The sequence below is a fragment of the Nicotiana tabacum genome, chromosome 19 (assembly GCF_000715075.1).
Source record: "Nicotiana tabacum cultivar K326 chromosome 19, ASM71507v2, whole genome shotgun sequence".
Taxonomy (NCBI): Eukaryota; Viridiplantae; Streptophyta; class Magnoliopsida; order Solanales; family Solanaceae; genus Nicotiana; species Nicotiana tabacum.
The window spans coordinates 63,298,797-63,370,885 of record NC_134098.1 but is presented as its reverse complement, the minus strand read 5'-3'; the positions used below and the strand labels follow the sequence as shown (position 1 = coordinate 63,370,885).

Below are 72,089 nucleotides of genomic sequence, written 5' to 3'. Positions count from 1 at the left end.
CATTCTTGATGGAATTAAAAATCTAGATAGTAATATCTATTTAGCATCCATATCTAATGATCTATGGCTATGGCTTAAAAAACTCTGTCACGACCCAAAATTTCCCACCGACGGGACCGTGATAGAGCCTAACATTTCACTTGCTAGGCAAGCCAACGTTAGAAAAATCGTTAAACCAATTCCTTATTTCCATTCAGTAAATAAGAAGAATTAACTAAGATGAAATATAATAAATGCGGAATATCATAAAACTGTATTAACTGCTACCACCCGGATCTGGAGTCACAATTCACGAGCATTCTAGAATTTACTACAAGTAATAGTCTGGAGGAAATACAACTGTCTGAATGAAAGAAAACAGTAAGACATAAAAGATAGGCGGGGACTTCAAGGTCGGCGAACGCCGACAGATCTACCTTGAGTCTCCGGACAGCAGACCAGTAGCAAATCTCGATCAACCTGAGCCGGTATCAAAATCTGCACATAAAGTACAGAGTGCAGCATCAGTACAACCGACCCCATGTACTGGTATGTGTCGAGTTTAAAGATTCGGGTGCCCTTAATAAGTAGAAGTAATCGAAACATTTTGTGTTCTAAAAAATGCCAATACCCAAAAAAGTGTCAATATCCAAAGTTAGAGAACTTGTGATACAGTGGAGGAATACAACATAAAGAGTGAGAATAAAGAAAAGACAGAATTAAACAGAAAATCCTTGAATGAATTGAGCAATTAAAACAGCAAAGGAAAACTGCACGGCATCACCCTTCGTGCTTTTACTCTCAACCTCACCAAATAAATAAATAGAACGGCACGGCATCAGCCTTCGTACTTTTACTCTCAACCTCACCAAATAAATAAATAGAATGGCACGGCATCACCTTTCGTACTTTTCACTCTTCCTCACAATATAAATAATGCATGCACGGCATCACCCTTCGTGCTTTACACTCTTCCTCACTATATAAATAATGCATGCACGGCATCACCCTTCGTGCTTTACACTCTTCCTCACAATATAAATAATGCATGCACAGCATCACCCTTCGTGCTTTACACTTCTCCTCACCAATCACAAAATCAATAACAATGGATAGATAAGAGTATCACAAAGAAATCAGTATTTTACCCATAATCAATAGCACAATGTAATCTCAACCTTGAATCAATATTCGAAAGTTACCAAATCTCAGTGAAACCAGATATGAGTCACCCATCATTTCAAATAACCCGATAAGCATGGATAGTAGAATTTAAGGCTACAAAATAGACAAGAATAGAATTTCTTTTCGAATACCAAATCTCAGTGAAACCAGATATGAGTCACGCATCATTTCAAATAACCCGATAAGCATGGATAGTATAATTTAAGGCTACAAAATAGACAAGAATAGAATTTCACTCGCATGCTATGACTCGAATTTGATGCATAGATGCTCGTCACCTCACCTATACATCGTATTTGACAACTAAACACGTAGCAAATGAACACATAATACCTATTCCCTCAAGCCAAAGTTAGACACGACACTTAGCTCGCTTCGAAGGCCACTTAATTCTCAATCACAGCTTTTTCTTTGGAATTCACCTCCAAACCACTCGTATCTATTCAAAAATGAATCAATAATATCAATTATACCTAAAGTAATCAATTATTTTTCATAAATTAAATTTCCAAAACCCGAGGTTCGGACCAAAATCCTTTTACCCATTCACCCCCGAGCCCGAATATGTAATTAGTTTTGGAATCCGACCTCAAATTGAGGTCTAAATCCCCAAATTCCCGAAATCCCTAGTTTCTACCCTAACCCCTAATTCTACCATAAAAACTCTAGATTTTAGGTTGCAAATTCAATAAATGTAATGGGTAATTGAAAGAAAATGATTTAGAATCACTTACCAATAATTTGGGGAAGAAATGGCTCTTGAAAAATCGCCTCTCACCGTTTGGTTTTTGAGAAAATGAATTTTTGGCTAAAAGCCCGTTTTTGGATTCAGTTAAGTGCTGGGCGACAGTGTTCATCGCGTTCGCGAGACCACTGTCGCGTTCGCGAAGGGTACTGGCTACCAAGCCTATGCGCTTGCAAGACCCAACTAGCATTCGTGATGGTTACTCCCCCCTGGCCTTTGCGTTCGCGAGGCATTGCTCGCGTTCGCGATGAAGGAACGGTTGACTCCCCCTCCCCAATGCCTAACACTATGCGTTCGCGATAAGCTTGTCGCGTTAGCGAAGGGTAACGCCCCAATCGCTTCATGTTCGCGACCAAGTCTTCGCATTCGCGAAGAAAAAATTTTCAGCTGCCCAGTTTACTCTTCGCGTTCGCGAGAGTACCTTCGCGAACGCGAAGAAGGACATGCCAGAACACCTGCTGCAGCAAAAATACCAGATTTCCAAAGTCCAAAACATCCCGTGGCCTATCCGAAACTCACCCGAGCCCTCGGGGCTCCAAACCAAACATGCACACAAGTCTAAAAACATCATACGAACTTGCTCGCATGATCAAATCGCCAAAATAACACCTAGAACTACGAATTTAGCACCAAATCAAATGAAATTCTCAAGAACACTTTAAAATTTCTATTTTCTCAACTGGACGTCCGAATCACGTCAAATCAACTCCGTTTCTCACCAAATTTCACTGACAAGTCTTAAATATCATAATGAACCTGTAGCGGGCTCCGAAACCAGAATACGGACCCGGCACTAACAATGCCAAACATCAATCAATTCTTAAAAATAAATAAATTTTCAGACTTTTACTTTTCATCATAAATTCATAACTTGAGCAAGGGACCTCCTAATTGGATTCCGGGCATACGCCCAGGTCCCATAATTCGATACGGACCTACCAGGATCGTCAAAATACGAATCTGGACCTGTTTACCAAAAATGTTGACCGAAGTCAACTAAAATCAACTTTTAAGGCATAAATTCTTATTTTTATCAATTTTCAACATAAAAGTTTTCCAGAAACCTGCCCGGACTACGCACGCAAATTGAGAAGGGTAAAAGTGAGATTTTTAAGGCTTAAGAGCATAGATTCGAGTTCTAAAACATAAGATGACCTTTTGGGTCATCACATTCTCCACCTCTAAAACAACCGTTCGTCCTCGATCCGAAATAGAAAAGTACATGGGCTGGTGAAAAGGTGGGGATATCTACTCCGCATATCGGACTCGGACTCCCAAGTAGCTGCCTCAATAGGCTGACCTCTCCACTGCACTCGAACTGAAGGGTAACTCTTTGATCTTAACTGGCGAACTTGCCGGGCTAGAATTGCCACCAGCTCCTCCTCGTAAGTCAAATCCTTATCCAACTGGACAGAGCTGAAATCTAACACATGGGACGGATCGCCGTGATACTTTCGAAGCATGGACACATGGAATACCGGATGAACATCTGCTAAACTAGGTGGAAACGCAAGCCTGTAAGCCACCTCTCCCACTCTCTCCAGAATCTCAAAAGGTCCGATATACCTAGGGCTCAACTTGCCCTTCTTTTCGAACCTCATTACACCTTTCATGGGTGATACCCGAAGTAACACTCTCTCTCAGACCATGAATGCAACATCACGAACTCTACGGTCGGCATAACTCTTCTGTATGGACTGAGCTGTGTGAAGTTGATCCTGAATAATCTTTACCTTATCCAAGGCATCATGTACTAAGTCTGTACCCAACAACCGAGCCTCTCCCGGCTCGAACCACCCAACTGGCGACCAACACCGCCTACCATATAATGCCTCATAGGGAGCCATCTGAATGCTCGACCGGTAGCTGTTGTTGTAGGCGAACTCTGCAAGGGGACAAGAACTGATCCCATGATCCTCCGAAGTCTAGAACACAAGAGCGGAGCATATCCTCCAAGATCTGAATGGTACGCTCGGACTGTCCGTCCATCTGAGGATGAAATGCTGTGCTCAACTCAACCCGCGTACCTAACTCACGCTGAACTGCCCTTCAAAAGTGTGAGGTAAACTGTGCACCTCGATCAGAAATGATAGACACGGGCACACCGTGAAGACGGACGATCTCACGAATGTAAATCTCTGCCAACCGCTTTGAGGAATAGGTAACTACCACATGAATGAAATGCACTGACTTAGTCATCCTGTCCACAATGACCCAAACTACATCGAACATCCTCTGAGTCCGTGGGAGTCCAACAACAAAATCCATAGTGATACGCTCCCACTGCCACTCAGGAATTTCCAACCTCTGAAGTAAACCACCAGGTCTCTGATGCTCACACTTTACCTGCTGGCAATTTAGGCACCGAGATACATAGGCAACTGTGTCCTTCTTCATTCGCCTCCACCAATAATGATGCCTCAAGTCCTGATACATCTTGGCGACGCCCGGAGGAATACCGGGAACTATGGGACTCTTCAAGGATCAACTCACGAAGTCCATCCACATTAGGCACACAAATATGACCCTGCATCCTCAAAACTCCGTCATCTCCAACAGTAACCTGCTTGGCACCACCGTGCTGCACTGTGTCTCTAAGGACAAGTAAATGCGGATCGTCATCCTGCCGATCTCTGATGCACTCAAACAAAGAAGATCGAGTGATTGTATAAGCTAGAACATGGCTGGGATCAGAAATATCTAACCTCACGAACTAGTTGGCCAAGGCCTGAACATCTAATGCAAGTGGTCTCTCACCAACTGGAATATATGCAAGGCTACCTATACTGACTGACTTTCTACTCAAAGCGTCGGCCACCACGTTGGCCTTCCCGGGATGATACAATATGGTGATATCATAATCTTTCAATAGCTCCAGCCACCTCCTCTGCCTCAAATTGAGTTCCTTTTGCTTGAACAAATACTGCAAGCTCCGATGATCAGTGAATACCTAACATGGCATGCCGTAAAGGTAGTGCCTCTAAATCTTCAGCGCGTGAACAATGGCTACCAGCTCTAGATCATGAATAGGGTAATTCTTCTCGTGAACCTTCAGCTGCCGTGAAGAATATGCAATAACCTTACCAATCTGCATCAATACCGCACCCAGACCAATACGAGATGCATCACAATATACTGTATTAGATCCTGAACCTGTGGGTAACACCAACACCGGTGTCGTGGTCAAAGCAGTCTTGATCTTCTGAAAGCTCACTTCACACTCGTCTGACCACTTGAACGGGGCACCCTTCTGGGTCAATCTGGTAAACGGGGCTGCTATAGATGAAAACCCCTCCACAAATCGACGGTAATAGCCCGCCAAACCCAGGAAACTACGGATTTCTGTAGCTGATGTGGGTCTAGGCCAATTCTGGACTGCCTCAATCTTCTTAGGATCCACCTGAATACCCTTTACTGATACAACGTGACCCAAGAGAGCAACTGAACTCAACCAAAACTCGCATTTTGAGAACTTTGCATATAACAGGCTGTGTTTCAGAGTCTGAAGAACGATCCGAAGGTGCTGCTCATGCTCCTCTCGACTGTGGGAGTAGATCAAGATATCATCAATAAACACAACCACAAAGGAATCCAAGTAGGGTTTGAACACCCGGTTCATCAAATACATGAATGCTGCTGGGGCATTTGTCAGCCCAAATGACATCACTAGAAACTCATAATGCCCACACCGAGTCTAAAAAGCTATCTTAGGAACATCGGATTCCCTAATCCTCAACTGATGGTAGCCAGATCTCAAATCAATCTTTGAAAACACCTTGGGACCCTGAAGCTGATCAAATAAATCATCAATCCTCAGCAATGGATACTTATTCTTGATGGTGACTTTGTTCAACTACCGATAATCTATACACATCCTCATAGATCCATCTTTCTTCTTCACAAACAACACAGGTGCCCCCCCCCAGGGCGAGACACTAGGTCTAATGAAGCCCTTATCAAGCAAATCTTGCAACTGCTCCTTCAATATTTTCAACCCTGGCTGGGCCATGCGATATGGCGGAATGGAAATAGGCTGAGTGCTCGGAGCCAAATCAATGCAGAAATCAATATCCCTGTCGGGTGGCATCCCCGGCAGGTCTGTAGTAAACACCTCTGGAAACTCACAAACTACCGGCACCGAATCTATGGAAGGAACCTCCGCACTAGAATCGTGGACATAAGCCAAATAAGCTAGACACCCCTTCTCGACCATATGCTGAGCCTTCACATACGAGATAACCCTGCTAGCAGAATGGCCAAGATTTCCTCTCCACTCTAATCGAGGCAACCCCTGCAAGGCTAAGGTCACTGTCTTGGTGTGATAATCTAATATAGCATGATAAGGTGACAGCCAATCCATACCCAGTATGACATCAAAATCAACCATGTCGAGAAGTAGGAGATCTACATGAGTCTCAAGACTCCTAATGGTGACCACACATGAACGATAAACACGATCTACAATAATAGTATCTCCCACTGGTGTGGACACATACACATGAGCACTTAAAGAATCACGGGGCACAACCAAATAGGAAGTAAAATAGGATGACACATAGGAGTAAGTAGATCTCGGATCAAATAGAACTGAAGCACCTCTACTGCAAACTGAAACAGTACCTGTGATAATAGCGTCAGATGACTCAGCCTCAGGCCTGGCTGGGAAAGCATAACACCGGGGCTGGGCCCCACCACCCTGAACTACGTCCCTGGGACGGCCTCTAGCTGGCTGGTCTCCACCTCTAACGGCCTGACCTCCACCTCTAATAGTCTGGCCTCTACCTCTGGCTGCAGACCCCTGCCTCTGGCTGGCTGAACAGGTGGTGCAGCAACTGGTGTCGGGACCATGGCACGCAAACTCTGATGTTGTGAGCTGCCCGTTACTCGAGGGAAAAATCTAGCAATGTGCCTCGGATCATCACAAGTATAAAATAACTTCGGCTACTGTGACTGCTGACCCTGAAGCTGGCCCGGTCGACCTGAATTACCACCTTGATAACTCTGGAGTGGAGGTTCACTAATAGGAGCTGGTGGTGCACTGTAGGCTAGCAGGTCAGAATAATGCATCTGAGGGCCACGACCACCTGAGGCACCGTGGGATGCCTGGAGTGCTGAATGAAATGGCCTGGGAGGATGGCCTCTACCGAAAGTACTCCTGCCTCTAGGTGAGGCACCTCTGAACTCACCAGAATGACGAGGTCTCTTGTCAGACCCCTGACCTCCCCGAGTAAGAACCAGTTCGACTTGTCTGGTGACATTAGCAGCCGCCTGAAAATAAATCTCACTCCCATTCAACTTATCCATCTGCAATCTGATAGGTTGAGAAATTCCATCAATAAACCTCCTCACCCTCTCTCTCTCTCTCTCTCTCTCGGTGGGAAGAAGAAGAATAGCATGAAGGGCCAAATCCACAAAACGGGTCTCATACTGAGTAACATTCATACTGCCCTGCTGGAGATGCTCAAACTGACGGCGACGCTCCTCTCTCAATGTGATAGGCAAACACTTCTCTATGAAGAGCTGATAGAACTGGTCCCAAGTAAGAGCAGGCGACCCAGCTGGTCTGGTCAACAAGTAATCTCTCTACCATTTCTTGGCGGAACCAGTCATCTGAAATGCAGCAAAATCGACCCCATTGGTCTCCACTATACCCATGTTCCATAGAACCTCGTGACAGCTGTCAAGATACTCCTCCAGCCTGAGAGACTTCTGGAGCCACGGGAAATGCGCCATTATGGTCCACACTCTCCATAAGGCCCACCAAATGGACCAAAGCATCCTGAAGTATTGGGGTTGCAATGAACCCCTCCGGAACCTGAGCTGGTCCGGCAGGAATAGTCTGGGCTGGAACCTCCTCGTCAAGCTCTATCTGAGGCTCCACTACTGGAGCTGCTGCTCGGGCCCTAGGCTGAGCCCTGCCCCTACCTCGGCCTCTGGCACGGCCTCGGCCTCAACCTCTGCCCCACGTAGGAGCTGTCACTGGAGGCTCTGGTTGCTGCTCAACTAAAGAAGCGGTACGTGTTCTCTCCATCTGCGAGAGAATAAGAGTAGGAGAGTTCAATTAGTATTGAGAAAGCAAAATCGCACGACATAGAAGAATAGAAGTGAAACTTGCTACTAAACTTCATAGCCTTTGGAAGATAAGCATAGACATCTCCGTGTCGATCCTCCAGATTCTACTAAGCTTGCTCGTGAATCGTGAGACCTAAGCAACCTAGGGCTCTAATACCAACTGTCACGACTCGAAATTTCCCACCGATGGGAGCGTGATGGCGCCTAACATTTCACTTGCTAGGCAAGCCAACGTTAGAAAAATCGTTAAACCAATTCCTTATTTCCATTCAGTAAATAACAAGAATTAACTAATATGAAATATAATAAGTGCGGAATATCATAAAACTGTATTAACTGCTACCACCCGGATCTGGAGTCACAATTCAAGAGCATTCTAGAATTTACTACAAGTAATAGTCTGAATGAAATACAACTGTCTGAATGAAAGAAAATAGTAGGACATAAAAGATAGACGGGGACTTCAAGGTTTGCGAACGCCGACAGATCTACCTTGAGTCTCCGGACAACGGACCAGTAACAAATCTCGATCAGCCTGAGCCAGAATCAAAATCTGCACAAAAAATGCAGAGTGCAGCATCAATACAACCGACCCCATGTACTGGTAAGTGTCGAGCCTAACCTCGGTGAAGTAAAGACGAGGCTAGGACAAGACACCCACATATAACCTGAACAGTATAATCATGCTAGTGGCAATAACAGTAAATAAAGCAATAACGCAGAAATAATGGGAAGGGGACATACAGTGGGGGAATACAACATAAAAAGTGAGAATAATGAAAAGACGGAATTAAACAGAAAATCCTTGAACGAATTGAGCAATTAAAACAGCAAAGGAAAACTACACGGCATCACCCTTCGTGCTTTTACTCTCAACCTCACGAAATAGATAAATAGAACGGCACGACATCACCCTTCATGCTTTTACAACCTCACCAAATAAATAAATAGAACGGCACGGCATCACCCTTCGTGCTTTTCACTCTTCCTCACAATATAAATAATGCATGCACGACATCACCCTTCATGCTTTACACTCTTTCTCACAATATAAATAATGCATGCACGGCATCACCCTTCGTGCTTTACACTCTTCCTCACCAATCACAAAATCAATAACAACGGATAGATAAGAGTGTCACAAAGAAACCAGTATTTTACCCATAATCAATAGCACAATATAATCTCAACCTTGAATCAATATTCGAAAGTTACGAAATCTTAGTGAAACCAGATATGAGTCACCCATCATTTCAAATAACCTGATAAGCATGGATAGTAGAACTTAATACTACAAAATGGACAAGAATAGAATTTCACTCGCATTCTATGACTCGACAACGACGCATAGATGCTCGTCACCTCACCTATACATCATGTTTGACAACTAAACATTTAGCAAATGAACACATAATACCTATTCCCTCAAGGCAAAGTTAGACACGATACTTACCTTGCTCCGAAGGCCACTTAATTCTCAATCACATCTTTTCCTTTGGAATTCACCTCCAAACCACTCGTATCTATTCAAAAATGACTCAATAATATCAATTATTGTTAAAGGAATCAATTATTTTTCATAAATTAAATTTCCCAAATTTTCCTCCAAAAAGTCAAAAAATCGACCCCGGGCTCGCTTGGTCAAAACCTGAGGTTCGGACCAAAATACTTTTATCCATTCACCCCCGAGCCCGAATATGTAGTTAGTTTTGGAATCCGACCTCAAATTGAGGTCTAAATTCCCAAATTCCCGAAATCCCTAGTTTCTACCTTAACCCCAAATTCTACCATAAAAACTCTAGATTTTAGGTTGAAAATTCAAGAAATATAATGTGTAATTGAAAGAAAATAGTTTAGAATTACTTACCAATAATTTGGGAAAGAAATAGCTCTTGAAAAATCGCCTCTCACCGTTTGGTTTTTGAGAAAATGAATTTTTGACTAAAATCCCGTTTTTGGATTCTGTTAAGTGCTGGGCGACAGTGTTCAACGCGTTCGCGAGAGCACTGTTGCATTCGCGAAGGGTACTGGCTGTCAAGCCTACACGTTCGCGAGTCCTAGCTTGCGTTCACGGTGGTTACCCCTGGGGGCCTTTGCGTTCACGAGGCATTGCTCGTGTTCGCGATGAAGGAACGGCTGACTCCCCCTCCCCAATGCCTAACACTACGCGTTCGCGATGGGCTTGTTGCATTCGCGAAGGGTAACGCCCCCATCGCTTCGCGTTTGCGACCAAGCCTTCACGTTCGCGAAGAAGAAATCTTCAGCTACCCAGTTTACTCTTCGTGTTCGCGAGAGTACCTTCGCGAACGCGAAGAAGGACATGCCAGAACACCTGCTGCAGCAAAATACCAGATTTTCCCAAGTCCAAAACATCTCGTGGCCTATCCAAAACTCACCCGAGCCCTCGGGGCTCCAAACCAAACATGCACACAAGTCTAAAAATATCATATGAACTTGCTCACGTGATCAAATCACCAAAATAACAACTAGAACTAAGAATCAATTCATAAAAACAAATAAATTTTCAAACTTTTAATTTTCATCAAAAATTCATAACATGAGCTAGGGACCTCCGAATTCGATTACGGGCATACGCTCATGTCCCATAATTCGATACGGACCCACCTGGACCGTCAAAACACGGATCCGGGCCTGTTTACCAAAAATATTGACCGAAGTCAACTAAAATCAATTTTTAAGACATAAATTCTTATTTTCATCAATTTTCAACATAAAAGCTTTCCAGACTCCTGCCCGGACTGCGCACGCAAATCGAGGAGGGTAAAATGAGATTTTTAAGGCTTAAGAGTGCAGATTTGAGTTCTAAAATATAAAATGAACTTTTGGGTCATCACAAACTCGTTCATGCAAGCATGCATCTTATTGAAAAGCTCTCTAAGCATGACTTAGTTATTGGTCTTCCTAAGCTAATTTTTTCTAGAAATCATGTATGTGATGCTTGTCAAATTGGTAAACAAACTAGAAACTCTTTCAAAATCAAGGACATTGTGTATACTTCCAGGCCTCTACAATTGCTTCACATGGATCTGTTTGGACCTACTAGAACTGCAAGCATTGGAGGTAAACGATATGCTTTCGTTATTGTTGATGACTGACTACTCACACTTTATATGGGTGATTTTCTTATCTCATAAAAATGAAGCATTGAAATTTTTTGATATTTTCTGTAAAACAGTTGAACGAGGAAAGGGGATTCTTATAGCAACTATCCAAAGTGATCATGGAGGAGAATTTGAAAGCAGAGTTTTTGAAGAATTCTGCAACGATCAAGGATATACTCATAATTTCTCAGCACCAAGATCACCACAGCAAAAATGGAGTGGTTGAACGTAAGAATAGAATTTTGCATGATATGGAAAGAACCATGCTACTAGAACATTCTCTCCCAAATCATTTCTGGGCAGAAGCAGTTAGAACAACTTGTCACATTCTCAACAGGTGTTTGATTCGACCCATGTTGAAGAAAACTCCATACGAATTATGGAAAGGTAAGAAACCCAATATTGGATAATTTTATCCTTTTGGAAGCACATGTTTTGTCCGCAATAATAGCAAGGACAATATTGGTAAGTTTGATCCAAGGAGTGATGAAGGTATATTTCTGGGCTACTCGAACAACAATAGATCTTTTAGAATCTATAATAAGCATACCCTATGTGTAAAGGAATCAGTTCAAGTTATTTTTTATGATAATAACTCTATGACCGAGAAAGGATATTTTACAGGTAATGAAGAGATCAGCCAAATAAGCCAAATAATAGTGAACAGAAGACTTCAGAAGAAACTGCTGACAAAATGACTGAAATCCCACAGTCGACTAATGAAGGCATAAATGAGCACGATCAACCTCAGAACGAGTCAACTGATCAACGTACGAAAACAGTACCAAACGAGTGGAGAAGCGAACCAGAATATTCTCAGAAGTTCATCATTGGAAATCCAACTGATGGAATGAAAACAAGAGGAGCTTTAAAGAAAAAGGCCAACATCGCACTCATATCTCAAATAGAGCCAAAAAAAAGTTGACGAAGCCTTAAAAGACTCAAGTTGGGTTCACGCAATGGAAGAAGAACTTGATCAATTTGATAAAAATCAAGTATGGACATTGGTGCCCAAACCAACAAATACAGCAATCATAGGAACCAAATGAGTATTCAGAAGCAAACTGAATGAAGAAGGTAAAGTTATCCGGAATATAGTAAGGTTAGTTGCTCAGGATTACTCTCAACAAAAAGGAGTTCACTATGATGAAACATTTGCTCTGGTAGCACGGTTAGAATCAATTCATATTTTATTAGCATATGCTTCTTTTAAAGGTTTTAAACTTTTTTAAATGGATGTTAAAAGTGCATTTTAAATGGCTTCATTGATGAGGAGGCTTATGTTAAACAACCTCCCGGTTTTGAAAATTCACAGTTTCCTTATCATGTGTTTAAGTTGACTAAGGCTCTCTATGGGCTAAAGCAAGCACCTAGAGCCTGGTATGAAAGACTAATCTCATTTTTGGTTAGTCATGGATTTTCAAGAGGTATGATTGACACTACTCTCTTTATCAAGACATCATCGTCTAGAAACCTCATTATTCAAGTATATGTTGATGATATTATATTTGGAAGTACTAACCCTATTTTATGCAAGGAATTCTCACATCTCATACAAAGTGAGTTTGAAATGAGCATGATGGGAGAATTAATTTTCTTCCTTAGACTCAAAATTCATCAATCAGATGAAGGGATCTTTATTTGTCAGACAAAATACACAAAAGAGCTAATTCAAAAATTCGGAATGGATAATGCCAAGGCAATTGGGACTCCCATGAGTCCAGATACAACTCTTGTCAAAGATGAAGAAGGAAAATCAGTTGATGAATCAAGATATCTTGGAATGATCGGATCTCTACTCTATTTAACTATGAGTCGTCCTGATGTAATGTTTAGTATATGCATATGTGCCAAGTTCCAAGCAGCTCCAAAGGAGTCACATTTAACTGTTGTGAAACGAATTATTAGATACCTTATTGGAACTACTTCACATGGATTTTGGTATCCACGTCTTAACAGTTTTAAGCTCGAAGGTTTTTCATATGGAGATCTTGTCGATGATAAAGATGACAGGAAAAATACAAGTGGAACATATCAATTGCTTGGCAAATCACTTATGTCCTAGAGCAATAAGAAACAGGGATCAATTGCATTGTCTACAGCTGAAGCTGAATACATTGCCATTGGGAAATGTTGTGCTGAACTACTTTGGATGATTCATCAGTTAACTAATTATGATCTTTCGTTTAAACTTGTTAACATTTTCTGTGATAATTTCAGTGGTATACGTCTTTCTAAAAACCTTGTGCATCATTCTAGAGTAAAGTATATAGATCACTTAAAGATGGTATCAAAAGTAGAGCAGTTTAGAATAATACACTGACCTAACACAAGAGACTCAATTTTATCAGATTTCTTAGAGCGGAGATTTACATAGAACATGCAAACTAAGTCTTCATAGATTTTTGGAGGGGTTAGGGCAAAGAAATTTTTTCAACCTTGAAAAGTGAAGAAGTCTTTTACCTTGTAGTTTAGGGCTTCCATCTCTTCCAAATTGACGAGACTAAATCGACATGACTGACGGGGCAGAGAAAGGAAAGAGACGTGACTGATTGATTCAGCTTCCAGCTCGATAAGCGAAAAAGGCGGAAAGAAAATCTAAAAACGGAGGAGCATAATTAATGCAACAAACAATCAAAGTAATAAAAGACTTTTTTTTTACCAAAAGCTAATTTGATATGCAATCTTTCAAGTAAAACAAAAATTAATAACAAAAATTAAAACCTTATTTAGAAAAGGTAATAATGTCAAGTAATTCCCTAAGGGTTTAAAACCTATCCTCTAGAAGAAGCTTAGTAAAAATAGTTGCACTGCTTTGTTTAAGAACTCTTGGCCTGATGATTTTGGGGTGTCTTTTGAACAAGCCAAGGAATGTCTTGTTGATTCCCTATCTGATCCCTTTCCAAATCAATTAGGGCCAAGTGACATCAATTTTGAAACCCGTATTCTTGTCCACATTGTTGCCACAACTATTCTCCCCATAACTGGTTCCTACTCCACTCTGTCTCAAAGGGACACCTTTATGGTCATCTATCTTCTTACCAAGCACAAGGAGAAACTATCCTCCTGGTAATAAATTTCATGATTGAATGTGTTGAATGTAAGGCCCTGTTAAAAATTTTCTAATGATTTAAGATTTTAAAGTGCGCCTGCGGTATTTGGGAATAACGTATTTGAGTATTAAAGGAGACCTATCGGATAGATCCATATCATTTTGGAATAAAAATTATGTTTAAGGTGTGTTGGAACATACTATAGAGTTTTGTGAATGGCAAGAAGTAGTGTGGAACAAGCTGGATACATTAAGTGGAAAGGATGTCTCAATTCGCACAAGGTCCTACTTCAAACGCATGCTGCTACCAAACTATAAAGACGTAGGAGGTGATCTACCTATCAAATTAAATCCTTTGAGTCTAGTTTCCAATTCATCAAACCATTCATCATTTAGATATTTCTATATAACGTTATGGACATATTACCGGACCTATGTCATATGCGTACCCAGATGCGCGGCTGGGCTTATTAGAGGGTATTCTGCCTCAGGTGCGTGACCAGGTGTGCGATCGCGCACGTAGGATCCCATTATATACCCCCCAAGGCTGGGTAGAGAGAGGGGTTAAGTCATTTCTTGAGATAAAACTGATATTTTTAGAGTGAAAGAGTTCCCTAGAGTGAGAAAGTGTTCCTCAATAATTGTTCTTCAATTCTTGCTCAAATCTTGGAACATTAACAAGGAAAACCCACAAGATCTTCATCTAATAGGTATTCTACTCCCTAGCCCTAAATTTCAGGATTTGGATTAAAAGTAGATAATAAGGAGTATGATTCTTGGGTGTGAGAGTATTATCTATACATGTATGTACAAATAAGATTTGTGGGAAGATTGTTGAGCTCAAATGGGTAAAGATTAGGTTGTGAAGTGAATGAAATCTTGTAGAAGAACCTTATAGTCAAATTTGCATACCAAGTGTTTGATGAAATGCTGAAATGAGATGAAACCGTGAATTTCTTCCTAATTTGTGTTCAATTTTGTTATGTCTCAAAATAGATTGGGATTGCTAGGATTTTCGGAATATTATAGTAATTTAAGAAAAGCTCAAGGCGAGGTATGTTGGCTAAACTACTCTTTTAGAAATGAATTCCATGATCTTCCCGTAAGTGTCATGTATTGTTGGCTTAAGTTCCTAATTCCCATCTTTCGAGTTGTTTCTAATAAATTCGATTATCCCGAGTAAGCAAAGTGTCGAGAATTATATATTCAAAATGTGTTCCGAATGTTCCTATCACATTATTATCCTTCGGGAATGTGTTCAAGAATGATATGTGTATTAAAATATTATGGCTTTGAGTCGTGTTTCAAATAAAAGCTAGTATGCCAAATTGTGTGAGACAAACTCAATATGCCTAAGACTCTTAATTGCTCATATGTGTACCTAAAGTATTGATTGGAAATGTCTTATTGCTGGTAATCTATAAAGATGGTTGGAAGCGAAATAAGTGAATTGGGGATATAAAGTGTGGCCAAGGTGCCAAGAGTGAAATTTATACTTGTGGCCAATGGTTCCAATGAAATGAGATGATGTGAGAAAGATTATGAAATGAGCTTTGATTCAACTGTTCCAAAATTATTTTGAAAATAGAATTGCCTAAAAGCTTATGTACTCAAATGATGCCCATATGTGGTTGTTTTAACTAATACTATGCTTTTTGAGTATTTTTAATGTGTTTTGCATTCTTATATATTCGTTAGTGGAAATTGTGTATTGCCCTTTTTGGGAAAAAGTATTTCAAAAATAAATGGTATGTTACTTCTTTATGATTTTAATTTGCGCATCGATTGCAAATCATTTTACACCATTTCTTGGAAAGAAATCTATTGTGATTAAATTGTTCATTTCTAATGAACGTAAAGTTGTGATTTCTGAAATATTATATATGTTGATATTTATGACGATGATACATGAGAGGGAAGAAATGAAAGTGTAGAATATCAAATACGGCCACCGTGCCTTGAATAAAGAATCTTGTGAATGGCCAAAAGAGCCAAGGGAATATTGTTGTTGTTATTGGTTGAAAATACTAGTGGAGATTCATACAATGTGAAAGATGATGAGGTAAATACATTTGTACCTATGTTACCTTTGTGTGCAAAAGTAAAAATAATATTTTTGGGAAGTATCATTAGCAAACCGAGGAAGGGTGGGTTGTAACAACCCACACCTAAAACTACATGTGCCGGTGTAGGAGTGGATTGTGATTATTCTCCCTATTTGGGATAAGATTGATGGGTTGATATTATTCTCCTTCATTGGGATGAAACTGGTAATAATTGTGGATTAGAAAAGTCAACCCACATGGCATATGTGGGAAGGCGGCCTAGCTGATCGGGTGGAGATCGGACGCCATATTGCGCATATGGTGGTACTACTCTTGGTAACACTTTTCTTTCGCATCACACGTCGAACCACATTGTTCATGGGGAGATGGCCTAGCCGATCGGGCGTGATCGGACCTCGTGCTACAAACATGGTGGTGTATCGGTGCTAATGATCTCCCAACCAATAATATATATATTAATTTCGTATTTGGAAAATTGTTATGTTTTAACTGGACATTTCGATATGGTTGATTGTGACTTGTTGTTTTTATGGTTTTCCCTTTCTTATATTGGCATTCTATTTTGAAAGAGGACAGTTAGCTTTACATACTAGTACTATTTCATATGTACTAACGTTCCTTTTGCCGGGGGCGCTGCATCTTCAATGGATGCAGGTGGTTCATAAGCGGGTAACTTTGGTCCTCGTTAGCAGTTATACCCTATTCAGTAGGTTTTGGTGAGCCCTACTCTATTTCGGGCCTAATATCATTTGATGTTGTACTTTGTGTTTTGAGGTATAGTCGGGACCTTGTTGCCGGCATTTTCATATTACTATTTTGTTGTACTTAGAGGCTCCGTAGACAGGTTGTGGGTTGTGTTTGATGTTGGAAATTGAACTAGAGATGTTGCTATTTGGAAAACATGTTTTTCATTATATCTATAAACTTGTAATATTTTAAAAATTATAAATGAACCTGCTAATGAATATGAAATGGGAGTTGTTAATGAAATCTTTTCAATGTTTGATTAATTGAGTACATCTCCTCTTTATTCATGAATAAGTTTGGGTAGAAAGAAATCTAACAGGCTTGCTCGGTCAGGTTCACTCAGTTGAGCACCGGTCGCGCTCCCCTAGATCGGGGCGTGACATCAATTTAGAAACCCGTATTCTTGCCCACATTGTTGCCGCCACTATTCTCCCCATAACTGGTTCCTACTCCACTCTGTCTCAAAGGGACACTTTTCTGGTCAACTATCTTCTTACCAAACAAAAGGTGAAACTATCCTCCTGGTAATAAATTTCATGATTGAATGTGCTGAAGATCCCTCAAGCCTACCCTACGGGGTGGTCATGACTCACCTCCTCGAGGCCTTCAATATCCCTGTTTCTAACTATACCTATGTATCTTTTTTCTAAGTGCTATAACAGCAGGGCGTTTGTTAGTACAGGATATGTCGCAGTGGATGGTACTTGGGTAAAGAAGCATGACGTTGAAGCAAAAGTGATCCTCTCCAGTTCCAAGGTAAAGGTTGATACTCCTCAGACTGCCATCAATAATCCATAGCTACTTGAAAAGATAACAGCACTTGATGACAAGCTGACTGTCATCAAAGAACTACTGTTGGTCACTCAGACTTCAGTTTGAGATGTCTATGAAATTGCAAAGGAAACAGGTTCTGATGTATCCAAGTTAAGAATTATGGTACTGAAAACAGCAGAAAAGGCAGTGAAAGCTTTCAAAGAGGTGCATAATCGAGTGGATGGAGTCTTAGTCACTTTAAACTCTAGCTTTGAATGCCTCAATGAAGCCATCTGCAACAACCTTACCTATTTCCTCCGTCGTTAAATCTGTGTTGGATGTTTAGACAATTTCTTTTGGTCTATGTGGATAATGTTTCTTTTGTATGTTATTTTTTTGGATACTCTGTGGATGACTGTAATTAAGTAGACTATCTGCTAATCTTATCTGATGGTAGTTAAAACTGCTTAGCCCTGTTTTTGATTGATGCCAAAGTGAGAGAAGTAGAATACATTTTTTACTAACTATGCAGGATATATAGTCGACTGGTAGGATACATTTATACTAACTTGCAGGATACGGCTCAGTCGACCAAGTAAAAACAACTACTAGCATCTGAATGAGGGGGAGTACAAATGAGGGGGAGTCAACTCCAAGTACTCAATTTACCTCACACCAAGTTAAGAGGGAGCCGACTATAACAGGGAATTTAAATGAATTAAGTTTTTTTGTCATCATCAAAAAGGGGGAGATTGTTAGATTTGGATTTTAATGATAGACAATAACTTAATTCTACTTGCAGAAAACCATTCCCAAAGGATGTCATGAGAATGGAAAAGACTCTAACAGAAGATCTGGAAGCACAAATCAAGGAGGAAAGAATCAAGTTGTAACCGCGCATTCTATGAAAACTAAATATTCGAATCAACCAATTACGGAAGGCATAAATCAATCAGCATACGATGATCAATCAATTAATATAGTAGATCAATCACATGAATATTCGAATCAATCATTTATGGAAAGCATCAATCAATTAGTATAGAAGATCTTTTGAAAATATTTCTCCAACGGCTCACAGGGAAAAGGAAATCAAGGAAGCAACGAAAGGAAAATTCCATTCTATTTCTGGAATGAAATCATCTTGATTGATTCTGAAAATCAACTCCCTTGGGTTGCTTCTCAATAATTTCATAAATGACAGATCATTGCAGGACAAATATATTTTTGCTCAATCATTTCATAACTGATTAGGAATCTATCCATGTACCTCAGGTAGATTTTAAGGGATGCCTAACACCTTCCCCTTAGAAGATCAAGAACCCTTACCCATAATCTCACCGGTTAGCAGACTAATAAAGAATATGACTTAGTAATCAAATAGGTACCGTAGTATACCTTCAAATATTAGGTGGTGACTCTCTTTTATCAACAATAGAGGAACCACAAATTAAATCTTGTTTTGACTAGTGCAAAATAGGGTGCAATAATTGTTATGCCACATGTACCTTCCATTTACTGCTAGAAACCAAGATCGCGTTCATCTCCCTTGTCGCAGGTTGATCTCCTCTTATTTGTTTAATTCCTTCTAGAGTTGGGAATTTCAGGAGTTGACGATATGTTGATGGCACAGCCTTCATCTCATGTAGCCATGGTCTGCCAAGAATAATGTTGTGGCCCATGTCGCCGTCTACTACTTCAAATAAGGTAGTCTTCATGACCCCTTCGGCCTTTGTGGGCAGCAGGATCTCCCTTTGGGTTGTCACACTTGCTAAGTTAAACCCAACAAGGAGCTTTGTGGCCGGGATAATGCTTTCAGTTAGCTTGGCTTGCTCCAGCACTCTCCATTGAATGATATTGGCTGAACTTCCTGGTTCACCAAAACACGTTTAATTTTAAAATCTAAAACCTTAAGAGAAATTACCATGGCATCGTTGTGCGGTAGTAGGAGTGCATCGACGTCCTCTTCTGTAAGGGTGATATCCTCCTCGGCGACTTCCCAGAGTCTCTTACTATGAGTCACTGATACATTTGTCTTTTTTGCTGCTGAAAAGGTTACACCATTAATCTCGTTCCCCCACAAAAATCATGTTGATCTTTAGTTGAGGAGGATTTTCTCCTATTTTTAAGGGCTCTGTGTTATCCCGGTTGCGGCCATAGTTATTTTTAGCCCGGTCGCTTAAGAACTCTCTGAGATGATCATTTTTAGCAATGTCGCTACCTCCTCGCATAGATGTCGGCAGTCCCCGGTCCGGTGGTCGTTAGTCACATGATACTCACACCATAGATTAGGATCCCTCTGACTAGGATCGGATCTCATTGGCCTCAGGATCCGTGCTTCCTTATTGTTTCTCATCGCTGATACCAGCTCCACCACGCTGATATTGAAATTTTACTCGGACAGTCTGGGGTAGGTGGAATCTCGGGAGCCTGATATCTCTTTATCCTGCAATGATCTGTTATTCCGGCCACTGACAGTTCTCCTATCAGTAGAAAACCTGTCCGCCGATCGGAAACCTCTTTCGCGTCCTTCAGCCATTTCTTAAGGCAAAAATCGTCCCTTAGAAGATTGCCGATTTGCGTCAAAACCATCCTTCGACTTATCCTTGTTATTTTCCCGACCCTTGGTTGATGTCGGAAAACCGAGTTTGTCGTCTTCTATTATTATCTTTGACTCGTAGCGATTGTGAATATCTGCCCATGTAGTTCCCTGGAACTCGAGCAGACTTTCTTTCAGCTTTCGGGAAGCATCAGAGCTCCTCGAGTTCAGCCCCTTAGTAAATGCCTCAGCTGCCTATTCATCTGGAACGGCCGGTAGCAACATCATTTCCTTCTGAAACCTGGTCACGAACTCTCGTAGCAATTCGGACTCTCATTGCACAATTTTGAATATGTCAGCCTTTCGAGTCTATATCTTCCTAGCCCCTACATGGGCCTTAATGAAAGAATCCACAAGCATATCAAAGGAATCTATTGAGTGCTTAAGAAAACATGAATACCATGTCAGGACCCCCTTCGTCAGGGTTCCCCCGAACTTCTTCTGTAGGACCAACTCAATCTCGTGAAGAGCTAAGTCATTTTCTTTCACCGCCGTTGTGTAGGTGGTGATGTTCTCTTGAGGATTCGAAGTCCCAGCATATATTTGGTACGCCTGGCATTTTGAACCATTTCGGGATTAACTCTAGTGTCGCGCTCGGTTTGAACGGTAACTGGGTGTACTTCTTTGAGTCTGGTCCCCTCAACACTAGCAGTGCACTCAGAATTTAGTCCATTCAAGCGTTTATTTCTCTCATAAACCGCATGAGCTATATTTTGAAAGGATCATTCCCGTTGTTGTTACCAGATCCGATGTTGTTCCCCCCGGCCCTATCGAAGCTGACCTCACCGCTCGGGGTGTTATTATCAACCCTTTGCGCTGTTTGAATTACATGAGCACCGGAGGAACTGGACCTCTTCCATTCGCGTTGTTGGAAGCACCGACAATGCTTGCCTCAATTCTATCATGGCATGGTCTTGCTGTGAGAGACGACCCATGATGACCTTTTGTTGTTCTCTCAAGATCCTTATCGTTTCCACAACGTGCTCATCTTTGGCATCATCAGGAGTCGTCTCACGCACATGTCATGGATATTGCCCTCCATGAACCGGCGTGGCTACATCCTTCTCGTTGCGGGTGTCACTGATCGAATCTTCGTATTGAGGTGGATTCCCTTGTGCCTCAACATTGCGAGCGATGTTGACATCGTTATCTGCCATCTTTTATGATTTTTTGCTAATAATCAAACAGATTAGTAATATATGCAAGGATCAACTCAATTATACAACTGTCTAAGCCCCACAGTGGGCGCCAAACTATTTACCTGTAAAACAGTATAGTTAAATTTATAACGTGATTTATAGACAAGTGAATCGATTTGATTCAAAATGATAAATAAATTAAATAAAATGCAAGACTTAGCGTTGAAATCAAGATAAGATAGCAAACAGCTTGGTTCCGGGAGCAAGGCTTCCGAAGACATCATTAAGAATATCAATAGACTTAAAATAAAGTATTATTGAGCTTAGAATAATGTGTAACACAAGTTTGTCTGAATTTTTCGTGTCCTACAATAGCTGTTGAAGTCACTATTTATAGTTACACCTAAGGAATAATGTCCTAGGATCAAGCCCCTTTTAAATGACAATTATGGTGGCCATTGATGAATGTGTAACAGCAGGCTATGAATGCCAAAATTCTCGATAACGGATTATGTATTTAATATTGAGGAATATTCCTCATTGAATGTCATCGGGTGGCAAATATTCATTTGTCCTCATTAGCAATATTCCCTTCGGGGTCTGCATGGTGCCAACTGAAGTTGCTGTCCCCGGTCGTGATTTCCACTTGCCTCCTTTTCTATCTGTCTACGGTTCCATGTGTCGCTCTATTATTCGAGCATTTAATATGAACCGATTCTACCCTATACAACTATAAAAAGAAGGATTAGCTACCATTGTAGGCACGAATACTCTGCACACAAAAAGCTATAATCTACTTTCAAATTACGCTCAGTTTTAGTTTCTTGAACATTGCTCTCACTTTTGCCATTGAAAAGGTTAAGTTTTAGTGAGGCTTGTAATCTTGTTTAATTTAACAATCTTACTTTTGTTCTTATTTACTTACTATTTTTGTGTCAAATCGATTTGTTTGTCTATAAACCACGCTATAAATTTAACTGTACCATCTTACGGGTAAATAAGTTTCACAAAAAAATGAGTAATAAGAGGAATAGGGAGTTTTGTGGAAGTCACAACTCAAAATCAACAAGTCATATATGTAAAGTATTATTGCAGTACTTATGAAACATTAGGGACATCTCTATTGAGAAAACAGACTCTTCATTGAGCATGTTAAATAAAAGATGCTCAAATGACTACATTCAAGTCCATAAACATTGCTATCAAACCAAACTACTAGCCACTGCTATTCACCTTCTTGTTCATAACTTTTACTGGCATATTAGAAAGTGAACCCGAATTAGTCGTTTTCAGTAGATTTCGAATACCAAATGTCTAAAAAAAAGAAAAAGGAGTGTAGTTATACACAGTATAAATGCTACTATAACCAAATAGCTTTAGCTTTCTTGAGCAAAGGAATACGCCTTCCCTCTAAATGGAGGCTCATGATCTCATTAGCACCACCAATTAATTCTTGTCCAATGAACACTGCTGGTACACTAGGCCTTCTCCCTGATGCCAACAGTGCTTTTTCCAATTGTAGGCCATTGGAAAGTTCATCTAATTCATATACAGTTAAGTTAGCACCAAAACTTGATATCAGTGTCTTTATAGTGTGGCACATGCAACACTTGCTTTTGCTGAACATCACCACTGGCTTTTCTGCTACCATCTTTTTCACTGACTCCATTTTTGGAAAGTTATAATAAGAGGAATTGAAGTCACTTAGTTATCAGTTGATCTGTTGTTCAAGTGATGATGAAATTGAAATCTCCATTGAAGCTATTTATAGAATAACAGAGAGAATGAAAAAGGAAAGATAATTTCGTAGTCTCTTTCAGATGAGGTGTTGAAACTGTTAGATACGCAGGCATTCCAGCTTCTTTGATACTGCCTTAAAGTGTCCAAAACAAAATGCAATCCTTCTTAAATTTAACATTTTACAAGTATGGGGGTTAGTACTGTATGTGAACTTCATATCTAGATATTCTTTTTCCAATGATATTACAACATAAAGTATGGGGGCTACTAGACTGATCTCTATATATACTAGTGCATTTTCTACTGTTGATTCGCCTCATGCACTCTTAAATTCTTGTTCCGAAACACAGGGGTTTTGCAAAATAAATTTGAATTTTTGTAAAACAAATGTATAAGGATTATTGAACTGATGATGCTGTGACAAGTCGGTGCATTTAGCGACGAGGAAAAGGAAGTTTGATTTTATCCTCTAATGATATTCTTTTCAGAATTCGATCTCAATTTATGGAAATAATTAAAGAGGTGATTTACCCTTTCAAGGCAAATGGTCGTTATTAGTTAAAGAAGAAACTGCATGCCCAAGACATATTCTCTACTAATACAGAATCATAGGAGAATTAAGATCTAATTATTTACAATAAACAATACAATGAATTAAGGAGTATTATATTGTTCTTATCATCATGTGATTCTTTTGATCGTTTTAAGATTCTTACTTAGCATTTGATTAGGTCGGTTAGTTTGTCGAGAAAAAGATGTCCATTCTTTTGATTATAAAAGATTCATGTTGCTTAGGTGGTGGTGACCGACAAGCTCCAATTAATTAAGCAAAATATATTTTACTAATTGCAAGATTAAAGATTCTTTACCTCGTTCAGAGAGGTGATGACTTATGAGATAGAGACTTGAATTTTCTTATGCCTGGAAAGAGTCCCTTGTTTTGCTTTTAGCATATGAATAAAGCTAATTAAAATTCCACCCGTGGATAAGTCAACTAAAAAGAAAAGCCTGTAATCGTATGAGTGGAGGTTGATTAAGATTCTAGCCCTGCAACTTTGGATGCAGCTGAAATTTTGATTTGAATAGCTGCTAATATCTTAAATAGCGACAGAGAAAGAATTTTATCAAATAAATTTAAAGGAAAAAACTCTCTCGTGTTTAGGAGATTCAACAATTGATACGTAGTTACCCTCAAAATCGGATAATAATTAAAGTTGTTCGTGGTTTAAGTATACGTTAAATAATTTGACACAAAATAATAAATCAGATTAAAGTTGAAATAAATAATGAGAAAGTAAATGCAAACCACACAAGTAGAATTATCTTAGCTTTGGAAGGTTTGTCACCCTTGAGCCAAAAATGCTTTTATCGATACCGGAACAGAATGACAGGATAATAAGATCTAGAAAGAACAATAAATTATCTTGGGATGCCTGTTACAATGTGTTTTACAAGTAATCAAACTCTCCTTTATATAGTAGGAGATCCCTACTTTAGGTACAATTCTATAAAAGGTAAAAAATCTCCTAGTTTGCTTATTTGCCGGTTCTTTACTGATAAGATTTTCGTCGAAATATCCAATTAGTTACGGATATTTCGGCTTTCCGTTATTTCGTTCTTCTGTTGTTTTATACCGACAATGTTTCCTCGAGCTTATTTGGGGTCAGGGTCGATTCCGGGATCACGGGCTCAATGTTCTTGAGGACGAACATTCTGACCTCGTGCTCTGGTTCGATGAGATTCGAAGTCGATCTTCAACCCTTCGCGTTCTGAGTCCGATCTGTTGTGCAATAGTTGAATCCGATTTCTACCGTATACAGATAGTCCCCTCATTTTTCGGAGAGTAAATGGCGAGAAACGATATGAGCTCCCGATTCTTATTTCGATAAATTATGATGTAAGCGACAAAAGGTAGTTGAAACGTCCTGTCGGTCCAGTCTTCAAGGCATTAAATGTGTGTCAGTTAATGATCGGCCACTCCAGGATGTGAATCGTCGTTTGGAAAACTAAAAATATCCTCTCATCCATTCATTTGAACTTTACATTCAAAATTTTTTCTCTTGTGCTTAAGAAACTTCATCACTCTCACTCTCACTCTCTTCCCTTCTGGTTTTCTGAAAGCTTCCATAAGAGTTTCCTATCTGCCAATCACACCTTTTATTTCATCAACATCTTCCTTTCTCCACTTTTTTTTACATTTTTTTTAAAGCAATGGCAAACGTTTCGCCTGCTGCTGCCGAGGAACCCCCTCTTCCTCAAAAAGAAACCCCCTCTTCCTCACGATCGTCAGCTGAGGAGAACGTTTCGCCTGCTGCTGCCGAGGAACCAACTCCGGAACCTCTTTTGAAAATGTTCGTTCCTACGGGGTGCCCAACCGGAGATGATTTCAAGGTCGAAAAACCCTCCTCGGTACCGGGTCGATGTTAGCCGGTCTCAAGATATATATGCTCGGTCATCGATAGTGTCCTCTGCAAGGTCAATGAGGATTGCAACTGGGCTAGTAAGCACGTAGTGGTCCCCATGCCCGAGGAAGTAATTACTACCCACGTGGAGGGTTTTTTAAGTATTTACACTTACCCCTTCACGCTGGACCTCCTGGATCCGGTCATCATTGCCTTCTGTAAGAGGTACGAGGTGACACTCGGTCAAATTCATCCTTCATTTTGGAGGATAGTAATTCTCCTCCGCTTCTTCGTGAGAAAGATTGAGGGATGTCCTTTCACCATCGACCATCTTATGCGTTTGTACAGTCCCCGACTCTATCGAGGGGGATTAATCAAGCTTGCCCGCCGGGCTAGTAAGGCCCCGTTCTCGAGTATCGATGAAGACCGAGACCGAGGCTGGTTAGGCCGATTTGTCCTAGTGAAGACCTCGGATTTAATCCCAGCTGAGTATATGCCATTTCCTGAGAAGTGGAACATGTCACGTAAGTACAATACTATTTTCAAGATTTTATTCATTACTCTTCCCTTCCTTTTCTCTACTCATCATTATCTTGTGGTGGTGCAGTTGTCGTTCGGATCCCAGATGCAGTTCCTCGACTCAAGGAGTGGGTCGAGGGTATTACCACACAGAGATCATACTCCGAGCATTCGTGGCATGAGCTTTCGAATGGCCGATGGGAGGCTCGTTCCCTTGGTGAGATTCTTCTTTAAGTAACGTTTGATCTTAATTTTACGCTATAGATTTCTGACCTGTTTTACTTCCTTTCTGCAGGTTTACCAAAAGATGTCAAAATGAGGCCTCCATCTAGTGGCGATGCTATCTTCACCGAGTCCCCCAGCTTCGAGGCAGGATAAAGAGAAGAAATGAAAAAAGGCTTCGAGTTATCCGGGCCCCGAGAAAGACAGGCCAAAGAGGCGATTGGTGTGAAAACCCAAAGAAAGTACCAGTAATCGAGCACCACCTCCGGATTCACTCCACCAATTGAGAGATGAGTCTGATGGTGAAGGAGAGGCCTTTGACTTGATGGACAGCGTGCTGACTCAGCTCGAAGGGCAAGGAGCTTCCTACCCGGAGGGGGGGGTGAGGCTGACCCTTATCACGTTATAGAAACCGAGACGGCCGGGGCCGAAGCCTCACGAGTTGTGGGAAACGCTTCGGAGGAAGCACTTGACGTAATAGAGATTGTCAAGTCACCCTCATTCACAAAGTCGACGCTCAATGAGGTGCAAGCTGCTAAAGAATGCCCCACCGAAGGGACTCATGGAGCGAATGACCTTTTCTGTAGTTTCTTTGATGGCGTGGACTCAACGGCCACGGAAGATGCTACTGGGTTGGGAGACTTAGATATACCGAGAAAAAGCCAATCCACGGAAGCAAGCGGGCCCTCTTTGAGCCCGAAATTGGTCAGTATATTTCTTGCTCCGAGTGCATATCCGGATCAGAAACGTACCATTGTCTTTTCCCCTTTCGGAGGATGCCCGGATTCTTTTCCCCCTCCCCCTCCCCCCCGTAGGGGTGGCCAGCTATGTTCGGTGCCTGTGACCGAGGATGATCAAGCTAAAATGAACGGGGTGGATGTATCCTGCCATTTCAACGAAGCACAACATGCGCTGAACCTGGTAACATCATGCTTTCCTAAGTGAATTTTTCATTTACACTTAGATCGTTTCGCTGATGACTTAACGTTTCTTTTTCTTTTCTTTTTTTGTTCGTAGGCCTCGGTGCTTCATCACGAGACTATTTTGAGGTACCGGGATGACCTGAAATGACTCGAAGCTGAAGTTCGAGAGCTCACTGAGAAGAGAGACACCTTAAAACTTCTTCGCGAACAGTTCGAATGGGAGGCTAAGAACCTCCGTGCCGAGCTGGAAGTTGCTCAAAAGGAACATGCTGACTTGGTCGAGCAGGTAAAAGTTTTTGAAGTAAGTGACGATGAATTTTATTCGGTGATTGATGGTCAAAATTCACAGGTCCAGCAAAAACTCGGTCGGATTGATCAGCTCCGAGCTAAAATGGATATAGTCAAAGCTAAGACCGATGAATAGAGAGGCAAAATGGATCGTTTGGCATCCGAAAAAGAGGCTGCTCGGGCACAACTAACTTTGACCGAAATCTAACTAAGAGCGGCAAAAGAAAGGGTCGAGGTTCAAACAAAAAAGGTTGAGGAGCTCCAATCTCGGCTAGGTTCGGTCGTCTCAGATCAAGAAAATCTGGCCAGGGAGCTTAAAATGGCCAAGCTAGAGGTTGTCGTTGTCAAGGCCGATGATGAAGCGGCTCAAGACCTCGTAAAAAATATAGTCGAGCATATAAAGTGGAAATCCCGAAGAGAGTCCCTTGAGGAAGTTCACGCTCGGGGCTTTGATTCATCAGCTGAGATTGAGGATGCCAAGGCCAGGAAGCTAGCCTATCCCGATGAGGAAGATTCCGAGGGCTGAGTTATGTCCGAGGGTGGCGGATACCCCAAAGGTGATGATGAGGCCCCTGGCGAAGACTAGGCCACTTAGGACCCTTTTTAGATGTTTTTGTCTTCTGCCTTCTGTATCACCCTTTTGTTGGGGCTGTTCGGCCATTGTAAAAATTTGCATCGGGGCTATTTGGCCCTTGTAAAATGAAGTTTTGATTTGTATATAAGACTTTTTCCCTTCCACAGCTTTTGAATTTTCCCTTTGTTTTATTATTTTGTATTCCCAAAGACCGAAATGCCCTTGTATAAAATAGTTTGGTTACGTTCGGAGGTTCAAACTAACCTTGCCTTTAATATTATTTTGTTTTAAGGAATCATGGGGATTCGGTATTACCGAAAACATTTTCTTTAACTAAGATAACAGTCCCCGGGTGGGGGTGGCTGAGGCCTTTGAAATTCGGGCATTGACTAGTAGGTCTTATGCCCCCGAGGCCAGATAGCTCGGTCCGTCCGAGTTTTTTTTTTTTGGATGGTAGTCCCCGAGTGAGAGTGATTGTTCGAACTCGAATTAAGGTGGCCCTTGGGCTCGATACCTTTAGGAGATCGGATGTAGAAAATTCCTTGAGAAATGCAAGAAAACTTTTAAAGGACAAGATGTTTGTGCGCAAGGAAGAGACTTATTTTTATTCTTGTACATAATAGTTATACATGTATACATGCTTTGTTCAATGATTTGAGTAGTCTATGTGGGCACGGTTCATTTGACCGTTTGGCCCTTACAATATATCCTATCGTTCGAGCCAAGAATCACGAAGTTTCTTTCCTTGCTAAAGTCGATATCCGAGGATAATGCCCCTCAGTGTTCAGAGTTGATCGAAGAGAGGCCTCGAATGTTATTGTGAACATCGCCGTTCATAGCCGGCCTTCAATTCTAAGTTAGCACGATTTACTTGTTGCCTCGTAAAGAACCTTGCCGGAAAACCCATTTGGGAAAAAACCAGTTCAAGAGAAAAAGAGTGCAACGCGTGCTTTCAGACCAAAAATCTTGTATCGTCCCTTGTTGGTTACCTGCAAGCATTAGTTTAAAATGTAAATAAAAGAAAGAACGGGGTCGTACCGTAGCAGTAATATCACTTCAAGTGAGTTATATTCCAGTTGTTTGATAGTTGCTTGTCGTTCATTGTTCCGAGTTTGTAGGATCCCTTTCCGGTGATCTTGATAATTTGGTATGGTCCTTCCCAGTTCAGCCCCAATTTCCCTTCGTTCGGGTTTCAGGTGCTCAGTGTGACCTTCCTTAGTACCAAGTCCCTGGAATTGAAGTGTCGAAGGTTGGCCCTTCGATTGTAATACCTTTCGATCCGCTGTTTTTGGGCGGCCAACTAGACAAGGGTGGCTTCGCGCCTTTCTTCGAATAGCTCCAGGCTCGTACTCATGGCCTCGTCATTCGATTCCTTTGTTTCATGTCATAATCTGATACTTGGTTCTCCGATTTCGACCGATGTTAGAGCTTCGGCGCCATAAACCAAAGAAAATAGGGTGGCCCCGGTACTGGACTTTGAGGTCGTATGGTATGCCCATAGGTTTTCGGGTAGGATTTCGTTCCATTTTCCTTTGGCGTCGATTAACCTCTTTTTAAGGTTTTGGAGTATGGTTTTGCTGGTAGATTTAGCTTGTCCATTCCCATTTAGGTGATAAGGTGTTGATAGTATCCTTTTGATCTTGTGGTATTCAAGAAATTTGGTTACTTTGCTATCGATGAATTGTTTCCCATTGTCGCATACAATCTCACTCGGCATTCCGAATCAGCATACGGCGTGGTCCCAAATGAAATCGATGAATTTCTTCTCCCTGACCTTTTCGTACGCCTGGGCTTCCACCCATTTAGAAAAATAGTCAGTCATAAACAATATAAATTGAGCCTTACCGAGTGCCCATGGATGAGGGCCGACGATGTCCATTCCCCACTTCATGAACGAACATGGTAACAAAACCGAATGCAGCAGCTCCCCGGATTGATGAATCATCGAAGTGTGTCTTTGGCAAACATCACATTTTCGAACGAACTCCTTTACGTCTTTTTCCATGTCGATCCAGTAGTAACCGGCTCTGATTATTTTTCGAACCAACGATTCGGCGCCCGAATGATTTCCACAAGTACCTTCGTAGATTTCCCTCAAAACGTACTCAGTATCCCTCGGTCCTAGGCATATTGCGAGTGGGCCATCGAATGTTCTTTTGAACAGGGTTCTGTCTTCGGACATGCTAAACCGGGCTACCTTTGTACGCAGGCCCCTCGATTCTTTTGGATCCGAGGGCAATTTACTGGTTCTGAGATATTCTACATATTTATTCCTCCAGTCCCAAGTTAGGCTCATTGAGTTGATCTCGCCATGGACTTCTTCCACCAATGATCTCATAAGTTGTACAACTTCTCCCGAGTTGAAATCGTCGTCTTCGACCGATGACCCTAAGTTAGTGAGGGTATCGGCCTCGCTGTTTTGATCCGTTGTTACGTGTTGCAAAGTCCATTCTTTGAACCGATGTAATATTATATGTAACTTGTCCAAGTATCTTTGCATATGTTCTTCTCTGACCTCGAATGTTCCATTAACTTGGTTTACCACAAGGAGGGAGTCGCACTTGGCCTCGATCACCTCTGCCCCCAAGATTTTGGCTAGTTCAAAACCTGCAATCATGGCCTCATATTCGGCTTCGTTGTTAGTCAATTTCACAGTCTTAATAGATTGTCTAATTATGTTACCTGTTGGTGGCTTCAATACGATGCCAAGTCTGAACACTTTTTCGTTTGAGGCGCCGTCTGTAAAGAGGGTCCAGATTCCTGAGGAAGTCCCTGAGTTAATTAATAACTCTCTTTCGACCTCGGGTATTAGGGCCAGCATAAAGTCAGCTACAAAGTCTGCCAAGATTTGAGACTTAATGGCGGTATGGGGTCGGTATTCAATATCGTACCCACTTATTTCCATGACCCATTTGGTCAATCGGCCCAAGAGCTCAGGCTTATGCATAACATTCCTCAATGGGTAAGTAGTTACGACACATATGGGGTGACACTGAAAGTATAGTTTTAGCTCCCTAAAGGCACTTAGCAAAGCGAGCGCCAATTTTTCTAGGTGAGGTTACCTAGTTTTGGCCTCACCTAGGATCCCAAAATATAGGAGCGTAGCCCAATTATGATCTTTAATACAAGTCTCAGCTCAATTTTTCTAACACGTGAAAAATGTTCAAATAATAACATGATTCTTTAATATTTATAAATTCACAGAATTTATTCAAGTCACAATTTCAATGGTACATGTCCACACGCTCGTCAACTATTATGTGCGTCACATCCAAACAATTTATATAACACGAAATTCGGGGATTCATACATTGAGAACCAATTTTAAAAGTGTTACTTACCTCAAACTGTATAATTTCTTACTCTGATATGCCTTTGCCTCGTGAATTAGTCTCCGAAAGCCTTATATCTAGATACAATTAATTTGATTCAGTCAATACAAATTATTGGAATTAATTCCATAAGAAAATACTAATTTTCCAACAAAATCTGAAATTTAACTCAAAAATCGCTCCTGGGGCCCATATCTCGGAACCCGACAAAATTTATAAAATCCGAAAGCCCATTCAACCACGAGTCTAACCATATCAATTTTACCAAAATCCGACCTCAACTCGGCCTCCAAATCTCAAATTCTTATTTTGAAATTCCTAAGCTCAAATCCTCTAATTTCACCTCAAATACATGTAATCTAGTCGAAATACTCAATGATAATCCAATATTAAGGAGTAGAAATGATCACAAGGGACTTACCTCAAGTTTTTCCGTGAATATCGCTCAAAAATCGCCAAAACCTAAGCTCAAAATATCCAAAATGAGAAAACATTCCGGAACCCTCGTTTTTAAGCATTGCCCAGGCATTTCCGCACCTGCGGAGCATGGGCTCGCACCTGCGCATCCACTTTTGCGGAAAAACCAGTGCTTTTGCGAAAATCACTTACCCAACAAGCCTCCACTTCTGCGATCCTCTATGCGCATCTGCGCATTCGCAGGTGCGTAACTCACCATCGCACATGCGGTCCCTTCGCTCCAACACCCTCAACGCCGCATCTGCGACCTCGCACGTGCGGACCCAACATCACACCTGCGACCTCTGCTCATTTCCTCCAAACTCCGCACCTGCGGCTTAGACTCTCGCAGGTGCGATTACACCAGAAGACAGAAATTTTCTCACATTTCTTCTAAGTCCGAATTTGATCAGTTAACCATCCGAAACTCACCCGAGACACTCGGGACCTTAACCAAATATATCCAACAAGTCCTAAAATATCATACAAACATAGTGAAAACCTCAAATCACATCAAACAACGCTAAAACCACAAATCATACCCCAATTCAAGCCTAATGAAACTAAGAATTTTCAATTTCTACATTCAACGCCGAAACCTATCAAATCAAGTCCGCTTGACCTCAAATTTTGTACACAGGTCATAAATGACATAACGGACCTATTCAAATTACCAGAATCGGATTTTGACCCCGATATCAAAAAGTCAACTACCCGGTCAAACTTTCAACTTAAATTTCTATTTTAGCCATTTCAAGCCTAATTTAACTACGGACTTCCAAAGAATTTTTTGGACACGCTCCTGAGTCCAAAATCACAATACGAAACTATTGGAATCATCAAAACTCTATTCCGGAATCGTTTATACATAAGTCAACATTCAGTCAACCTTTTAAACTTAAGCTTTATACCTTAGAGCTAAGTGTTTCAATTTATTCCAAAACCTCATCGGACCCGAACCCGGACCAATTACCCTGACAAGTCAGATAACAACTGTAAAGCATAAATTGAGCAGTAAATAGGGGAACGGGTCTGAAATACTCAAAATGACTGGCTGGGTCGTTACACCTAAAGAAGTTGTTTGATGTGACTGTTTGTCTAAATCTTTGTTACTGCTTTTAAGAATTCCAAGCAGTGTGATTAGTCTATGCATGTGCTAGTGGCAAGACCTAAACTAATCAACCCATGATTAGTCTTCCAAGGCAAAAATATATATTTCTGGGTTATTGCATACGTGAGTTGTGTGTTCTTTACCTATCCTTTGAATGTGATCCTAAGTGTGTAGATCTTTAACAATAATGCTATAATGTCTCTGCCTCCCCCCTCCCCCATATGTGTTTGAAATTCGACCATTAGACTTGCTTAATATGTGTATTATTCATGTGATATTAGAAATGTAGTTATAAAGTGAAACTGTTCTTACACCCTTATATTATTCTGTCAAGGGAATAGTATATTTCTATGGTAGGGGATATTATGGTAGTTGGTTTACATTGAAAGAGTCTCATTGGCACTTAAACCCAAAAGGAAAAATTAGTCGTTAGTGGTTAAGGGTATTTGGGAGTAGAGTTTAACTCTAGGTTGGGTTGCTCTCACTGGCACAAGCATTTCTATGGGCCTTAATACCCATGGGAATTTTGAAATATCGGGGGATTCAAAGAGGGCATCGACCTTGAGTAAAATTCTCTCCTTAGCCCTTAATTCATTAACACGTGTTGTTCTTTAGGGGTTTAGTGTTTAATGACAACTAAATATTTTCATTGTAAATTATTTGCCATGTATAACTACCACGTTAATATAAGTTTCTCATAGTATTTGAGTATTAATATTTCGTTATATTTTGCTCCAATCATTTGTTTATATATTTCATACATAATTGAACATGCATAATATATATCTAATGACCTTCTTTTTTTAACATATACATCTGTTTGGGCCTACTGAGTTCCTAAAGAACTCAGGCCCAAGCCCAGCACTGCTACATTTTTCTGGAAGTCTGAAGTCAGCTGTAGCCGCATCCTTTACTATTGGGCCTGCCTCTTTGAGGCTCAAATACCAGAGTCCAGTCTTCTTTATCTAAACTCCTATTATTATTATTATTATTGTTTCGCCACCTTAGTCTAGTACCTTGTTATACCTTGTTGTACTTTGTTGTTGATTATTCTATCTTACATGTATACAATACTTATATATTGGATTACATGCTTTACTTTATACCTTAAGTCATATAAAACTTAGGCAAGCCTTAAATGACAAAGGATTTAAAAGAACTAGTTAGTAACTAATCTCTCACTCGCTAATTAAAATTTTTTTATATCTTTACTACGTTTTCGCTCACCTTCTTGTCTTAAAGATTTTGAAGCCCAAAGCATAGAAAAACGGCAGCCCCACTTTCAAAGGAGGAAAATCATATATGAATCGCAAGCTTTATCCTTTTTAAACTACACCCTCCCTTTGTAAGAATTATGTCCTAATATACGGTAAGCCATATCTTTAGAACGTTAATTAAGGCATAGTATATATAATTGATTCCAAATCTAGTCTAAGTCCCATGGAGCTACCTCAAGTAGATTTTAAGGGGTGTCTAACACCTTCCCCTTAGAAGAACAAGAACCCTTACCCATAATCTCACCGGTTAGCAGACTAATAAAGAATATGACTTAGTAATCAAATAGGTACTGTAGTATACCTTCAAATATTAGGTGGCGACGATCTTTTATCAGAAACAGAGGAACCACAAGTTGAATCTTGTTTTGACTAGTGCAAAATAGGGTGAAACAATTGTTATGCCGCATGTTCCTTCCTTTTACTGCTTGAAACCGAGACCGTGTTCATCTCCCTTGCCGCTGGTTGATCTTCTCTTATTTGGTTAATTCCCTCTGGAGTTGGGAATTTCAGGAGTTGATGGTATGTTGATGGCACAGCCTTCATCACGTGTAGGCATGGTCTACCAAGAATAATGTTGTAGCACATGTCGTCATCGTCTACTTCAAACAAGGTAGTCTTCATGACCCCTTCGGCCTTTGTGGGCAGCAGGATCTCCCTTCGGGTTGTCACACTTGCTAAGATGAACCCGTCTATGAGCTTTGTGGCCGGGATAATGCTTCGGGTTAGCTTGGCTTGCTCCAGCACTCTCCATTGAATGATATTGGCTAAACTTCCTAGGTCCACCAAAATATGTTTAATTTTAAAATCTAAAACATTAAGAGAAATTACCATGGCATCATTGTGTGGTAGTAGGAGTCCATCGACCTCCTCCTCTGTGAAGGTGATATCGTCCTCAGTGACTCTCCAGGGTATCTTTCTATGAGTCACTGATACCTTTGTATTTTTTTGCTGCTGAAAAGGTTACACCATTTAATCTCGTTCTCCCCAAAAATCATGTTGATAGTTAGTCGAGGAGGATCTTCTATTATCTTTGAGGGCTCTGCGTTATCCCAGTTGCGTCCATAGTTATTTTTAGCCCAATCGCTTAAGAACTCTCTAAAATGGTCATTTTTCATCAATGTCTCCACCTCATCGTGCAGATGTCAGCAGTCCCCAGTTCGGTGGCCGTTAGTCCCATGATACTCACACCACAGATTAGGATCCCTCTGACTTGGATCGGATCTCATCAGCCTCGAGAACTGTGCTTCCCTATTGTTCCTCGTCGCCAATACCAGCTCCAATACACTGACATTGAAATTATACTCAGACAGTCTAGGGTAGGTGGAATCCCGGGAGCCTGACATATCTTTGTCCTGCAATGATTTGTTATTCCGTCCACGGTCAGTTATCCTATTGGTAGCAAACCTGTTCGCCGATCGAAAACCTCTGCCGCGTCCTTCGGCCCTTTCGTAGGGCAAAAATCGGCCCTTAGAAGATCACCGATTTGCGTCTAAATCATCCTTCGACTTATCCTTGTTCTTTTCCCGATCCTTGGTTGATGCCGGAAAATCAAGCTGGTCGTCTTCTATTCTTATATTTGACTCATAGCGGTTGTGAACATCTGTCCATATAGTTGGATGGAACTCGAGCATACTTTCTTTCAGCTTTCAGGAAGCGTCAGAGCTCCTCGGATTCAGCCCCTTAGTAAATGCATTCATCTGGAACGGCCGGTAGCAGCATCCTTTCTTTCTGAAACCTGGTCATGAACTCTCGCAGCAATTCAGACTCTCCTTGTGCAATTCTGAATATGTCGGCCTTTCGAGCCTATACCTTCCTGGCCCCAGCATGGACCTTGATGAAAGAACCCGCGAGAATCTCAAAGGAATCTATTGAGTGCTCAGACAAAAGTAAATCCCATGTCAGGGCCCCCTTCCTGAGGGTTTCCCTGAACTTCTTCAGTAGGACCGACTCAATCTTGTGCGGAACTAAATTGTTTCCTTTCACCGCCATTGTGTAGGTGGTGATGTGCTCCTGAGGATCCAAAGTCCCATCATATTTTGGTATGTCTAGAATTTTGAACCACTTCGGGATTAACTCTGGTGACGCGCTCAGTTTTAACGGCAACTGGGTGTACTTCTTTAACTCTAGTCCCTTCGAAACTGGAGGTGCACCCGGAACTTAGTCCATTCGGGCGTTTATTTCCCTCATATACCACGTGAGCTCGATTTTGAAAGGATCATTCTCGTTGTTATTACCAGATCCGCTGCCGTTCCTCCTGGCCCGGCCCCATCAAAGCCGACCTTACCCCTCGGGGTGTTATTATCAACCCTTTGTGCTGCTTGATTTGCAGGAGCACCGGGAGGAACTGGACCTCTTCCATTCGCGTTGTTGGAAGCGCCCGGCAATGCTTGCCTTAATTCTATCATGGCCTGGTCTTGCCGTGAGAGATGGCCCATGATGGCCTTTTGTTGTTCTCTCAAGATCCTCACCGTTTCCGCAACATGCTCGTCTTCGACATCATCAGGAGTCGTCTCATGCACATGTCGTGGATATTGCCCGCCATGAACCGGCGTGGCTAAGTCCTCCTCGTTGCGGGTGTCACTGATCGAATCTTCGTGTTGAGGTGGATTACCTTGTGCCTCAACATAGTGAGCGATGTTGACATCGTTATCTGCCATCTTTTATGATTTTTTGCTATGAATCAAACAGATTAGTAATAGATGCAAGGATTGACTCAATTACGGAATTGTCTAAGCCCCACGGTGGGCGCCAAACTGTTTACTCGTAAAACAGTACAGTTGAATTTATAACGTAGTTTATAGAAAAGCGAATTGATTTGATTCTAAAATGATAATTAAATAAAATACAAGACTTAGCGTTGAAATCGAGATAAGATAGCAAACATCTTGGTTCCGGGAGCAAGGCTTCCGAAGATAGCAATAAGAACATCAATAGACTGAAAATAAAGTATTATTGATCTTAGAATAATGTGTAGCACAAGCTTGTCAGAATTTTTCGTGGCCTGCAATGGCTGTTGAAGTCACTATTTATAGCTACACCTAGGGAACAAGATCCTAGGATCAAGCCCCTCTTAAATGACAATTATGGTGGCCATTGATGAATGTGTAACGGGAGGCTATGAATGCCAAAATTCTCTGTAACGGATTGCGTATTTAATACGAAGAATATTCTTCATTGAATATTATCGGGTGGCAAATATTCATTTATCCTCATTAGCAATATTCCCTTCGAGGTCTGCCTGGTGCCAACCGAAGCTGCTGTTCGTGGTTTTGGTTTCCACTTGCCTCCTTTTCTGTGTGTCTCTGATTCCACGTGTCACTCTATTATTCGAGTATTTAATATGAACCGATTTTATCCTATACAACTATAAATAGAAGAATTAGCATCCATTATAGGCACGAATACTCTGCACACAAAAAGCTATAATCTACTTTCATATTATGCTCAGTTTTAGTTTCTTGAACATTGCTCTCCCTTTTGCCATCGAAAAGTCTAAGTTCTTAATCAGGCTTGTAATCTTGTTTAATTTAACAATCTTACTTTTGTTCTTACTTACTTACTATTTTTGGGTCAAATCGATTCGTTTGTCTATAAATCATGCTATAAATTCAACTGCACAGCTTTATGGGTAAACATGTTTCACAAAAAAATGAGTAATAAGAAGAATGGAGAGTTTCGTGGAAGTCACAACTCAAAATCGACAAGTCTATGACATTATATGTGAAGTATTATTGCAATACTTATGAAACATTAGGGACATCTCTATTGAGAAAACAGACTCTTCATTGAGCATGTTAAATAAAAGATGCTCAAATGACTACACTCAAGTCCATAAACATTGCTATCAAACCAAACTACTAGCCACTACTATTCACCTTCTTGTTCATAACTTTTACTGGCATATTAGAAGGTGAACCCGAATCAGTAGTTTCAGTAGATTTCGAATACCAGATGTCTAAAAAAAGAAAAAGGAGTGTAGTTACACAGAGTATAAATGCTACTATAACCAAATAGCTTTAGCTTTCTTGAGCAAAGGAATAAGGTTTCCCTCTAAATGGAGACTCATGATCTCATTAGCACCACCAATTAATTCTTGTCCAATGAACACTGCTGGTACACTAGGCCTTCTCCCTGATGCCAACAGTGCTTTTTCCAATTGTAGGCCATTGGAAAGTTCATCCAATTCATATACAGTTAAGTTGGCACCAAAACTTGATATGAGTGTCTTTATAGTGTGGCACATGCAACACTTGCTTTTGCTGAACATCACCACTGGCTTTTCTGCTATCATCTTTTTCACTGACTCCATAATAAGAGGAAGATATGAGGGACAAAAAGATTGCAAAAAGTACTGATATTAATTTGATGAGGTGAGTTGATCAGTTGTTGAAGTGATGATGAAATCGAAACCCCATTGAAGCTATTTATAGAATAACAGCGACGTGTGTCCCTGCAATTAAATTAAAAGAAAGAGAAAGGAAAGAATAAATTCAAGGCCTCTTTCAGATAAGGCGTTGAAACTGTTAGATACGCAGGCATTCGAGATTCTTGATACTGCCTTAAAAGTGTCTAAAAAATGCAATCCTTCTTATAAATTACTAAGATCTTTACACGTATGGAGAACGTATGTGAACTTCGTTGCTTATCTATATAGTTTTTTTGCAATTACCTTTAACATATTGGAATATGATACTATATGGTAAATTGTTTATTTCATAAATCCATGGTTATATTCATCATTTAATTCGCATTTAAATGGAAGAAATCAAAAGTTTTGCAAAATCTTCCAAAAATAAAAATTTAAGATTTGGAGGTCGAGTTGTTATCGGAATTTAATAAAATTGGTATGGTTAAACTCGTATTAGAATGGGTGTTCGGATTTCGTACAAAATTTATCGAGTTCCGAGAGGCGGGCCCCGCGTTGACTTTTTGTTGACTTTTTAGAATAAATTTCTAAGTTGACATTTTATTATCCTGAATTATTTTCGATGAATTTTAATGAAGTTATACAATTAATTTGGATAGATTTGAGCTGCTGTCTAGAGGTTAATTCAAGCAAGAAGGCGATTTTGGAATATCGGCATAACTTCAAAAAGGTAAGTATCTTGCCTAACCTTGAGTGTGGGAATTATTCCTTAGGCATTGAGTCTTGTTTGGAATTTGTGTGATTGAAAACCATATACGTGAGGTGACGAGTACGTACTTGGTTTATATGTGCAAATTATATCGGTCTAAATTCGTAGAAACCTTTATGTATTAAATTGAAAAATTGTTGGAACATAGTAAATTCTTTATTTGTCATGCCTCATTCCTTGTTTGTTGAGTTTATATTTTATATGATAATTTAGGGTGATTGCCACTTGAATTTTTATGTGAATTTCGTGTTTTTGTTGATTTGATGTTTATTGGAATTAATTTCATTATGAATTTTTTATTTGCAAATAATTAATTAAATAAGCTTAAAAAGAGGCGATAATATATTTATCAAAATTTTAGATTAAAGAAGGCATTGCCTTATGCTGAGTTACTTTTCCATCTCTGTTATTTTGAGGTTTTATATACGTTGTGCGTAGCCTTGGGCTATTTGTTGAGAAATTTATTGATTTTTCTATATCTTTGGAATTGGTTGTGGTAAATAGGCAAATTGTGATATGAATTATTGTATTGTGTTATCGTTTAAACACTCTCCTTGATGTTACTTATGCTTCCTACCTTACTTGTTAATGATATACATGTGCTTAGTAAGGAAGAGTGTAAAGTACGAAGGGTGATGCCGTGCCATTTGAATTATATTATCATGTGAGGGAGAGTGTAAAGCACGAAGGGTGATGCCGTGCCATTTGAGAGTAAAAGCACGAAGGGTGATGTCATGCCATTTGAGAGTGTAAAGCACGAAGGGTGATGCCGTGTCATTGAGTGCAAAGCACGAAGGGTGATGCCATGCCATTTCATTTATATTATCGCGTGAGGATGAGAGTAAAAGTACGAGGGGTGATGTCGTGCCATTATTTTTATATTATTATATATTCATGGCACGAAGGGTATTTTCGTGCAGGCGAGGACGATAGACATACATTATATTGTGATATCGTTTCATTGTGTATACATTCATGCCTTTATCTTGAGATGTTATTGTGCACCTATATTTTCTATGTGACTTGTAGTCGTTGTTGCTTTTTGTGTGCCTCCACTTTATTTTATTTATTGTTATTGGCATTTCTCCCACTTAATTGGTATTGTTATGTGTATGCACGGTGAGAAAGAGATAAGTGCACGAAGGGTGTTACCGTGCCAATTGATTTGATCTACATGTATATATATTGGGTGAGAATGAGACAAGTGCACGAAGGTATTGCCGTGCCAATTGATGTGATATGTTGAATATATTTCTCACAATAAGAAAGTTAAATTAGGTGTCACACAGTGACTTTTATTTGAAAGAATTATATTTGAAGATATTTATTTGAAAGAATTATATTCGAAAGATATTTATTTGAAAGAATTATATTCGAAAGATATTTATTTGAAAGAATTATATTCGAAAGATATTTATTTGAAAGAATTATATTCGAAAGATATTTATTTGAAAGAATTATATTCGAAAGATATTTATTTGAAGGGAGTATATTCGAAATATATTTATTGGAAAGGATTATATTTTAGAGACTTTTATTTAAGAACTTATAGAGAAAAGATGTATATTTTGAAAGACTTGATTAATTGGATGTACCTGTGTTTATTATTCGTTTGAGCAATTGCCTTGCTGTTTAAATATAACGACCCGGCCGGTCGTTTTGACTATTGCGATCCCGTTCCCCCATTTACTGCTCAAATTGTAAATTATAGTTGTTATTTGGCTTGCTGGGGTAATTAGTTTGGGTTCGGTGAGGTTTTGAAATGATTTAGAGCGCTTAGTTCCAAGGTTTAGAATTTAAGTTGAAAAGGTTGACCGGATGTTAACCTATATGTAACGACCCCGGAGAAATTTTGCTAAGGAAATTAAGGTTTGGTGGTGCTAAGGTAGATCAATTAGTACAAAGATTATAGAAATTTCTCGGAAAAAGGTCTCGGACTTTTGGGGCTGAACAATGCACCGATGTGTAAAGGAAAATTTTGTCAGAAAAAGGTCATTTCTGCGACCACTATGCGGTCGCAGAATCACTCTGCGGACCGCATAATGGTCGCAAAGTGGATCAGGAGAGGGGTAAGATTTGAGAAAAATCTGCGGTGCACTGTGCGACCGCATACCTGTTTTGCGGTGCATTATGCGACCGCAGAACAAGTATGCGGGCCGCATAATGACCGCAGACCGGGTCAGTAATGCCCAGCTTTGGAGACCAAATTATGCGGCGGGTATGCGGACCACATACCTGTTATGTGATCGCATAACTGCGTCGGAGCTTCAATTCTTTTTAATTTTGACCCAACTCAATTTCAATTTATAGCCCTTGAAGCTCATTTTTTAGCCAAAATCTGATATTTTAGAGAGAGGTGAGAGCATTTTAGAGAGATAAAGTGAAGACTTAGTCATTTATCCATCAATTCTTGTTCAAGGTTTGAAGATTTCACAAGGATCTTGCTAGGGCTTCAAAGAGGTAAGAATTTCTTTCCTCAATCCTTCAATTTCGGGTTTGGAGTAAAAATGGGTGATTTATAGTATGATTCTTGGGTGTAAGAGTATTAAATATACATACCAATAAGGTTGTGGAAAGATTGTTAAGTTCAAATGGGTAAGGATTGGGTTGAAAATGGTAGAAATCTTCATAGGCTTTAATTGAAGATTTGAGGGTCGAGTTGGTGTCGGATTTTGGTGAAATTTATATAGTTGGACTCGTGGTTGGAGGAGCATTCATATTCTGTAACTTTTGTCCGGTTCCAATACGTGGGCCCCACGGGCGATTTTTGAGTTAATTTCGGATTTTATTGGAAAAATTAGTATCTCCTTATGGAATTAATTATAATAATTGATATTGACTGAATCGAATTAATTGTGGCTAGATATGGGGCTTTCGAAGACCAATTCTCGTGGAAAGGGTATAACGGAATAAAGAATTACACGGGTTGAGATAAGTAACAATTATAAATCTGGTCCTGAGGGTATGAAACCCCGAATTTTGGTATCATATGATTATTTTGGAGGTGGCGCACATACTAGGTGACGAGCGTGTGGGCGTGCACCGAGGGGATTGTGACTTGGTCTGTCCTGAGAAACTGTAAAGTTGAATAATTTATTGTTAGCTATATGATCTCTATGTGTTGAAGAAATTTGACTATAAATCATGTTAGAAATCATGCTTAGGCTATGTTATAGTACTGTTGAGACCCGTAGAGGTCGCGTACTTGTTGAATTATTTGCTAATTGATGTCTTGTACTCAGTCATGATTTTTCTTGCGTATTATACCTCAGTCTTTCTGGATATTTGTTAATATACTATGTTATCTTTGTTTGGGCTGATCTTTGTGATTTCAGAGAGCTCGAGAGACTTGAGAGGTTAAGGACTGAGTAAGGCTGAGGGACTGTCGGTGAGGTAAGGATATTATGGCACGTGAGTTGTCCGTGCAGGATATTATAGCACGTGATTTGTCCGTGCATCACGTGAATTGTCCGTGCAGATTATGGCCCTTGGGCTGTAGGAGCCCCTCCGGAGTCTGTACACACCCCTAGAGAGCGCGGGTACCCATTGAGTGTGAGTGCTGAGGGCTGAGAGCCGAGTGGTTGAGCTGTTGTGATGAACTGAGTGACTGTTGCCTGAGAGGCTGTACTTGCTTTGCATTTGTTGTTGCACTTTATTGCTATCTGTCATTGTTGTGAAATCTCTGAAAGAATTTATATCCGGATTATTTGAAATTAAACTGTATAAAATTGATTTGACTTAAACTGTGGGATTTGGAAGTATGTCTATTCTTTGCTGGAACTACTGAAAGTGAACTATGATTGTATAGCTCGTCATTATCTTCAGTTCCTTAGTTATTATTGTTACTTGCTGAGTTGGTTGTACTCATACTACACCCTGCACTTCGTGTGCAAATCCAGGTGTTCCTGAACATAGCGGGTGTTGATCATTTCGTGCAGTTGATTTTCAGGAGATTTTGAGGTAGTTGCCGTGTTCCGCACACCTTGTCTCTCCTTCTCTATCTCCTTGTTTACTGTATTTGGTCTTAGACTATTATAGACCGTATTTTCTAGACTTGTACTCATATTAGATGCTCATGTACTCAGTGACACCAGGTTTTGGAAGTGTTGTATTGGAAATTACTAGATCTTTGGTATTGTATTAAACGTTACGTTTTTAAATTTAAAGGAAATCGTGGGTTATTGATGTTGTCGGCTTGCCTAGTACTGAGATAGGCACCATCACGACAGGTTAGGATTTTGGGTCATGATATTAAATCACTAGTTGATTGTGTTATTATCACGGCTATTTGTTTTCTATTATTTTTGTATGCTATACTGCGCAGGTTATTTGGCTAGTGAGTGTCTTGACTGTACCTCGTCACTACTCCACTGAGGTTAGTCTTGGTACTTATTGAGTACCGACCTTGATGTACTCATACTACACTTTTGCACATTCTTGTGCAGAGCCAGGTATTGAAAAAATTGGATTCGAACAGAGATTAGAGTATGATCGTAAGGATTCAAATTCAAATTAGGACTACTTGGTCATCACAGTGCCTTGGAGTCTTTCCCCATTTATTGTGCTGTTAATTTCTTATTCGAACAGTATTGTATATTCGACCCTCGAGATAATTCCATATATTCATTTAGAGTTCGTGACTCAGTATTACCAGTCTTGGGAGGTTGTATTAAATTATATGTTTTTAAAAAAATGGCTTGAATTGTGATTATAATCGGCTTACTTAGTTTTAGAGATTAAGTATCATCACGACGCCTGTGATGGGATGTCGGGTCGTGACACTAAGTCACATGCACCTAGCGGGAGCTAATTAGTACACTGAGTTAGGCGGATTCAGGATTTGAAGTTTATGAATTTTGAATTTGCATGCCACCGAATAACACATAACTCGTCGTAGTTACTGAGTTTATATATATATATATATATATATATAAAACACATAGAATATAAGCAAAAGCTATAAGTTTGTTAGAGCTCGTACTTAATATTCTAGCTCTGCCCTATAGGCTGGCGTTTCCCCTAGAACTTGGTAAATATACTAAATAATCCATTTTCCGTTGTCACACTTTTGTTCATTAAAGTGCACCACTTAAGTAATGTAACGACCTCTTTCATGCATTACTTCTGAATTTACGTCGTGCACTCTTAAATTCTTGTTCTAAAACACATGGGTTTGCAATCAATAAATTTAATTTTTTGTAAAACAAATGTATAAGGATGATTGGATTGATGATGCTGTGACATGTGGGTGCATTTAGCGACGAGGAAAAGGATTTTTGATTTCATCCACTAATGATATTTCTGTCCAAGTCCATCTCATAGTTTTGGAAGTGATCAGAAAATAGATGAATAGTGATTTTTCCTTTTAGGGAAAATGGTGGTTATTCGTTAAAGATGAAACTGTATGTCCAAGATTTATCCAATTCCTAAGACGTTTGTACTAAATCCTAGCCTATGACATATTCTCCACTAATTCAGAATCATAGGAGATTTAAGATCTAATTATTCATAATAAACAATGCAATGAATTAAGAGGATTATATTGTTCTTATCATGATGTGATTCTTTTGATCTTTTTAAGATGCTTACTTAGCATTTGATTAGGTCGGTTAGTTTGTCGAGAAAAAGATGTCCATTCTTTTGATTACAAAGATTCATGTTGCTTAGGTGGTGGTGACCGAAAAGTTTCAATTAATTAAGCAACATATATTTCAATAGTTAATAGTTGCAAGATTAAAGATTCTTTACCTATTTCGGAGGTTATGACTTAGGAGATAGAGACTTGAGATTTCTTATGCTTGGAAAGAGCCCCTTGTTCTGCTTTTAGCATATGAATAAAGTTAATTAAAATTCCACTCATGGATAAGTCAACTAAAAAGAAAGGCTTGTACTTGTACAAGTGGATGATGATTAAGATTCTAGTCCTGCAACTTTGGGTGCAGCTGAATAGAACAGCCGCTAATATCTTAAAATAGTGACAAAGGAAGAAATTTATCAAAAACATTTAAAGATAAAAACTCTTGTCTAAGAGACTCAACAATTATATATATATATATATAATTTTTTTAATCTATATATATAGTATAATTTTCCATTAAAGAAGATTTAACTAAATTCTTTAAGTTTGTGTGGCTCTGCTACTATCTTAAAGTCTATATATATATATATATATATATATATATATATATATATATATATATATATATATATATATATATATATATTATTTTTAATCTATATATATAGTATAATTTTCCATTAAAGAAGATTTAACTAAATTCTTTAAGTTTGTGTGGCTCTGCTACTATCTTAAAGTCTATTTTTATGGAAAGTTCAATGCACAAAAAAATACAATTTAAATTAATTTTAATATAATAAGTTCAAATCTTGCTAATTCTTTTTTGGCCAGTCGACTTCCTTTCACATCAAATCCTACTTAAGCTTTAGACTCATTTATAGCGTGTTTGGCCTAACTGCAAAAATTAGCTTATTTTGGAAGTGCGTTATCTTAAAAGTACATTTGGTGAGAAACAGTTTGTGTTTAGCTAATTAATTTGAAAAATACTTTTGAGCAGCAATTAGTGTTTGGCCAAGTTTTTAAAAACTGTAAGTGTATTTTTCTCAAAAGTACTTTTGGAGAGAAATTACTTTTTTCTGCTTCTCTAAAACTGTCTCTCCTCAAAAACTTTTATTTTCTTCAAAAAGCTTGACCAAACATTTTAACTTTGAAAAAAAATACTTTTGAAAGAAAAAATACTTCTAAGATTGAAGAAGCTTGGCCAAACTGGGCTATCGGTTCTTACAATGGTGACCGAGGCCTCAAATCATCTTTAAGAGTTTCAGAGTTTTCAAGAAAAGTACCTAAATTAGTAGTTTAAGACAAAATGAAAAGAAAAAGGCAAAGAAGTAGACAAAAGTCAATCTTTCTTTTCTTAGCCTAAAGGCTCTATGTCACCAATTGGCATCTCGGGGTATTGATGCATCGTCTTTTTGTCTTGTGATAACTTCAATTTTTTGTGATCAGCAGCTGAATGAAATGAAAGAATGGAAATAGGGAATGTTTCAGGTTTAATTGGATCCTCTATCCCACTTTCGTGTAACACACTACATTACATCAATACCCCGTGTTTAACCTTGTATTACCTTTTAATGAACGAGGATTAGTCGGCATATATTGTTCGGACTTTCCAAAAATGTTGCCGAGTGTGCATCGGATCATTTAAAAATAGTGTATTTTTGGAATCCAGCACGAGTAGAGCAACATTTTAGAGAGTTCGCGTAATAGATAGTGACCGCATGAAAATCGGAAAAAAAAAAAATTGTCACCAAGTCTATCTTTTGCAGGGATGGAAACAAAACTAACTAAAAGTAGCAAAAGGGAACATGCTCTTGTAACTCTTTCTCCAAGTTCTTATGAAAGGGACAAATCGCAGGAACATTGCCAGATTTCGATACAATTCATGTTGTCTTTCAAGAAAGAACTTGACAAGGGAAGTCAGTAATTAGTGACTTAATAAGAAACTAATTAATAAGTAAATGGTTTATCCCCTTGAAGCTCACTATATTATACTTGGAAAATTTCCAAATAATGGTTTATTTAGAAATTTAGGCTTAACTTTGATTACTTGGTCACTATTTTAGAGATGTGCGATCCTAACTCCTTTAACTTTGACACATAGTGTTATTTGACACGTGACACTAAATTAAGCCTTTAGAATAAGGTGACATTCACTGATCCTTGGGCTAAAAAGGGGCCTCATTATTTGGTCTAACTAGGTTGATTAACTCAATCAAATTGGATTTCTAAATCAAAGTTAAATTAATATACACTTAACTTAAATAATTAATCCGACCGTATTAGCCCATTTCTAAATTACTAAAAGACTAGATAATATCATAAGTTCAAATCAAAATATCAAGAAACAACGGAGTATTTCCTACCTCACTCCTGAAGTATATATAGTTGACTTCCTTTAGCATGTATTTAAGAGGAAAAGAAAAGTAAATTAGAAGTCAACTAATATCAAGACTTTTGGAGGTATGTGTTAGCTAAATTGGCATCTCAGGAGAATTGATGCATACACTGAAAGTCAACTTCTTTTTTGCTGTATGTCAGTCATTCGCATCTAAGGGGTATTGATGCATCCTCTTATCTGCTCATAATTTCAATTGGGAAGGCACCATACAAAGTATTTTAATTTGAAATATTATTTGCAAACTAATTTTAATTGGAATATTTCCGTATTCCAATTTTTGCTGTATGTCAGTCATAGGCGTTTGGACAGTATTTGATTGAAGTTGAAAAAAGAAAGAGTAACCTATTATAAATCTTTCTTTTTTCAACTGTTGTCCAAACTTTTTACCTTAAATTTAGAGATAATTTCAGATTTCTCTCAATGTTTAACTTTGTAACACTAACCTATTATAGTTTATAGTATTACGTTCAATTGCTTGTTTTGACTACTTTTACCAATTTAACTTATTATTTATTAATGTAGAGTGATTACATTCTACCTCACTCCATTTTATTATTATTATTATTATTATTATTATTATTATTATTATTATTATTATTATTATTAAATTTCTCAACCTGCAACTAATTTCTTTGTATTCAATTAATTCGACCTTCAAGTGTCAATATTTCTTCGGTTCATATGATATCCAACACATCAATACATCGTTACCTCTTCGGATGTCTAATAATAGTATATTATATTTTACGAGTTGACTAAAGAAAAAATGGATAGAAAATAGTTATAATAGGTCGCACATAAAGTGTGCACAGTTTGAGAAAAGCATATAATACTTTCCTTAAAAATTGAACGCAATATGAAAGTGTCCAAAAGAGTAAGTAAAACTCTTTTTTGAGTCGAGGCTAAGCTAGGGAAGAAAAAAAAGTTGGGAAAACTACATGGTATAGCTGCTGCTTCTAAAAATAATATCTAGTGGTATGATATGTTTATATATATATATATATATATATATATATATATATATATATATATTTTACCTAATCAATATATGTTTTTTGTATATTTAATTAGCAGATGTTATTATTTTTGGACCGATCAAATGTATAACTTGCCCAAAAAAGTTATTGCTTTCATTGGTCTTATTCATAAGCTCAACAAAACTCTATTGTATATTGGGCTCCAACTGGGCAGGATTCATGCTCTCATTTATCAAGTTAACAGAGCCTCAGTCTGGATCTGATCGAAAGAGTACCTGGCCCACTCTAATCCTTCAAATTGCAATTATTTGGATTTGAAAAATTATTATTAGGCTTTTGGCGTGGTGTGACAACCCACCCACATAATTAGCAGAAAAAGGCCATGGTTATAAATATTGACACCAAATAGTCAATAAATGTATATCACAACAATAATGTGTATATCATAACTTTTTTTCTTCTCTGCATATATAAACATATATATTAGAATTTTATTTTCCTTCTTAGTATATCCAAAATATGAAAATTATTCTATAGTTATTTAAAATTTATTGTTGCCTCTATATCAATGTATATCACGATAAAAATAATTGTATTTTGTATATATCGCAGTGTATAACACATCGAATATGTGTATACCAAAATGTATATTCTAATTTTATTTTTCTTCGTTGTGTATATCAAAATGTATATCAATTTATTTTTCTCTGTATATCAAAATTTTATTTACTCCCATAATTATATTTATTAATTTTATTTTAGAACTTGCTCTACCCCAATTATATCAATAATTTATTTTTCTTCTTTGATCAATAACAAAATTGAAGTAAGTTTATTCAGAATGAATTTTGCCCTCTTAAGATCAATTGGACGATTTGATTCCGATCTAACATTATATTGCCAAATCCTAACAATGTATATCACGATATATAATATGGTATACACATGGGTATAGATGATAATATACATAGATGAATACCACCTCAAATACATATATTATATTTTTTACTATAAAAAAGAATAGAGAAGAAGATGAAAATTGAAATTGCCAAAGAAACACGAAACAGATCGAACTCTACAATTGCTAATTGTCGTTGCCGTCATTGTAATAACAATTTGCCAAAGAAAATTCAAATCTGTCATTGCTAACTGCCGTTGCCATCATCATCATAGACACTTTCAAGGCGAGAGAGAATAAATAGAAAAATATATTCAACCATTACAACAGTCCAAACATTGTCAAAGAACATATACCCTTCCAAATCTAGATTGAAGAGAAAAATTTGCTAGATTGAAAAAGAAGAGGAAAAAAAAAAGAAAAAAAATTGAAGAAGAAGAGGATAAAAAGAAAAACGATTGAAGAAGAAAATTGGAGAAGAAATACGGGGAGAGAGAAGAAAAAATACGGGAAGAGAGAATAAATAAGAAATTAGGGTTATTTAGAATTTGACTATATTATGTCAATTTTTTTTGGATTACCTTTGCCAAACATAATATAAGGTCAAAATATTGTCAATTCTCTTTATGTGTTGTTATACCATGCCATTTTCTCATTATTTTTACACCGCAGCCCAAAAACGCCCAGAACAAAACATAAGGAGTATTTGCACAATTAGGTTCTTTTAGTGCCATCATTTAAATTTTGTCCTTACAAAGAAAAGTTTTGCAGAAATAGCTTCATGGCTAACATTACGTTGCGAAATCATACGCGAATCACTAGACTTCAAATTAATAAGCAAAACTTGCCTTGTTCAAAAATTGTCAAGACCTCGTCAAAATTCAGACAAAATGGCTGGATATGTCCACAAATCCGCACGGATCGCCATGATTTGTGATAGGCAAACTTGCTTTATTTAAAAGTCCTAACTGATCATTAGGATTTGTGGCCAAATATTGATGAATTGCTATAATTTTGACCATATATCGTGATAAATCGCCGTAGTTGGCCACAAAATCCTTGTGGTCGCCATAACCATTGTGCAAAAATTTCACCATCATGTTTTTCCTTCAAATTTATCCAAATCAACATCAAATACTTCCAAATTTGATATACAACCTCCTATGTCAATCCCAATAATTTTCAATTTTAGATTGAATCTAAAACTTTAAAAATCTGTAGACTCGTATTGTATTCTCCAACAATTTTTTTCAAGCTCAACAAAATCTAACAATGGTGTTCTTAAATTTTCTCCAACCAAATCAATTCAAGTCATTAAATATAGATAATACAAGCTCAATGGGACCTTACTCACGCAATTCCAGCCATATATAACGCAATGAATCTTCAATTTTTTGCATCACATATCTCATACTTTTTTAATTTTAGTTATGTGCTAATTGGAGGAAGAAGAAGAAGAAGAAGAAGAAGAAGAAGAAGAAGAAGAAGAAGAAGAAGAAGAAGAAGAAGAAGAAGAAGAAGAAGAAGAAGAAGAAGAAGAAGAAGAGGAGGAGGAGGAGGAGGAGGTAGACGGAGAAGAAGTATTTTTCCGACGGAGGCCGAAAATTGCTAAAATTTTATTACTAGGGACAAAAATTAAATGGGTGTCTTCTAGAAAAAAAATAATCCTAGTTTTTACATTTTGCAAATTTTAGTCGGTGGCTTATTGAGATTGTTTGGTTGGTTGGGTAAAGGGTAATATTTTCAGAATAAAATGCGAGATTATTTTATCCCACTTTTTATTATGAATATTAATTAATCCTAAGAACTATTTCTTACAAAAATAATGAGATTATCTATCCAATATAGAGAGTCCGGAACCAAAAGGTTGTATTTTGGAACTCAAGACACAAAATAATAATGACCCAGTAAAATTTCATTAGTGGGGTCGGGGGAGGGTAGTGTGTACGCAGACCTTACCTCTACCTCGAAGGAGTAGAGAGGTTGTTTCCGAAAGACCCTCAACTCAAGAAGACAAAAGGAGACAATATCAGTACCACCATCGAGATCATAGGAAAAATAACAACATGAAAACCAGAAGATAGATGCAAAGCAAAAGTGATAGCCAGTAAATAGACCCGGCACTATGAGAAACGAAAGAATAGTAAAAAAAGACACTATTCAAGGTTAACTCATAGTGTATAACGTCATTTGTGCTCGATTTGGTTATAAAAGCGACGCATTTTTTCGGTCAAAAACTTTAAAAGAGGTATTTTGATAAACTCTTTTCATATAAGTTGTATATATATTTGTGCAATTTGTGTATAGTAATCTATGCCATGATTTTGTATGTGTTTTGTTATTTGTTTTTTTTTTGTACCCGAATTTATATTATATTTTATGCAAATATTTTACGCCATTATTTTTTATGCCATTGTTTTAAATTTGAATTTATGCTATTCCGTGTAACTTGTGGTAATATGCGATGTTTTGTGATAATTTGTTGTATTTGGCCTTTTTTTTTTGTAGTTATAAAAACGTGCTAGAATTTATTTTATTAATTGAATTTGTTGAATATTGCCTAATAGTTGAATATTGTCTAATTGTTGATATTTAATTTGTTGAATATTGTTTATAATTATAGAACTATAAATATGTGCCTTTAGTGTTCTTTAATGTTCTTTAGTGTCCTTTAGCGTAGTCCTTTAGTGTAGAATAATAAATATGTATCATCATTAACGTAGTCCGTCAGTTTAATCAATTAAGGATCATATACTAATCAATTAATAATCTTATAGTAAAAGTATTATCAGATAATAATCAATTAAAATACGATAAGTTAAATAAATTAAATATTTAGTGTTCTTTGGCTGATGAATAAAAAGTTAATTAGTTGTCAGTATAAAAGAGATCTAGCCAAATTTTTGTCGTAAAATATAACAAATTAACATATAAACCGTTACAAAAGAAATAAATAATTAATAATACTTTATATCAAAATAATTGATAAACATATTTAAAAATATCTCGATAAGTCAAACAAATTAAATATTTAGTGTTCTTTTAATGCGAATAAAAATATAAAAAGTTGTCAGTACAAATGAGATTATGCCGAATTTTTATCGTAAAATCCTAAAAACTAACATATAAATAAATACTTTATATCAAATTAATTAATAATATAAAATTTTATGAATTAAATAATAATATAAAAAATATTTCAAAATATTACGAGACGTTAAACGAGTAAAGAGAACCTATCTTTAATTAATATTATTCAATGTGCAGACATCATTATGGATCGCCCTACTGTTCATCCTAGACCTATTTCTCATGAACTACTTACGCTCCAGGCGGGCCATAGGTCTTCATATATCTGGGATGGAGAGTTGCTTAGCCAGAACTTCCACCCGAGACACATTGATGACTTTTGGGACTCACTTCATCATCGTATAATTGCATGCCTCACTCGGGCTGGTTTTTACCGAGTTGTTGAGATCGGTCGGTTGTAGTTCGATTGGCCCTTGATCACGGCTCTGATCGAGCGTTGGAGGCCTGAGACACACACATTTTATTTGCCTACCGGGGAGGCCACTATCACGCTACAAGATGTGGAGGTTTTATTTGGGCTGCCCGCAGACAGTCTTGATGTCAGCTACCTGCTCGCAGTTAGGGATTATAAGAGGCATGACTATCTAGAGATGCTGGAGAGGCATACTGGATTCCTGCCGGCTGAGCAGACTGCGATTAGTAGAGTTAGTCGACTATAGCTATTGCATGTTAAGTATCATCCGGAGGCGCTTCACTAACAAATCACGGACGAGACACCAGTCGAGGCTATTGAGCGCCAGTCAAGGCTGTTACTTTTGATGATATTTGGTGGAATTCTTTTCCCGAATACCTTGGGGAACCTTGTGAGCCTACGTTTCTTGCCTCATCTGGAGCGCTTAGATTATTTACCCATGTACAGTTGGGGTGGTGTCGTTCTAGCGTACCTTTATAGGCAGTTATGCAGGGCGTCAATGGGTAGTGTGAGGGACGTCGCTGGATTTATTCCACTACTACAGGTGATAACATTATCAGTTCTTTTCATGATTATCATCGATATAGTAAAAAACACTCAATTTTATGTCCACAATCAATATTAGGTTTGGGCTTGTGAGAGATTCTTACAGATACAACCCCTTCCTCGACCACTAGCTCCAGATGCACCATCTCCGCCGCTTCTACCACGTGCTAGGAGGTGGATAGATAGAAGAGGCCGCGCCTGCGACGTCGAGGCTCGACATCATCTCCCTCTTGGTCCTATCTATGATAAACCGCCTTATATATTTGCTTAGATGACTCAACAACGTCGATCTCACAACAATTTTTATGCTATAAATTCGCATCGCCTTGCTGAGGCGTGCCTTGTCACCGAAAAGCATTGTGTTACAGAGCTCTGTTAGTCTAGTTTTATCCCATATTGTTGTACGAATGTTATCAAGATCCCTTGTGAGGGCATCCACATCTGGCATACTTGGCAAGTGATCAAGGTAGGGAATCTCCCTTGAATGAAATGGCACACGCGACTCGTACACCGTTGGTCTAATGGTAGGTGGAGTCTGCATATACGGAGCATCCTCAGTTGTGGCATCATGCTCCATCGTCAAATCAGGTTGCTCATTCTTACTCTCATCTGTGAAGTGTGGTTCCTCGTCGTCGCTCTCATCAGGGAAGGGTGTATCATCTCCAGACTCATCAGTGTTGTTATCATAATCACTGTCATCTTTCTCACTCTGTGCATCTGCCATATCCTAATTCAATATATCGTAATCGCCTAACTGAGTTAGGACAGGGCCTCCATATTGCTCGGTTTCACTGCACCAATAAAATAATATGTATTTCAGAGTCATCCCAACATAATGTATTAACTTTATATCTTAACGTACAATTCATAATTTGCAGATAGCTTATCATGCACATTATCGAGTTGTTGATGACTCGCTGATGGACCAGCATGATCCATACCTCCAAAAATAGATATATTTCAACTGTTGGTTGGTTCATAACTTGTCAAATTCATATCTGGATGGTAACCCCTATGAAAGATATAAGAGTTAATATGACTATGATACATAAAAGGAACAATTATACTAAAATAAGGAAAATTGAAATTTACCTCTCGACCTGTGAATTATGTAAACTTGGCGACCCTCCATGCTGCTGCATTGGGAAGAAATTATGTCCTCGTTCCTTATTAGCCCGTGGAGAAAAGTTTAGATTTGGCTAGACTCTTTGATACAGAACCTGTTCGGATAAAACAACTCAAAAAACACCACCAGATGGTTGAGTGTTAGCCATATTTTGCGGAACATCAATATTGTTGACGTCATCAGATTTGACATACATTTCCAGCATTGTTAACATAAGAACATCCCGGTATTCATCCGGAGTCTTCAAAAAATATTATAGAGTTTTATCGTCATCAATGTTAAACTTGGCATAACAAGCAACCCCTTGCGGAGTAAGCGAATACATATATCTTCCGGTTACCTTAAGATTAACCTAACGTTTACTCACACTCATTCTTTTACAAATTTGGGTTACCAATCTATCATACTTGACGAGCGTAAAACACACACCTAAATTATGCTCGCTAGTCGAATATAGTATAGAAAATTATTGTATCCACATGAATTGGATTTAAGCAGTGTTTTCATAGCTTCTAGTCGTATTGTTATTCAAGATGATCAACAATTTGGATTTGTGTGAATTAAAACTAAAATTAACTAAAAGTCTAAACTATTGGCTAATGACAATCGCAACAAGAGTAAGCAAAGAAGATATCAGTGGCAGAAAATAGGGGTTGATTGGATAGGTGCAAGATACTTGTTTGGGAATTAACTCTAGTTACTTCACTCTATGGTTCAAGTGAGTCTCTTGAATTCACTCTATTATTAGTTCGAACATTCAGTAGAAATCCCTCTCTCGATTAAGTCTCAATCTCATAATATAAACTAAGTTAAGCTGAGTGAAGATATGCAAAAATTCGTAGTGAGTTAATTTTTAGGAGAACCTCTTTCGATTATCCTCCTTACTAGATCTAAACAATAATTCAACTAGCTTCTTTCAATTACTAAGAAGAATCAACAAATTCAACCAACAAGATAATGCAAAATATCACAAATTATGCCTCTTTCGATTACATAAACATGTGAATATATATGCAATAATAAAAACACCCAAAACGATTCAATACATAAAACTAGAGTTAATATCCACAAATAATTCTCAAAACACCAAATCCATCAATCCATAATGAAGAATTACTCCATGGATATGGAGAAATTCATCATAATTAAGTTAAGTCAAAGGAAAATATAAAACATCCAAAACTCTTGTCTTGAGTGAGGATGAATGGTGAAATCCTTGTGCTCTTGCTTTTCCCTCTTCTCCTTAGCTTCCTTAGGTCTAAATTATGTTAAAAGTCCTCAAAATACCGTTTTTCTATGTATATATATATATATATACCAAGTAGGGTTGGGCCCAAATAAATACATCTTCTCCTACGTGAAAAAGGACACTTTTCCGGAGTTGGACGTGCGCCGCCGCACACGTGGAAGTGTACCCGCGCACTTTTCACACTGTTCTGCCCCATATGCGCGGTCAGTGCGCAATCGCGCACTTGCCACGAATATTCCACCCTGTTCTGTTGAGAATTAGTAAAGACGTAAAACATGAAAGTTGTATCCCTTTGAATTTTCTTTCCAAAAATATATTGTGGATCCCAAACGGAGTTCCGAGCGAAAAGATATGTGCATTGTACTAGACACTGCACAATATGTCTGCTCGATTCTTCGTTTCGTTCCACTATCATCCATCCCCGAACACGATTCCGGCTTAATTCCTTGGGCTTTTACTCAGACTTCAAAGCTCCAAATTACATGAATTCATTCCATAACATCTACATAGCTCGGAATCACTCCTATAAGGTATAAAATACACAATTAGTGCAAAACACTAGCGATTAAAGCTCAAACTCAACTAAAGTGCAATAAATTTGAATGTAATAATCGACTAAAACATGATATTATAGCCTACCATCAACACCCCACACTTAAAGTATTGCTCGTCTTCGAGCAATCAAACCACACTTTATATAGACACAACCTTACTAAGTAACTCTCTTAACTCATTACACCAAGAATATTTAAAATAGACTAAGCACAATAGTGTAACATCTTCACCTCAAGATTTGACTCACAAGTACCATGCATTATTCACAACCCGCTCACTTACTCTAACATAGAGGTCAACAACATTACCTTTCCTTCATGAATCAAGTGCCCTCACACACAATAGAGAGTATTTCCTCACACCATAGAATTTAATAACAATTAAGAACTCAAGATAGAAAGAATTCGCTTACTCTCAGAAATAACATTCATATGCCACAAAAGATGAACCATAGGTTTGCCCGTAGTGTACTACTCTACTAATTGAGCTCATTCAGTCAAGGATCAGGTAGAACTTTTAACCGGTTGTAATGTAGGCTGCAGGATGGGTATGATACATTTAGATATAAGAGTGACTACACCTCCCTAAGCACTTTAATACATACACTTTAACATTCAAAACCCCACGCTTATGTCAAACTATACTCCACCTTCACATCTACATACATTAACTCCCAAATTATTTAAGGACATGTACATCAAGAATCACCACTATCAAAGAATATTTTTCACAACAACACAACATATTTTTCTTTCTTTTTCAATTCAAGTGGCGCTTGCTTTTTCAAAACAATGCACCTTCCTCCTTATTTCAATAGTTCCACTCAAAAGCCAAACCAACCACCCCATACTTCATCTTTTACAAAGTTCATAACAATTTCAAGTGCTCACGAGAGGTACAAGGTTCAAATAGATTGTCAATTCAAACAATTGGGTAAGGCTTGTGATGTGGTTGCCAAAGAAAATAGGATTACAGGCTCAAAGGGGTTAACTACGATACATAACAATCAGGTGGGTAAGAGCATATAACTGGCTCAACAAAGAAATGCCTATATCACTTCCAAGACTGAACAAAACTACTATTTCACTTTGCAAACACACGGGGCAAGTTCTAGACATCAAATGCAATGCACAGAATACATACACCTCACACACATGGCATATAACTCACTCAAGATTGGATTCATCAAGACACTCTAGCCAAAACAGTTAAGCAAAGTTAAGATCATACAATTTAAGGTACTTATACAAAAGTAAAAAACTGAGCCTAAGCGTCACAACTAACGCACTTACTATTCTCAAGGCATAATAAAGTCAAGAGATATTGCTTCAATTCAAATCATAGCACAAGGTTTCCTACTACTAATAAAATAAAAACTAACTACACCCGGTTCAAACAAAACCCTTGGAAAAGAACCGCGACACAAAGAAAAATCAAGGGGGAATTATTACACTACCTACCAAAAGAAATGTTTTTTTGTATTGTTTTTCGACTTTAATCCCTCAAGAAACCCGTCGAATGATATCCATTGTCAGAAAAAGACGAAAATTTTAAATATTTTATGGATTTTCAATATTTTTCTAACTACTAAAAAGCAAAAACTAACACATATACATACAACATACAAATATTCTCCACCCCACACTTTAAGTTGTGGCATGTCCCCATGACACACAATTAAAAAGCATAAAGTAGAAAAAACTTTCCTGAATTTCTAGTCGGGGTCTGAATCAAAGTCGGGCTCCATTCCACGCGCCCAAACTAGTGCACACATACATGCAGACATCTTCTTCTCAACCATCTTGGGGTACACCCCACACATGTCTTTCTCAATCACTGGAGCCTTCTCTTTTGAACTCTTCACCTTCCACTCAACACTTGCAGTTGGCTTCTTTGTTTTCACCCCCGTTGCTACATTCATCTCAAATGTCACCGTCTCCTCACCCACTCTAAGCATGAGTTTTCTATCATGTATATCCAGTATAGCTCTACTCGTTGCTAAAAATGGTTTTCCTAGGATGGGGAGACCTCCTTATTCTCCTCCATATTCACCATTATGAAATCTATAAGAAATACGAACTTATCCACTTATACCAAAACATCTTCTACTATCCCCTCGGGTGTTATAGTCTTTTGGTCTACCAGCTGCAAAGATATTGGCACCGACCTTATCTCTTCAATCTCCTTCTCCAGTTTCCTGTAAATAGACAATGGCATTAGATTAATTGAGTCACCAAAGTCACATAAAGATTTATCAAAGTTAAGAGTGCCTAAAGAGCAAGGTATATTAAAACTCCGTGGATCTCCACACTTTTGTGGGACTTTATTTTGCAATATTGCACTACAATGCTCTGTGAGCTTGACCACTGAGGTCTCTTCTATCTTCCTCTTCTTTGTAAGGATCTCCTTCAAGAACTTTGAATAAGATGGCATTTGTGAGAGAACATCAGTGAATGGCAGGTTTACATTAACCTGTCTTAGCATGTCTAGAAATCTCTCAAACTGCTTGTCCAACTTTTCTCTATAGAGCTTTTGAGGAAAAGGTAGAGCAGGAATGTGCTTGCTCTCTTCATTAGTGTCCTCTCTTCTTGAGGTTTCCTCATTTTTTCTTTTTCTCAGCTCCTTTATTGCCTTTCTTCAACTCAGTCTTTTTTATCATCATCTTCAATTTTCAGCTCCTTCCCACTTTCTTTTTCAGACACAACTTCTTTTTGAATTGGAGTGGGATCCTTTAACACTTGTCTGCTTCTCAAGGTCACATCATTTACCGTTTCTTTGGGATTCTTTTCAGTATCAGCAAGCAGAGTACCTGGGATCCTCTCAGATAATATAGTTATAATTTGTCCCACTTGTCTCTCCAAGTTACGAAAACCTGTCCCAAGTTCTTTGATAGCTGCCCCATGAACATCTAATCTTTCATCAGTCTTGACAATGAAGGATTTCATTAGATCTTCTAACCCAGACTGAATTTGCTGTTGAGGCTGAAACTGCAGCCTTTGCTGATTCACAAAACCAGGAGCTCCTTGAAATCTGGAGTTATTTTGTTGCCATGAATTTGCTGTACCCCCAGGTGAACTCCATAAAAAATCGGGGTTCTTCTGACCCATTGCACTGAAATTGTAATTACCCACAGCATTAACTTCCTCCATTGAAGCTTGACACTCATGAGTAGGGCGTCCTCTTCCACATATGTCACATGCTGCATGAGGCTCATTATGTATTTAAGCTAAGGTTAGCTTCCTTATTTCTTTTTCCATGGCATCAAGTTGTACCTGTACAGATGTGTTAGCATCAACCTGGTGAACACCAGTTGATCTTCTTCTTTCAGCAATCTCCGAGGGCCACTGATTTGCATCTTCAGACAACTCATCTAGAATAGTGACTATCTCCTCTGGAGTCTTCTTCATCAATGGACCTCCAGCTGCATTGCTCAATGTCCTGCGTGAAGTAGGTGTCAATCCATCCCAAAAATCTTGGAGTTGCATCCAGAGTTCTATTTCACTATGCTGACACTTACGCACTATTTCTTTGAACCTCTCCCAAGCTTCAAACACGGTTTCAGTCTCATTCTGGCAGAAGTTATGGATTTCTCTTCTAAACTTGCCCGTTTTAGCTGAGGAGAAATATTTAGCAAGAAATTTTTTGGTCATCTTCTCCCGTGTTCTAATTGATCCCTGGGGCAAGCTTCGAAATCAGTGCTTTGCATCATCTTTAAGTGTGAAGGGGAATGCCCTTAGATAAACTGCATCTTATGACACACCATTATATTAAAAGGTGTTCATAATCTCTTCGAAGTCCATCAGATGATTGTTTGGATCTTCGTTCATCTTTCCTCTGAAGACACAACTGTTTTGGAGGGTTTGGAGCAACCCTTGCTTCAACTAAAAATTATTGGCTGCAACTGGGTGGTCTCACACTGGATAAACCTTGATTGTAAACCGGTCTAGCGTAATCACCAAGTGGTCTCCCTTGGCCTGGAGCTAGGTTTTCGAACTGGTATGGAACCAAAGGTTGATTCTGAGATAATCTTCGAGCTCTCTCCTCCTCATAAGCAATGTGTGCATCTATGAGTGCTGCTTCTTCAGCATCTCTTGCAGCCTTCTCTCTGAGTGGGGCTGCCTCTCTCGCAGTAAATCAACATTATCATCATCTCCCTCCATCTTTTCTTTGGTTGAGGATTGCCCAACCGTCTCTATATTCTTGGAAAGATTTCTTTCCTTCCTCAACTATCGCAGATGTTTCTCGATTTCTAGTTCGTATGGTAGTAATTCCTTCCTAAAAGATCGGGTCATGCACCAATCTAATCTGTAGCCTGCGCACAGTCAAAGAACACCCAAACATAAAAAGAGAAAAATAAAATAAAAATAAAAATAAAAATTCCTAAATTAGCACTACAAACTATTTCAAACACTATTGATTGCCAATCTCCGGCAACGAAGCCAAAATTTGACGAGCGCAAAACACACTCTTAAATTATGCTCGCTAGTCGAATATAGTATAGAAAATTATCGTATCCACAAGGATTGGATTTAAACAGAGTTTTCGTAGCTTCTAGTCTTATTGCTATTCAAGATGATCAACAATTTGGATTTATGTGAATTAAAACTAAAATTAACTAAAAGTCTAAACTATTAGCTAATGACAATCGCAACAAGAGTAAGCAAAGAAGATATCAAGGGGAGAAAATAGGGGTTGATTGGATAGGTGTAAGATACTTGTTTTGGAATTAACTCTAGTTACTTCACTTTATGGTTCAAGTGAGTCTCTTGAATTCACTCTAGTATTAGTTCGAACGTTCAGTAGAAACCCCTCTCTTGATTAAGTCTCAATCTCACAATATAAACTAAGTTAAGCTGAGTGAAGATATGCAAGAATTCGTAGTGGATTAATCTTTAGGAGAACCTCTTTCGATTATCCTCCTAACTAGGTCTAAACAATAATTTAACTAGCCTCTTTCGATTACTAAGAAGAATCAACGAATTCAACCAACAAGATAATGCAAAACATCACAAATTATGCCTCTTTCGATTACATAAACATGTGAATATATATGCAACAATAAAAACACCCAAAATGATTCAATACATAAAACTAGAGTTAATATCCACAAACAATTCTCAAAACACCAAATCCATCAATCCCTAAGGAAGAATTACTCCATTGATATGGAGAAATTCATCACTATTAAGTTTAAGTCAAAGAAAAACATAAAACATCCAAACCCTTGTCTTGAGTAGGATGAATGGTGAAATCCTTGTGCTCTTGCTTCTCCCTCTTCTCCTTAGCTTCCTTAGGTCTAAATTATGTCAAAAGTCTTCAAAATACCGTTTTTCTATGTATATATATCAAGTAGGGTCGGGCCCAAACAAATACACCTTCTCCTACGAAAAAAGGACACTTTTCCGGAGTTGGACGTGCGTAGCCGCGCACCTGGAAGTGTGCCCGCGCACTTGGCTGTGCACTTTTCACACTGTTCTGCCCCATATGCACGGTTAGTGCGCGGCCGTGCACTTTCCGCGCACTTTTCACCATGTTCTGTTGGGAAATAGAAAAAACGTAAAACATTATTAGCTTTCCAATAATATATTGTGGATCTTAAATGGATTTTCGAGCGAAAAGATATGTGCATTTTACTAGACACTGCATAATATGCCTGCTCGATTCTTCGTTTCGTTCCACTATCATCCGTTGATCCCCGAACACGATCCCGACTTAATTCCTTGGACTTTTACTCAGACTTTAAAGCTCCAAATCACTTGAATTTATTCCATAACATCTACATAGCTCGGAATCACTCCTACAAGGCACAAAACACATAATTAGTGCAAAACACTAGCGATTAAAGATCAAACTCAACTAAAGTGTAGTAAATTGGAACGTAAAAATTTAAAGAAAAAGTGATTTTATTCTTAAAATGAGACTTGATGTTACAACCCAAATTCACATACCATAGATCACGCCGTAAGTTAGTCGACGTAAATCCAATAAGAGATTATCTTTGAGATGATAAGAAGTTAATCCTATTGGTCTTAAACGATACAAGGGTGTATAAGAGTGGTTAACAAGTATTTGAAGTTAAACGAATCAAGGATATTATAACCCGTATTTCGGGTAAACCTATAGGGGCTTAATATTCTCAAGAGGGCGTATTTTAAGGTATTTGAATCATATAATATCCGTATCTTAAGTCTTGTAGTCAAACGAGTTATGAAACAAAAGTCCATAAAAGTTGTCGCAACTTACGTTCATAATTTTACTTAAACTTTAGGTCAAATGTTACTAAGTTTTTCTTCCAATTTACTTCGAATTACGAGGTGATCTACCCACAAAATTAAAGATCTATGATTCTAGTTTCCAACGTATTAAACCGTTCATCAATACGACATCAGAGTAGAGAGATATTTGCATTTTCGTGAGACTGCACAAGCAACTCTCTATGGGACCCACATAGGCGATTGAGATATATTGACATATATGAGACGCCTTAAGCCCATTTTAACTCATTCTCTTTCACTCTCTTCAGAACCTAGATAACTAAAAACTCTCTCTCAAGGTTCTCTCATAATCCAAGACCCAAACAAAGGGCTAACAACACAAATCAAGTGTCGGAAATCCCGTGTCGCTAGTAGGTTTCTTGTTCTTCTTGTTGTTGCTGATTTTTGTGTGATTCCAGCTCGTGTGGGAGGTTTTTTTAAGTGATTTATGTTCTTTAAAATACTATCTCAAGTTTTTAATATCAACCCTAGGTGATTTCAAGTCTTCCAAAGTGATTCTAGTGCCGAAAACCCCGAATTGATTGCTAGTTTCGCTTCCTTGTTCTTGTGGCAGCATTGGAAGGATATTTCGTGGTGAAGTAAGGTAAAATTAGAGTTTTTCTATCTGTTTAAATGTAAGGAACCTCTTACTCTACATGTATTTAAGATTATCCAAGTTGCGGCTAAGTCGTTGAAGCTAGAACTTGTGAGATATCTATCGAAAGGCTTGTTAGTAATGATGTTGGTTCGTGGACTATTTTGGGAGGCTTAATATGATTATTATTGATGTTGTTTGGGCTGTTTGGTCATTGTTTTAACTTGTGGGAAGTTTTACAAATAGGGGAGGTGCTGTCCGTTTCATCGTAAAATAGGTTGTGGTCGATATATAATAGTTATGACGCTTAAACGATAACAATAGTATCATTTCTCTTATTGTAGACTAAGGAGTCGTGACATTTTCATAGCTTGAGGTTGGGCAGTATATACAAGGTATGTGAGGCTATCACTTTCCTTCTTTTGCACGACTCCGATTGTACATAATGTAATGAACGAGCTTCCAAAGATACTCCACTCTTAGAAGCTAGCAGTACTTACATCGTTTCCCTTCTTATGGAACGATTGATGTTGATGTTACTTATGTTATTCTTATGTTATCAATTTTGTTGGTACTTCCTGATTCTTATAAGATCTATGACGAAGAGTTATTCCTAATAACGTGTACGAAGGTTACCGACCTTACGTCACTCTGAAAGGTTTAGAATGTGATTCCAATGAGTCTAGCATGCATTATATATATGTATCTATTTTACTCTACTGAGCCACGCTATAGTTGGCCGCGTACGGCACCTATTGTGCAACCTCTGATCAGTTGGGTTTTACCGAGCTCCACGTGGTCGGGTACGATTCTACTGAGCCTTATGATGGCTGGGTACATTTTTACCGAGCCTATTATGGCCGGGTACGATATGATGATGATGATGCCCATAGAGGCGAATGTTTTAAAGGTTTATGTATTTATACATATGTATCATGTATTTCATGTTAGTAGCCCTCAGAGGTACTAAGATGTTACAGGTTGTATATTTTCTCAGATATTACAGGTTATATATTCTCTATATCTGATTACATTACTGTTCTTATTTCTACTTTCTAGCCTTACATGCTCGGTACTTTATTCATACTGACGTCCTTTTTATTTGTGGATGCTGCATGTCGTGCTGCGGGTCCTAATAGACAGGTAGACGCAGCTCCCCCCCCCCCCACACACACAGTAGGTTGCCCAGTTCAGCGGTTGTTGGCGAGATCCCTTCTCCGGACTTGCCGTGGTCTTGGTATGCAGTTTTGTTATAGACATTATGGATACGCCGGGGTCCTGTTCCGGCAGTGTTGCATAACTTATGTTCCTTTAGAGACTCATAGACATGTGTCGACTCATGTATAGTTTGGATTGCCATGGCTGATTTTTGTTGTATAGTCTCTCATAGCAGCTTGTTAGCTCGTACATTATATATAGCTTCATGACAACCTTATCGGCCCGTGTTATGTATGTTCATGCCATTGACTGTCATTGTTGGTTGTTCATGATTCATATCTACCATTTATGTTGATCTCGTCGGCCTTTATAGATAATAAAAAAGGTTAGATAAAATGTACGTTGGTGCTCGGCAGGTATGGCCCGGGTGCCAGTCATGGCCCTCCAGTTTGGGTCGTGATAAACAATACTCTGTGGAGAACAACTATAGTGTACCGAGTTATTCTCCACCACAACCGCACCACTCCAATATAATGCAACTCTAATTTTTCGCTCATCAGACATTGTAGCAAATTTCAAAAAGAAAAGGTATATATTGATGAATATGAAGTGATACAAAGGATGCTGAAGAATGATTTTTTTAGAATAATTTTTTGAAGAACGAATGCTCGGATCCAATGTGAGGGGATGTGAATTGTTAAGTATAATGCATGTAGTATATTTATTGTACATATAACGCACATAATACATGCACTATACACTAAATTATTATGGGTTTGCAAATACACAGTATAGTGCATGTATTACATGCGCTATAACTTAATGGGGTAAATGACCGTTAAGGTATAGCGCATGTTTTACATGCATTATATATAGTATTGTCCTCAAAACTTTTTTCCACCTATTTTCGTGTCTTGAGTCCAAAAATGCAATCTTTTGGTTTCGGACTAGGTGAGATAGCTAATCTTATGGGATATCTCAACTCATGGGATATCCTTGTCTATCATAAAATTTTCATGAGGCACCCAGTTTTGCGCCACCCGTTGAATTTGTACCCACCTTTTAAAAAAAAAATTAATTGATACTCAATTTTTGAGTAACTCTAGATACATATATGTTTCTTTTTCTTCCTCTGCCCCTCTACCTCTTCCTCTTCCTCCTAGTTACAGAACAAATTTGTTAAATTTATTATCATTTTTGATAATTTGATGTTGCATTAAAGAGATTGAACTACTTAAGATTCGAATTTCTGAAGTTGCATTTGAAAGATAGAAGAACTTCAGATTTGATTTCCGAAGTTGCATCGAAGAGATTGAATACCTCAGATTCGAGCGGGTACACTTTGTAAAATTTTGTGCAATACAGGTATAACTTCAATGGTAGCCCCAAAAGTGGGTATATATGAAAATTCCCCTTGTCTATCCCATCATAGTAACCAAACAGCCACTTTGTTTGACTCGATTTCCATTATGGATAAACGAGTACAATTTTTATTGTAAATTTTTTATGTGGCGCCTGGTTTTGTACTACCCATTGAATTTATACCCACTTTCTAAAAAAGGTTTAATCGATACCTAATTTTTGAATAATTTCAGATACATACACTTTTCTCATCTTCTTTAATGTTGTTTTCTTCTTTTTTGTGCTGGGAGTTTCTTCTTCTTCTTCTTAGTTGCAAAATGAGTTTGTTAAATTTGTTGTTGTTTTGACAATTTAACGATTGAGAGTTATTTTTTATGATATTTGAAAGTTATATTTTAAATTTGAGCTCATTTGAAGTAGATTTGGGCATTGAATCGTGTATTGGATTGTTGAAATTCGAAAAACAAGTTTATGTTTCAGAACTTAAGATTCGAAATCTGAAGTTGCATTTAATAGATTGAACTACTTAAGATTCAAATTTCTGAAGTTGCATTTGAAAGATAGAAGGAGTTGATTTCTGAAATTGCATTGAAGAGATTGAACTACTTCAGATTCGAATTTCTAAAGTTGCATTTGAAAGATAGAAGAATTTCAGATTTGATTTCTGAAGTTGCATTGAAGAGATTGAATTACTTCAGATCCGAGCGGGTACACTTTGCAAAATTTTATGCAACGAGGGTATAACTTCAATGGTGGCACCAAAAGTTGGTATATATGAAAATGCCTAATTTTATTTAATCGGTTTGCTAAAAATGTTAAGATCCCTAAGAGCATAACTTTTACAAAGAACTTCATATTTTGATATGCAAATTAGAAGTCAAATAAACGATTTAGACTTTCACTTAAAAGCCTCTTTAAAATAGTGCCTAAATTTAGGCTCCAAAACATTTTGTTTTTACAAGTTTCTTTTAGTTAAAACTCTCAACAACCAAAACTACTTTTCTACATTTTTAATGCAAAAAGCATTCATCCCTCAAAATTGTAGTCTAGAAAACAAGTCCTCCTTCCAAGTCAATAATCGTTCAATTAATTGTGTCTCAATTCTAGACGAAACAATTCCTACTCCTAATCGAATATTAGGATAGTCAACTTTCCTTGAAATTTTTTTTTTTTAAAATACTCAATACTTATAAAAGGCTAGAAAATTACATTGGGAATTTGCCCCCCAAAAAGATTCCCCCATTCCTTTCTACTTGACTGGTTGGATGAAGTATATGTTCCTCGATTCTTAGGAGCACTTACGGTTTGAGAGGGACTTAAGTTTAGGCTACCACCACGAACCAAGGACTGAAAAAAGAATTGGAACGAAGGTTAATATACACTATTTGATAATTGATAAACTGAAGATATTTTTTTTCAGTGTTCATTTCACAATGAGATATTGCAGAAAATCCATAGTGGTTGTAGATGTACTAATTGCTTTTGGTGAGACTAATTTATATGCATAATTGAACAAATTTTACATGTAATTGATATTTATTTCATAACTGGTTACACAACAGAGAAGTGAGTCCTATGATAGTGATTTAACCGAAGGATTGTGGTGAGATGATTGTGGTGAGATGGATAAGATTCCTTCACCCTTAATCAAAGGTCTCGCAGATCGAAAAAATCTGATATGGAGCGGTTTTACCTTTGATGGGTCTTATACGGCACAAATACGGATTAGTCGGGCCCAAACACGGATACTGGACAAGAAAAACTCGACCTCGGACTCGATCCCGACTTTAATTCTCAAACTTCTACTCAGACTTCAAAGTTCTCTTTTGCTTATTTTACACTATGTTTGGATCATTGCTACCCATCGTTTTATAGTGTATTGTATTGTACTGTACTGTACTGTATTGTATTGTATCGTTTTATAGATACAACGTTTGAATAGATTGTATCGTTTACTGTTGTTAAATAATATTTTTGTTGGTGGTTTGACTGTATCGTACAGTATTGTAACTGATAAGTTCACTAAAATACGCGCAATTATTTTAAATAAAATTTATCAAGAATTACACATAAAAATAATTTAAGAAAACCTCTTTCTACTAATTTATCATTAATTACGTAGCTTGGAAACAAGAGCAAAAACCTGGAAAAAAAAGTTAACTAATATTAGAAACACAAAAAAAATTAAAACGACGAAAAGAGACAAAGAATCGAACGGAGACTTGGATAATAAAAAGAACGGGGCAAACCAACTCTAGAAAAGATGGAAGAAGACAAAGTAGGTAAATAGGTTGGAGATTTGGAGTTAAAATTAAAAAAAAAATGATAAAATAGAATTATGGAGTAATAAGTAAGGACATAATTAGAAAAGAAAATAGGAAACGGTCGCACCATACCAAATCGGTTGTTTCATAAAATGGGGTTTTTAATTGTTCCGGAACAATGGATTTAACAATACGATACAATCAATTTTAAATAGACAATCAAAACAAACATTATTTTAGGATAACAATACAATGAGTAACAACCATCCAAACAAGCTGCTAGTTCCAAAAATATGTCTTAGTTCGAAATCACGATCTACACAACAAAAAATACATAATGAGTATAAATTATCCATAATTTAGCTCAAACATGATTAAAGTGTAGTCAAGTAATAGGTGCAAAGTATCCAAAAATTCGTATTTTTAGCCTACCATCGACACCCCACACTTAAACCACATTAGTCGTCCTCGAGCAATCAAAATACACTTCAAATCGAGACGACCTTTTCATCAAACAACTTCCATTACTCATGCCAAGTATATTTAAAGCAGATTAAGCACCATATCGTAACATCATAGCCTCAAGACTCAACTTACAATAACCACATATTTTTCAAAACCTGCTCACTTAAGAAGCCGAAGACATTACATTTCCCTTGCAAGTCATGTGCCCCTTGCAACAAACAACAGAGAGTAGGAAAAAAAGTGATTTATAACCATGAATTCACATTTTAATCATTTACTGCGTATACACATAAGCTAAGTCATGGGGATCTTAACTACAGTCTGCATGCAAATTGCAATATTGCTGCCATAAGCTTATGGAGAATTTTCCTCACTTTGCAGCCCAGATTCTTTTCTGGGTAAACAGCATCCCTTTTTACAGATAAAAGTGGAAGCAAAGATGCATATATATCACTAGCAGATTCTTCTTGTTTCTTTCTTTTTGGGTTTTTTTGATTTATCTACTTACACCGATCCCTTGCTTCCTTCACAGCTAAGATAACTACGAATGAAATTAGTAGAAAACACGCATATATATATAATGTTAGAACTTAGAAGAGTGCCTGCCATATGCACAGTATAGTTAATTTTTACCCGTATGCTTTTTCGACTAAGGGGATTCAATTGGACATCCTGATCATATATATATATAGAAAATGAATTTTGAGCTTAACTGAATACAAAAATTAGCTTATGATGTGATAATTATCGAAAATCATATACAAAGAGACAATTGTTGATCACTGTGTGACATTCTGACACAAACGACTTGGTTTCGACCTGTATAACAACAAATCCAATGTAATTTCATAAGTAGAGTCTAGAGATGATAATATGTACGCAAACATTACCCCAATCTTATGCAAGTAGTTGGTTCTGATATGGAGAACCATTATTTCCGCGAACAAAGAATCTTGGTTTGATGAATCTCGTAGATAAGCAAATTAAAGGTGAAGAACAAATAGGATAAGTTCTTGTCTTTTACACATCAGCTATGGATCTTAGCTCCAACAATAACCACTACCAAACGAGCACATTTGTAATTGCCCAGAAACTTACCCCTTTGTTTACGCTGCAACATGAAAATCTCCTTTAGGAAAAAGTAAGGAATCTACATTCCCAATTATTAGCTGCTTTGATTCCATAGAAATTGACCTTGTCTACTAAATGTCCTAACAAAATTTAGAGGAATGAGGAATATTATGACTTTTTACATCTTGAATCTAGTGGCTGAACTTGTGTGACATTATATTGCTCACAAGAAAAAATTCTTTAGAAGTAAGTTTTATTGATGATATTCTACTACGTATACTCATGCATTGAATAATCATAAAGCATAGTTTATTCTATTCGACATTCTTCTACATCTTGTGATACAGTAGTATTCTCTTTAGAGTATCCTTTACACATCATTATTCTTGAAATAATTGAATACTCTATTATACTAAATCTAATAATTTATCACCGAAAGTTTTTCAATTAATTATAGGAATTTATCAACTAAAGAAGGAATAAAATCTTCACCTTTCAAATCCCTCGTACAGTACTTCTAAACAATCTTCCGTCTCAATTTATGTGAACATATTTTTTTTAGTCTGTGCCAAAAAAAATGACTCCTTTTTCTATTTGGAAATAATTTACCTTTATAAAATAATTTATAGCCACACAAAATATATGTGCTTCATTTTACACCACAAATTCAAAAGTATTCTCCATTCAAATCAAGAACGGAGGGAGTATTATTATAGCTGTACGGACATTGCAGGAGTCTGGTAGTATGCTCTATTCATCAACTTGTTCATACTTCATAGCATACAACTTTATAAGTGGTCAAAATCAAGAACATTATCAAAGTGCTGACACTTTTTTTAATCTTTTATTTTGTTAAGTTCCCCATACTTAAATATTTGATTCCTTTTTAAGAAGAAATATCTTTAAGGAATTTTCTCTTTTCATTTTTAGCTTCAGTAATCTTCTTTTCCCCCCTTTTCTGGATAAATAGTGTAATCCATATCTATCAAGAATTTCTATAAATAAGCCAAGATATGAAACCTCAAACATCACTAAAGCTTACAACATTAGCATCATATAGACTTGCAATATCCCCTTCTGTTCTACACGACTTAGGACTTACGATACTAATGGATAAGATTAGAGAGTTAGCATCAAAGAGGGCAGCAGTAATATTCACAAAGAGCTCATGTTGTATGTGTCATAGCATAAAAGCACTATTCTATGAAATTGGAGCAAGCCCAGCAGTTCATGAATTGGACCAAGATTCAAGAGGAATTGAAATGGCACTGGCTTTGAGAAGCTTAGGTTGTAATCCATGTGTTCCTGCTATTTTCATTGGTGGACAGTTTGTTGGTTCAGCTAAGGATGTTATTTCCCTTCATGTTGATGGCTCTCTTAAGGAAATGCTCATCAATGCCAAAGCTATATGGCTTTAACTTGTATGCCAAAAAAGAAACATAGCTCTAGGCTAGCTCTTGATTAGCCTACCAAATGTGCTTTTTTTCTTTTTCTCTTTTATCTTTCTTGTCTTGTTTCCTCAAAAGGGGGTAACTTGGTTAGGGGCTGTAAAGAAATTAAAGCCATACTTTTTGTGAAAATGGCTGATAATGGAAACTTAAGTTTCTTGGAAGTTTAACATTTTCTATCTATGGTGTTTCTATCGGACAAGAATTGAATTTTACGACGTACTTTTAAAGTTTAATAGATTTTTAATTTTCAGTTAGATCGTACGTTCAACCATTTGATGTATTAGTGCTTAATTTTTAGGCTTCAAAACATTTTGTTTAAAGTATGGTTTAGTTCAATATCTACAAACAAAAAATAAACATTTATTGAACAGTTGAACTATTATTTTTTCATGCTAGATGCTATTCCTCAAACACATTGTAGTTCCCACAAGTCCAACTCTATATTTAACTGAAAAATTACAAAGTCAACTTTAAGTACTATAAAAGAATCCAATTCTTTAATTTTTTTAATTAAAACACATCACCTAAGTTATAATGACATGTGGTGGCTGAGAGTTTGACATGAATCCCTACCTTAGTATATCCAACAAAATACGAGGATATCGATCATAGCCTCCAATATGATGACATGAAGAAAGAGGGATTTAATATATTTGCAGAATTTGGAACGAAAGAGGACTCCTTTCTCATGTTACAAGTTACGTTGTTCTAATGGCTAGATATGTCAGTACCAAACCTATATATACAATTATGAGCGACATTATCCATTTTCAAAAAGAATGAAGTTTAAGCTTTATTCTGAAATGTACATAGCCTCTTTAATTATTCTTCATTAAATCTTTAATATTCTTGGGTAATGATATAGCTTGAGTGAAGAACATCTCTTGTCTTAATTACAACTACTCCGGTATTAGCTACAAAGTTTGCTTCTCTACAGCAATGCACAACATGAAATTTTCTTCAGCCAATAGCTGCTTTATCAGCTAAAAAGATTCTTTAAGTTGCCCTTGATTTCTACTGTGACCATTAAATCTATTGTTGCGACCAAACACACTCACGCAAGTATACGCGGTCGTCAAGTAATAAAGTGACTAAAAGTCGGATGTCGAACCCACGAGGACTTATGATTAACTATTAACTAAATTAGACTATCCCAATTATCTAAACAAGAATTAAATCTAAAAATATTTTATTCTAAACTA

The 72,089-nt window shown here is 38.0% G+C and overlaps 3 protein-coding genes and 1 non-coding gene across 4 annotated transcripts; 2 read left to right on the top strand and 2 right to left on the bottom strand.

Moving 5' to 3' along the window:
* Positions 1 to 22,819: 22,819 nt before the first annotated feature.
* On the bottom strand, positions 22,820 to 23,128 carry LOC107801190 (monothiol glutaredoxin-S2-like). Its single transcript, XM_016624473.1, has one exon. The coding sequence runs from the start codon at positions 23,126 to 23,128 to the stop codon at positions 22,820 to 22,822; it is 309 nt and encodes a 102-aa protein (XP_016479959.1).
* A 15,175-nt stretch (positions 23,129 to 38,303) lies between these two features.
* LOC107801188 (monothiol glutaredoxin-S2-like) lies at positions 38,304 to 38,612 on the bottom strand. The gene has a single exon (XM_016624471.2). The coding sequence runs from the start codon at positions 38,610 to 38,612 to the stop codon at positions 38,304 to 38,306; it is 309 nt and encodes a 102-aa protein (XP_016479957.1).
* A 21,150-nt stretch (positions 38,613 to 59,762) lies between these two features.
* Positions 59,763 to 59,869, top strand: LOC142173949 (small nucleolar RNA R71). Its single transcript, XR_012703313.1, has one exon. It is a non-coding gene; the product is annotated as a small nucleolar RNA R71 (small nucleolar RNA).
* A 10,676-nt stretch (positions 59,870 to 70,545) lies between these two features.
* LOC107801186 (glutaredoxin-C11-like) lies at positions 70,546 to 70,854 on the top strand. Its single transcript, XM_016624469.2, has one exon. The coding sequence runs from the start codon at positions 70,546 to 70,548 to the stop codon at positions 70,852 to 70,854; it is 309 nt and encodes a 102-aa protein (XP_016479955.2).
* Positions 70,855 to 72,089: the final 1,235 nt, after the last annotated feature.

Excerpts from the sequence above, each read along its gene's own strand:
- LOC107801190 (XM_016624473.1), bottom strand. The coding sequence starts at position 23,128 with ATGGAGTCAGTGAAAAAGATGGTAGCAGAAAAGCCAGTGGTGATGTTC.
- LOC107801188 (XM_016624471.2), bottom strand. The coding sequence starts at position 38,612 with ATGGAGTCAGTGAAAAAGATGATAGCAGAAAAGCCAGTGGTGATGTTC.
- LOC107801186 (XM_016624469.2), top strand. The coding sequence starts at position 70,546 with ATGGATAAGATTAGAGAGTTAGCATCAAAGAGGGCAGCAGTAATATTC.